Source organism: Bos grunniens, chromosome 15, assembly GCF_055505025.1.
Source record: "Bos grunniens cultivar Pamir isolate PY7600 chromosome 15, Bosgru_T2T1.0, whole genome shotgun sequence".
NCBI lineage: Eukaryota > Metazoa > Chordata > Mammalia > Artiodactyla > Bovidae > Bos > Bos grunniens.
This window is the reverse complement of record NC_141179.1, coordinates 79,818,475-79,890,563: the sequence shown is the minus strand read 5'-3', so window position 1 is coordinate 79,890,563 and position 72,089 is coordinate 79,818,475. Positions and strand designations below refer to the sequence as shown.

Below are 72,089 nucleotides of genomic sequence, written 5' to 3'. Positions count from 1 at the left end.
TGGCCTAGGTCAGTGATCACACCATCGTGATTATCTGGGTCGTGAAGATCTTTTTTGTACAGTTCTTCTGTGTATTCTTGCCATCTCTTCTTAATATCTTCTGCTTCTGTTAGGTCCATACCATTTCTGTCCTTTATCGAGCCCATCTTTGCATGAAATGTTCCTTTGGTATCTCTGATTTTCTTGAAGAGATCTCTAGTCTTTCCCATTTTGTGGTTTTCCTCTATTTCTTTGCATTGATCGCTGAAGAAGGCTTTCTTATCTCTTCTTGCTATTCTTTGGAACTCTGCATTCAGATGTTTATATCTTTCCTTTTCTCCTTTGCTTTTCGCTTCTCTTCTTTTCACAGCTATCTGTAAGGCCTCCCAAGACAGCCATTTTGCTTTTTTGCATTTCTTTTCCATGGGGATGGTCTTAATCCCTGTCTCCTGTACAACGTCACGAACCTCATTCCATAGTTCATCAGGCACTCTATCTATCAGATCTAGGCCCTTAAATCTATTTTTCACTTCCACTGTATAATTCTAAGGGATTTGATTTAGGTCATACCTGAATGGTCTAGTGGTTTTCCCTACTTTCTTCAATTTAAGTCTGAATTTGGCAATAAGGAGTTCATAATTTGAGCCACAGTCAGCTCCTGGTCTTGTTTTTGCTGACTGTATAGAGCTACTCCATCTTTGGCTGCAAAGAATATAATCAATCTGATTTCGGTGTTGACCATCTGGTGATGTCCATGTATAGAGTCTTCTCTTGTGTTGTTGGAAGAGGGGGTTTGTTATGACCCATGCATTTTCTTGGCAAAACTCGATTAGTCTTTGCCCTGCTTCATTGCGTATTCCAAGGCCAAATTTGCCTGTTACTCCAGGTGTTTCTTGACTTCCTACTTTTGCGTTCCAGTCCCCTATAATGAAAAGGACGTGTTTTTGGGTGTTAGTTCTAAAAGGTCTTGTTGGTATTCATAGAACCGTTCAACTTCAGTTTCTTCAGCGTTACTGGTTGGAGCATAGACTTGGATTACTGTGATACTGAATGGTTTGCCTTGGAAACGAACAGAGATCATTCTGTCGTTTTTGAGATTGCATCCAAGTACTGCATTTTGGACTCTTTTGTTGACCATGATGGCTACTCCATTGCTTCTGAGGGATTCCTGCCCACAGTAGTAGATATAATGGTCATCTGAGTTAAATTCACCCATTCCAGTCCATTTTAGTTCCCTGATTCCTAAAGTAGTGATGTTCACTCTTGCCATCTCTTATTTGACCACTTCCAATTTGCCTTGATTCATGGACCTGACATTCCAGGTTCCTATGCAATATTGCTCTTTACAGCATCGGACCTTGCTTCTATCACCAGTCACATCCACAGCTGGGTATTCTTTTTGCTTCGGCTCCATCTCTTCATTCTTTCTGGAGTTATTTCTCCACTGATCTCCAGTAGCATATTGGGCACCTACTGACCTGGGGAGTTTCTCTTTCAGTATCCTCTCATTTTGCCTTTTCATACTGTTCATGGGGTTCTCAAGGCAATTATATTGAAGTGGTTTGCCATTCCCTTCTCCAGTGGACCACATTCTGTCAAATCTCTCCACCATGACCCGCCCATCTTGGGTTGCCCCACGGGCATGGCTTAGTTTCATTGAGTTAGACAAGGCTGTGGTCCTTGTGTGATTAGACTGACTAGTTTTCTGTGAGTATGGTTTCAGTGTGTTTGCCCTCTTATGCCCTCTTGCAACACCTACCATCTTAGTTGGGTTTCTCTTACCTTGGACGTGTGGTATCTCTTCACGGCTGTTCCAGCAAAGCACAGCCATTGCTCCTTACCTTGGATGAGGGTTATCTCCTCACTGCCACCCTTCCTGGCCTTCAATGTGGGATAGCTCCTCTAGGCCCTACTGTGCCAGCACAGCCATGGCTCCTTGGATGTGGGGTTGGTCCTCCCGGCCACCGCCCATGGCCTTGGTAGTGTGGTTGCTCCTCCCCGCCGCTGCTCTTGGTCTCGGGCTTAGTGGCGTGGTGTAGTTCCTCCCACCAGTTGCCCCTGGCCTCGGGCATGGGTAGCTCCTCCCGGCCACCGCCCCTGGCTTTGGATGCTGGGTATCTCCTCTCCACCGCCCCCCAGCCCCCCGACCTCAGACTATATCATATGTTACATTATATAATCCATGTGTATTGAAGCACTCAAGATATTTGAATCTGTTACCTGAATAACTACCAAATAGGCAGACACTGTAGTAGTTGCAATTTGATTGGCCAAATTCTCACTGTACTTAATGAATAATCTACACTGAACCTGTGCATGGTGACCAAAATTACTTACCATGTTTCACCCTCATCAGCTGTCCCACGGCATCTTGATGTTACACCAAGAGTCAGAGCTTGCCCAGAGGGAATTAATGCTCTCAGTCTGAATAGGAATGAGGTCCACAGTTGCCTTCCACAGCCATACTTGGGTTTCTCAATGTGGTCTCTAATTTGAATGTCTCTTTTAAATCCTAGTTAATTCTACTTCTCGTTCATAAGCTCCAAACTTTCCATATTCATATCTATTGCCTTAATTCTTACCTTTGCTCTTTTAGCTCAGGATCACAAGAATAACTTCCTAATTGACTTCCCATTAGCTACTCTCGTCTTCCACAAATCCTATCTTTCTTAAAGACACTTCTGGTGATGCATTTTCTCTCATTGAGTTCCTTCCATGACTCTTCATTCTTTCAGGATAAAGTTCAAACTCCTTGGCTCAGCACACAAGACTCTTCACAATTTGCCCACTAGACCCTGAGGATCTAGCAGTGAATAAGAAGATAAATTTTTGGCCCATAAGTAGTGGACAGTCTGTTAGGGGAGACAGATTAAATACTACTGAAATTATTAATAAAAACTTTGAGGGTATGTTAAAGAGTATACAGATAGGTACAGGATAATCTACCTAGTCATGAAAACTATTAGAATATTAGAGCTAGGTGAAAACTTAAATATCATCTTAACTCCCTCATTTAATTTACCACATGAGTGATTCAAGGAACAAAGGCCAAAGCCCAGTAGACATTATTGCCAGCGCTTTATTTTTCTGGAAGACTACACTGACTCCTTAGAGTCTTAATTATTGCTATCTCTATTTCTCTTTTTTTACATTTGAATGTTATTTCAGATATAAAATCGGTATTTTTGCTCTATTTTTTAAAAGAATTCTTATATTTTATATATTTTGAAATATTTATGGATGAAGTGATATATCTAGGAACTGATAGAAAATAATCAAGGATGGGGAACAGAAAGGGCTACAGAAAACAAGACTGGTTATGAGTTAAGCATTATGGAAGCTGAGTGACAGTTACATGGAAGTTCATTATGGAAGCCTTTTGCTTTTGCCTGTGGAAAGTTTTCCACAATGAAAAGTAAAAAACAAACGAAAAAGAGTATGAGAATCTGTTGGTAAAAGTTCTCTGGGTTCCATACCAGTTTCCAGGATTCTTCCCAGGAGACATCACCCTGTATGTCTTTCAATGAATCTACAGAAAACTCTACAGACTCCCTTGAAAAGGAGGCCATGTCTGCTCTGCTGGATTCATGTCCAAGAGGCTTGGGAAAAATCAAACCAACCAACTCCTGGAGGTAAAACTGAAAAAGGACCAGAGGATGAAAGAGGAATCCCAAAGATGATGTTGGTCTTCATTTGCTGCCAGACTATCTTCTTAGTGCCAGCGCCTAAGCAATACTTGGCTAATTAGTACTTGCAGGCCAGTGGGGAGGCCCTTCTCCAGCAGACATTCTGGTTCTAGTACTACCTCTATTGCGTACTATCTGTGTCACCTTGAGCAAGTTGCTGAACTTCTCTGTGCCTCTGTTTTCTCAACTATAAAATGGGAATACGAGTATCATTTCTTTGGTGAGGATTATGTGTTTATGCCTGGCATAAAGTAAGTGCTAAGTAAATGTCAGCTGGCATTAATATTATTGCCTGAGCTTACCAATAACTGGAGTCAAAGTGCACATGGGAGTCAAGAGCAGCCGTGTAAATGCAGCTCACTACCCTGTCCTCACCACCTGCAGCACAGTAACCAACACAAAGGCTCTGACTGCTGCTGCCATGGCCGTGACATACGCTGGAGTCCCCAGGTTGGAGGGGAGATCTGTGCTGCAGGGTGGGGAGCAGATGGTTTCTCCCCACTGTGGGCCCACCAGGACCTCCCCCACAACCCCCCCCCCTGGGATCCAGGCCTCACTGGGTGTATGGTCACCAGCAGCCCACCATAGGCAGTGGGCTTCCTCATATGGGAGGTGGTCCTCTCAAAGACCCAGCACCAAACTTGGCTGGACAGGTTTCTGAGGGCTGAAGAGGGTGATGGAGGAGCAGCGGGGACACCCTGAAAGAGACTGCTTCCTTTCCAGCTCAGTCACAGGCAGCAGAAGGTTCTCAGCCAGGTGGCTGGGGCCTGGGGGAGGCCCTTCTCCAGCAGGAACCCATCCAGGTCCATGGACAGAGGGTGGAACGTCTCACAGTCACCTGGCAAGGTCTGCTTCCAGACTAGCCCTTGGCTTTCTCAGCCTGTTCTTCCGCCAGCTTTTCCTTCTCTTTATCACAGCGTGCCTCAGGCCGGAGCTTCTCCAGAAGCTTCTCCAGGACCAGTGAGAGGGAGCCAGGTCGGCCTCCAGCCTTGGCTGCGCACCGTGGCCTCAGGGGCTTCTCTTTGTCCCCCCTCCTGGGGATGGAACCCAGACTCTCCCATGTTGGCAGGTACTGGGCAGGCCCTGCCTCCTGCCCCTCCCCTCAGTGTATCCAACGTCACTCTGGAGTGTTAATTTTATCTATCTATTAAATTTATTTTAGTCTTGTTACTAAAGCTGTCTGCTCTTTGAGGGCAGAACACTAGCGTGTCCATAGTCCATGTGTCTGCAGTGCACCTTAGCCCCGATACAAGGTTCTCCATGGTTGCATGTTGGCTTCTCTGAAGAGGGACTGGGAAGTCCTCCAAGTTCTACTCCCTTGGACAGGGCTGGGATTAAGGAGTCCAAGCTCGTTCTGCTTGTTGCTCCAGGCCAACAAATCCGGAGACGAGTTGTTGGAACAAAGGATAAAGACTCTTGTCAGAAAGCAAGCTGACAGGGAAAGGGGAACCTCATCTGTCAGATAGCCATCTTCCATTTCACCGAAAGTGGGTGCCTTTATTTATAGAAGGGGACGGGGCTTACTGTGGCACTAACCAATGGCCGAGTGGCCACTTACGGTCACTGGTGGTCAGTTACTCTTAAATGGCCTCCTGCCTGGGGGAGGGGTTTACTGTGGCGCCGGCCAACGGTGGAGTATGGCTACCCCAGCTTGTGCCCGCCTCCTGGCCTCTGTGCCCAGAGCAGAAAAGTGCCACAGCAGAAAGCAGCCAGTCAGAAGTATCAGCCGCTCCGGCAGTCATTCTCCAGGTCTCAGTGGAGCAAGTCCTGCAGGCGGGAGAGGCAACAGTGGCCGCCTAGAGACAGAGGAGGTGCCTTCAACTGGGATCACTGTCTGAGGCAGTGGGTGCCAGGGGCTCACCCCACAGCCAGCCTGTGACTGCCAGGGTGGCCCCGGATGGACAGCGGGAGCAGCTGGCATGCCTGGTGGCAAGAGGGGCTCCAGGCAGAGAGGTGCAGGGGAGCAGCCCTGGCCTCTGCAGAAACGAGTAGGACGGTGCAACAGAGGCAAAAGCCCATCACGTCTGAGGTTCGGACTACAGCGGCCACCACTACACTGGTGGCTTTTTCCCTCAGAAATTCCAGCCAGGACCTTGTACCCTCTGCAGGACCGCTCTGAGATGTGTTTGGTAGCTTGAAGAGAAGAGAAAAAACAACAGCCCTTGAAAAACAGGTAGTTACTGAACAGGCCCTCAGGGCAACTCTGGTGCTAGAGTTATAACAAAACCACTGCTTTCAAGGAGCTGATGTTATTTTCCGGTTCTCCTTAAATTTTATGAAGAGCAAGGATATACTTATTCATTTGGCATGTTTCTGTGTTAAAACTTATATCCCAATGAAATGAGATAAACAAATGATTTCGGATGGTGTTGAATACTGGGAAGGAAATAAAAGAGGTTAGTGCTTAGGGAATGACAGACTCTTGTAGGAAGGGAACAGGGATTTCGTGCATCAGTTTGATTAGATAGCAAGGGACCAGGATAATAAATGTGTACCCATCATGAAAATATCTGGGAGATCCAGATAGCTAGGACATCAGGTTCAAAGCTGTTGGTGAGGGGAAGAAGAGGGTAAACAATGAGAACAGTTAGAAAGCTGATGCAGTAGCCCATGAAAGCTGACCAGTGCCAGGCAAGGTACAGAATTCCCTAACATATATTGCCTTTTTACAAGCCCCAATAATGCCTTGTATTTAAATAGATACTGAGAGTCCCTTGGACTGCAAGGAGTTCCAATCAGTCCATTCAAAAGGAGATCAGTCCTGGGTGTTCATTGGAAGGACTGATGCTAAAGCTGAAAGTCCAATACTTTGGCCACCTCTAGCAAAGAGCTGACTCATTGGAAAATACCCTGATGCTGGGAAGGATTGGGGGCAGGAGGAGAAGGAGATGACAGAGGATGAGACGGCTGGATGGCATCACTGACTCAATGGACATGAGTTTGAATAAACTCCGGGAGTTGATGATGGACAGGGAGGCCCAACGTGCTGCAATTCATGGGGTTGCAAAGAGTTGGACATGACTGAGTGACTGAACTGTACTGAACTGAACCTATGAATAAGAGTTAATCGCTAGAAAGTAAGGAGCAAGCTCATGATCAGAGAGTAAGTGAGTAATAGATGTAGAACTATTAAGAGAATCCAAATCTAGGGCTGAAAACTCCACACTGTGGTTTAGGGCAGCCTTACTCCCTCATCTCTTCAGCTCTGCCTATTCCTTCCACCAAAAGACATGTGTCAGCATGCAAATTCAGTTGGTATGAGTCAGCATTTGAGTTTGTTCCACTGAGGCATAGACTCAAGTCACTGTTGTGCAGCCTTTTTCAATGGACTGAGCAAAGGGATCCAAGTTGCAGGCTTTAACAATTCCTTTCACTTTGGAGTGTTATTATTTTTTAATCTCCGTATGGAACAGAGAACATCAGGATAGCAGCTGGATTCTAGGCAGCAGTTACAAGGAATTTTTGGAATGCCTGTCATGAGAAGAATGGTTAATTAATTATTCTTTAAAACATTTATTGAACATCTGGTCAGTGCCAAACATTGGACTGGGCCTGGTGATAAAATAATAACAACATATAGGGTGGTCACTACCCTCCTGGTGTTTTCAGTTTTCAATGTTTGCACAGGCAGAAATAAATTGTATAAGTGAGGCACACAGGACACAGAGTTCATGAAGGGAGATTTAACCTAGTCAGTTAAATCTGGGAGGATTTCCCGAGAAAACTGTGCTTGTACAAATAATAGAAAATACTTTTATTATTTTTTATTTAAGTATCATTGATTCACAATATTAATTTTAGTTCTAGGTGTACATCATGATAATTCAGCATTTTTAAAGTTAATCAGATCAGATCAGATCAAATCAGTCACTCATTCGTGTCCGACTCTTTGTGACCCCATGAATCGCAGCACGCCAGGCCTCCCTGTCCATCACCAACTCCCGGAGTTCACTCAAACTCATGTCCATTGAGTCGGTGATGCCATCCAGCCATCTCATCCTCTGTCGTCCCCTTCTCCTCCTGCCCCCAATCCCTCCCAGCATCAGAGTCTTTTCCAATGAGTCAACTCTTAGCATGAGGTGGCCATCTACTGGAGTTTCAGCTTTAGCATCATTCCTTCCAAAGAAATCCCAGGGCTGATCTCCTTTAGAATGGACTGGTTGGATCTCCTTGCAGTCCAAGGGACTCTCATGAGTCTTCTCCAACACCACAGTTCAAAAGCATCAATTCTTTGGCGCTCAATACCCCAGTAAAATTATTACAAGATAATGGCTATAATTCCCCATGCTCTACAGTTTATCCTTGTTGCTTATCTAGAAAATTATTTTTGAATGCCTCTGACAAGCCAAAGCAAAATACACTGAAGAAATGAAGTTGAAGCAATATTGAGGAAAAAACTGGGACACTATTCCACTGTCATTCAGGCCTCTGGCTATGTTCTTTGAACAGAAGCTCATTCCTGCCTTAGGGCCTTTGCACTTGGCTGATGCCTCTGCTCCTTAGAATCTGATTGCAGGCTCCTTCATATTCTTCTTATGGTCACTTTTCCATGACCCTCCTTATTTTGATTAGTCCCTGCTTATCAGTCTCAGAACACCCTTTTGTTTTCTTCAGATGTGATGATCTTGATTTTTCTTCCATTTATTTATTTAATTTTTTTCCCTACTAGATTGTGAGCTTCAAGAACCTGGGCTCCTGGATCTCTTGGTCACATCATCTGGTCCAAGTCTGACACGTGGTAAGTGCTCAATAAATATTGAAAGCTCAATAAATAATGGAGGATAAATGTTTGCACAAGAAGGTTTATACTGAGTTAATTTATTTTCCACAATGTTAACCACGTTATATTCCCTTCACATAGCAACATTCCGATAAAACTCCCTTAAAGATGAACCTGCTACACAATTCTTTATTGAAGATGAGAAATGAAATTTGTTGTTTGCATAATCTGAGGTTTAGTTTTATAAATAAGCCCCTGAAAATTCACTTTGAAGCACATAAAAAAGATAGATTAATGGATAGAGAGACAGATGGATAGATATAGAATAAAACAAGTTTACTAAAACGTAACATCAAAATTTGGATTATAGCTGAACAGATAGATGTTCACTGGTAAATTCTTTCAACATGACTGTCTTTTTGCAAATTTTCATAAATGAATGTGGGAAAGAAAAAAGTACCCATGTATATTCCTCCTCTGGGTAGAGTTTACGTTTAAGCTATACTTTCTATGTCCTTCAGGTGGATGATTAGCAGGGAAATAGTCAAGAAAATCCTTTACAATATATTGTCTAAGCAACAAATGATATATTTTGTATGATTTCCAGTAGAGAGTTGTGCACTCACATGGTTAATTGGAAGTTGGGAAAACTAGAGCCCATGACTCACTATTCCTCTGGCTTAAGATCTGGCTGCTGGTTCCAGGGGACTGAGTAAAGTCAGAAGTGGAAGGTGACTCCCAGTTGTCACCTGTTGTAACAGGAGAAATCATTGACTCACTTGTGACTCATAATTCTCTCATCTAAGGAAATGTGCCCTTAGGATCATTAAGATGGTTCCCTGTCTTTCTGTCCTGTGATTCTTGTTGACGTTGGGGCCACTCTTGCTTTTGATGGGTCCAGGATGGGAGGAACCATCATTACATTAATAGCAATAACCACCATGTGAATGAGTGTTCATGGCTTATACTTATACTTATAAAGTATTATATTTACCTTACTTTATTTGGTTGTCCCAACAATGCTAAGTTCCAAATAAGCCAGGTAATATTATGCATCCACCTATTTTACAGATCGAGGCAATGTGTGAGAGACATGGCCAGTTTCACAATAGGGCATTAAGGAGCTGAACTTTGGACTGAGATTCCTGACTTCTAATCCAATCGGTTATCCTTATCTAAATGCCTGATTGAAAATGTAGGCAATATTTCACTACCTGATTTTATGAAAAGGAGGGAGGCTATTTAAAGAAATTAGAGTATCAGAGAAAAGCACAGGGGAGGTGAACTTTTCCCAGGTTGAATTCATGCTATGTAATTGCAAAAACTCGAATCCATTTCTCCATTCTGTTCTTCCATGTTTTTTGCAGTGTCTGTCCCTTCTGAAAGGAAGATCTCTGCTTGATTCTCTCCCAGTGAATCTCTCTGAGGTGAAATTATACTGAGGTGAATAATACTCTTTTAGGATTGGGGAATAGAGACTAGCCAACCGGCATCCTTACTATGCTGCTGCTGTGCCTGTCATATGTTCCTTGTATCCTCCCCTCCCCAGGTGGCTGATCTTCGTGAGGTGGAATGATAACTACTTTAATGCTTATTCCATCAGCTTCTGAGAAGCTATTAGAGTTCAAATGTACCCACTGCTCATGACTTATAATGCCACTTAATTCCCCTTTACTTTTGGTTTCTTGAAGGTTAATGAGTGTTGACTATGGAGTCAGACATCCCTGTGTCTGAGACTATACTCAACTTACCTGTGCCATCAGGCAAGTTACTTGGCCTCCCTTAAGCCTCATGTTTTTATCTATAAAATGAGATTAATTATAAAACTCACCCTTTGGAATTGTTGTGAGGACTAAATGGAATAATACTTATGAAGGATACAACTCAGTACTTGCTGCTTAGAAGATGCTCATAACTATTTCTAAGAATTTTAATAATTCAGAGTTAGAATATAGAAATGCTCTTCACAAACTTGATAAAATTTATCTTACTCTGTAATTAGAAGGAATTACACTTACAGCATTTTGCCAACAAAGGTCCATATAGTCAAAGCTATGGTTTTTCCAGCAATCATGTACAAATGTGAGATTTGGGCCATTAAGAAGACTGGGCACCAAAGAATTGATGCTTTTCAATTGTGGTGATGGAGAAGACTCTCAAGAGTCCCTTGAAGATCATGGAGATTAAACTAGTCAATCCTAAAGGAAATCAACCCTGAATATACAATGGAAGGACTGATGCTGAAGCTGAAATTTCAATATTTGGCTACCTATTTTTGAAGAGCTGACTCACTGAAAAAGACCCTGATGCTGCGAAAGACTGAGGGCAGGAGGAGAAGGGAGGAACAGAGAGTGAGATGGTTAGATGGCATCCCTGACTCAACGGACATGAGTTTGAGCAAACCCCCAGAGACAGCAGCGAAAGACAAGGAATCCTAGTGTGCTGCAATTCATTGGGTCACAATGAGACTTGGACACAGCTTAGCGACTGAACAACAGCAACATTTACACACAGGTTTTTCTTCCTGCCTCCTCCCTCCCTCCCTCCTTCCCTTCCTTCTATAGACTGAAAGAAAGGCCCAGTATGATCAGATCAGTCACTCAGTCGTGTCCGACTCTTTGTGACCCCAAGAATCTCAGCACGCCAGGCCTCCCTGTCCATCACCAACTCCCGGAGTTCACTCAGACTCACGTCCATCGAGTCAGTGATGCCATCCAGCCATCTCATCCTCTGTCATCCCCTTCTCCTCCTGCCCCCAATCCCTCCCAGCATCAGAGTCTTTTCCAATGAGTCAACTCTTCACATGAGGTGGCCAAAGTACTGCATATATCCAAAGTACTGTCATATGTTCCTTGTATCCTCCCCTCCCCAGGTGGCTGATCTTCATGAGGTGGAATGATAACTACTTTAATGCTTTAGCATCATTCCTTCCAAAGAAATCCCAGGGCTGATCTCCTTCAGAATGGACTGCTTGGATCTCCTTGCAGTCCAAGGGACTCTCAAGAGTCTTCTCCAACACCACAGTTCAAAAGCATCAATTCTTCAGCGCTCAGCCTTCTTCACAGTCCAACTCTCACATCCATACATGACCACTGGAAAAACGATAGCCTTGACTAGACAAACCTTTGTTGGCAACGTAATGTCTCTGCTTTTGAATATGCTATCTAGGTTGGTCATAACTTTCCTTCCAAGGAGTAAGCGTCTTTTAATTTCATGGCTGCAGTCACCAGCTGTAGTGATTTTGGAGCCCAGAAAAATAAAGTCTGACACTGTTTCCACTATTTCCCCATCTATTTCCCATGAAGTGATGGGACCGGATGCCATGATCTTCGTTTTCTGAATGTTGAGCTTTAAGCCCACTTTTTCACTCTCCAGTTTCACTTTCATCAAGAGGATTTTGAGTTCCTCTTCACTTTCTGCCATAAGGGTGGTGTCATCTGCATATCTGAGGTTATTGATATTTCTCCAGGCAATCTTGATTCCAGTTTGTTTTTCTTCCAGTCCAGCATTTCTCATGATGTACTCTGAATATAAGTTAAGTAAACAGGGTGACAATATACAGCCTTGACGAACTCCTTTTCCTACTTGATTTCCCAGTATGATAGCTGTGAATTAAGTTTTGTTGGGGCAAAATGAGGTCTATAGCCTGGGAGATAGCATTTCTGATAGCTCTGAGAAACTGCTCCAAAGAGGAACTGCTGCCTGGCTTAGTTTTGTTCTTTTATCTCTGGAAAAAAAAAAAAAAAAACTCAGTGTCTTGTTAGGGGATAAGGTAAGTGTCATATATGACTTTAGTGAAGGGGGCACCTGCAGTCATGCACACATTTTGGCAGAGGTTTGCTGCTAGTCATGAGCAAATTCACCATTAATGAGTTTAGTGCTTTTCTGGATATGAAGAGATGTAATAATTGGGCTCATAGAATCTTCTTCTGAAAATATCTAACTATCTGAAGACCTGTCCTTCCAGTTTTTCCAAGAGCACAGAGTGCCCCATTTCTGTTCTCCACTGTATATTCCTTTCAGAGGGTATTGAATGTCAGCAGCTGCAGCAGCACTTGATTTATTCCTTGTAGAGGTAGCTGTCAAGTGCCAATTTGTAGTTGGCAAATTCCTCCTTTCCCTCCTTCCTTTCTCCTCTCCAGCTCCCTCCCTCCCTTCCTTCCTTCTGCACATTGTCATTGAGTGTCTCTATCATGTTAGGCAGTCTCTACTCTTATGGATATTTCAGGTTACAGTGGAAAACTAAGGAATCACATAAATGGATGTAAAATTATACCTTTAGTAATTACTACAGAATATATCAAAGGAGGCCTTGAATTAATGGGGAGGCTTCCCTGAAATCTTTACCAAGTAAAGGGCTCGCTACTTGAAGCACATAGAAACCCATACTATGGCACCAGCTTTTGAGAAGTTTTATTTTGAGGCCAGCTGGTAAGGAGACCTGGGGAGGGCTCAAATCTGTGTCTTTGATCTGAGGTTCGGTGAAACATTATGAGTTGGTGGAGGATGTATTAGTTGGCAGAAATGTTGGTGGAGCAGGTTTCAATTAGTGGATTTTGTAACTTGTCCATTTATGATAGGATATGGTTGAAGCTTCAACATGGGATCTTCTAGGATGGAGAACCCTCCACTTCTAAAAGGATTCTGGCATTCAAATTCCAGTCATGTCCTGATCCTTTGGTTCCCTGGAGGTGATATGGAGACTTGGTATTTGGGTATTATTTGAGGTCAAAATTTCTTCCCTTGTGCCTACTTTGGCTGCCTGGGACTGAAGCTGAGGGAGGGAGTGCTACAGGGTGGGGCAGGGTTCCTGGAGGAGGGCCAATGCTGGTGGTCTGTTGGCAATTACCAGGTTGGAGATTGCAACTTTATTCCAAGAGCAATGGGAATCCATTGAAGAATTTCAGGTAGGACGTAACATAACTCTCATGAGTCATTTAGTTTAAATGGAAGTCTGCCCAGTTAAGCCATCTTTATCCATGTGGCCAGTGAGCAGAGGGCAGGCATGATCCGCAGGATTGATCATCTGAATTCGAATGCCATGCTCAGTGATCTGGGAAATTGTGAAAGTAATAGGCCTTCATGTCCTCCTCTGGGAAGTTTATTGAACAAGCTGTTAAAAAAAACTTCAATTGAGTAAATTTTAAGACTTCATTGGCTTTATTCAATGACTTCTGAGTCAAGCAGTATCTCAGTTATTAAGCAGAAGAGAGTTCTGAGAGTTGTGCAAATGGAAGGTTTTTATAGGAAGAAAGGAGAGGCAAGGAAGCCAATCAGCAAAGTATATTTGGGGCAGACAACTTTTTTATTTTTTATTTTTTGGGGAGGGGAGGGACTGCAAGGATTTTATCATGCATATATATATATATATATATATATATATATATATATATATATATATATCTTCTTTCTCTGGGCCAGGGGCAGGAATGGAGAAGGAATAAAATGCAACAGGTTATCACCACATTGCCTACCCCAAAATTCCAGGCTAGTTGATTAAGATTATATTTCTGGGGAAGGCTTTAAGTGCAATTATGTCATGTATTATAGAGGTTTGGTATCATGGGCTTTAGTACAAGTGACATTTTTGGGGCCTGTGGTTTTTCTCTTTAGCACCAGCACATCTGGATTATGTTTCTGGATGCATGCAGTAAGCCTCCTTCCAGCGGGCTCCAGACTTCTTCAGGGCCCTGCAAGAGGAGCAGACAAAATCATGAGTAGGTGAGACTCGGGTCAAAGGAGCTACTTCATGGAACATTTGCTCTTTTACTTAAAACTTTACAACACTATTATTTTCAGCTATATCTGAAAGACCTTTTTCTATCTTGCCCGGTGGAGCGAGTCAAATACACTGACTTATGTTTTAGAAGGTGAGTTCACATTTTCTATATGGAGGAGATTGAGATTTTCTTTTGTTGTATGCTTTTCTGTTGGTGATGGACAGGGAGGCCTGGCGTGCTGCGATTCATGGGGTCACAAAGAGTCGGACACGACTGAGCGGCTGATCTGATCTGATCTGATGCTTTTCTGTACTCCAAAGCATCATTTTCCTTTTCTCCAGTATTAAAAGAAAAAGCTCTGCTGAATCTTTATAAGATAAATCATATATAACTATAAACCAACTCATCCTGTATCCACCTATCTCTCCTACTTTATAAAGTGAAATATTTTTCTAGGCTCTGGTGATACAGCAGTGAATAGGAGTGATGAGAGTCTTGTCCACCTGGAATTCCTGGTCTGCATTGTGAGACACATATTACCCAATATGCTATTTAATCATGATTGTGATAAAGGTCAGACATGAAGAGAACCAAGCATGTGACAGGTGTAGTCTTGGGGGCAAGGGAGGACTGAGATGAAGAAAAGATGTTTCAGGTGAGTTTTGGAGAGTGAATGGAACTTGAGAAGGTGACAGGAGTGGGGTAGCAAGTTGGAAGATTATTCTGGTAGAAGAAAAGGTGACCAAGGATGTGTCATGGTAAGGGGCAGGGAGTTATGTAGCAACTGTAGGGAGGTCAGATGTCTGGAGGGCAGGAAAGGAGGAGGGCAATGGTAGAGAGTGAAGATGGATCACTCTTCAGGGATCTGATCTGACCAGGTCTAGCCCTGCTGGCTTATTTATTCATATTAATAGGATACTTTTTTTTTCCTAATCTTAAAAAAAAAAACACACACAAAATTCAACCAAGCTTTTGGCAGTTAATTTGACAAGCACAGGATCATCTAGGGAACTGTGAATGCTTTAGGATGAGTATGGATTCTCGGTTTCTGTAGGAAGAGTCACCCCTGTCTGTTCCACCAGACCCTACAAGCATCTTAGTTTGCAACGCTGGACCAGATGATTTGAGAGTCCCTCCCACCGATTAAGTTCTAAAGCATGTCAAGACTCTGTGGGTGATACAGACAAATAATACAGAACCCTGGTTTATAAGAAGCTTGAAATTTAGTAGGGTGTCAAGGTATTTTCATTAAGAAGTACCCAGAAAGCAGCAGCTAAATGGTAGAAATGACTGTTATCATTTCTGTGTTAGTGTTGTTCTGTATAGCGCCTCATCTCCATGCTGGGCACATGAATGCTCCTTAATAAACAGCTATTGGCTGAATGATTCATAAAGCAGTGAAGAGTCTGGGAACCAACAGTGAAGGGAAATGAGAGCTGTGGGTTGAGGGACTGTTATTACCTGATAATATCTCCAAATGCCTTCAATATGGACTTATTCACATATGGTAGTCCATGCTTGGCACACAGTGACTTCACCAGAGGTGCCACCTTGTGATAATTATGGTGTGGCATTGTGGGTAATAGACTAGGAAACAGAGAAAGGAGATATAAAACTTCTCAGACCTAAGGAGAAACCCAAAGTTCCCTTTCCCCTTTTACAAAATAAAATGGTATCAGCCACACAGACCCAACCTTGACCTTTCACAATACTTTTGTTTTGGGAAGTTAAAAATCTTGCTGGCAGACTCATCTTATCCCTTAACCCACTACAAGCCTTGTGGGTAGCAGTTGTTTAGGAAGAACTAAGGGAATATGTTTTAGCTCCATCAACTGTTTATTTTTGGCCTGATCAAATGAAAGTATATCATTTAGAACTTTCTACCATTTAGAACTACCCACTCTTTAGAACTACCCAGAGAACTAGAGATACTGAACCGCCCACCCTGCTCCTGCTAATCTCTGTCTTAGTCTCTCTTTCTAACTTCCTTAGCAAGAATAGATGGATGTATATTAAGTCATGGTAAATAGCTAAAAGTCCTAGGAAAGGAATAAGAAGTGAGGAGACATGGATTTTTAATCCCAAGTTTTCATTAGTCAGCCAGATGACTGTCTTGGATATAAACCTCTCCTTCAGTAAAACTATTAGCAATAGTCCTTTTTTTGTTTTGCTGAAATTTTCAAGCCCTAATATGGGAAATAGAATGAAAAAAATTCCATGAACTAATAAAGGTCTTGTTCCTTCTCTGACTATCATAGACTCACATGGTTAGACAAAGAGAATGTGGAAAGCCTTTCCCCTGACACTCTGGAGAAACTGACTCTCAGTGTTTTCACTTGCATCAAGGTGTGAATTACCCACTTCCTCTCTATAACTGACCCATTGGTAAAGGATTTCCAGATGCCATGTAGAAATTGCAGCAGGGACTCCACCTCATTAGTTATTTTGTAAACTTGGCTCTAAAGACACAGATAAGTAAATATTTGAATTATAGCATAGTTAAGTTTGAACACAAGTTGGTTACCCAAGTGTCCTGATTTTTCTTAGGTTTTGCCAACAAAGCAAATGCAAAGACATCACCAATTCCTAAGACCATAGGAATCTGGAAACTGAGTCACTGATATGTTTTCCAAGATTTCACTCCATTTACTTGCAATTGTGACACTTCCTTCATTTCTTTCTTCCCTTATCTATCATTGTTGTTAATTGAAAAATAGCAGCCTTTAGAGAATCCTGGTTCATTTTTTTCCCTTAAGATTGTGAGTCTACTGCTCCTCTCTGGACTATATGGAGGACAGTTATTAGTGACAGCCCTTGCCCTTTATCATAAACTATTTATCTTACTCACTGGTGCTCAATTTGGAAGTTCAAGTGCCCAGTGAACCAGTCATTAAAAAAGGACTGTTCAACATTACAGGTGGTCAAGACCTGCAAAGAAAAAGCCTACATTAGATATAATGAACCCATATCAAACAAGATATTTAGTTATTCTTTTATCTATCATTCAACAAGTGCTGATTGAGTACATATTTTGTGTAACAAACCATGAGGGATAAAAATAAGTCCCAGGTCTCAGGGACCTTACAATTATAAAGGAAATAAGGCATTTTGCTAAGAAGTATTGATAAGGCAACAGATATGAAGAAATGAATAGGATCTGAGAGGACTAAATCACTATCAGCCCTCAAAATCAAGACTAAGATATCATGAGTAAGGACTTCGACAGATGGAAATGAGATTGTAGGACTCTGGTAGAAATTATAGGAGTTTGAATATTATTACCACAGAATAGACTTAAAGGACTTCTAAATGGGGAATAAAGCATACAAGGGCTTAAATCAAGGGTTTTGTGCATAGAAATACATTTATTAATATATACAAGTAGCTTCCTTTTTAATCTATTGTATTTTATTTTGTACAAAGACAGACTGAGAAGTTCATAGGATTCTCCAGACTACTTAGAATGCTTATGAATGTGACTTTTATTCAGTGCCTTTCTAAGATTTAATTCTTGTTAGGGTTGTTGGCATTTTGAATGTTATTTATGCAGTTGCTCTATGTCAGGGTTCCTTGAGTGTACTTTAGAGCACCTTGGAGTCCCTAGGCCACTTTCAGGGGATCTTCAAGGTCAAAATGATCCCCATAATACTTCTGAGACAGTATTTGCCTTTTTTATTCTCATTCATGCATACTTATAGCATGGGTTTTTCCAGAGGCTATTAAACATGGGATGATGTAATCACTCTAATGTTAACTTTTATTGGCTTTATCTTGTTATTCTAAAATTAATTAATAGATATTTTAAAACTCTCAGTTTCAATTTCAAATACAGTAAGTATCAGTGGATATAACCTCCAGCAACGAAAGCTCTTTTATGTCCTCAATAAGTTTTAAGAGTGGTTTCTTGACAAAAAAAGATTGAGAATCACTACTATGTGGAATGTCCACTGAATTTGGAAATGAGCATGGAGAAAGAAGTAGTATGATGACTGGATTCTCCAGTTAATCATGGCACAGCCAGTGTCAGGCTTAAGAGGCAGTGGTATTCTGCATGTATCACAAATCTTTTAATCGTTAACAGCATGCTTGCTGAGAATACTGAGTCTCCTCTCTGGGCCCCAATATCTGTACAATGAAATGAGGGGGATTCCAGGGTTCTTCCTTCTGTTATTCTAGGAGTGTGAGATTCATTGAAAGACTGTACCATATTGAGGCAAGTTTAGTAAAACTTGCTTGTAAAGTGCTGCACAGTAAATGTTTTAATTCTGCATCACAGCTACACAGTTCAGCTGTTTTAGAATGAAAGCTATCATAGAGAATATGTAATGTATGAATGTGGCTGTGTTCCAATAAAACTTTAAAAAAATAAAAACTGGGCTAGATTGTCCCTTGGACTGTAGTTTATTAAGCCTTGGTTAAAAGCCAGGGTTCTAAAATCAAACTGCTGAGGTTTTAAACCTGCTTCTAGGGAACTCTGACTGGTCCACTGGTTAAGACTGTGTGCTTAACACAGGTTTGATCCCTGGTAAGAGAACTGAGACCCTGCATGCCACACAGTATGGCCGAATAAATAAATAAAACCTGCTTCTACTATTAGGTGTGTGATCTTGCACAAGTTATGCAACTTCTTCATACCTCAATGTTATCATTTGTAAAGTGGGAATATTCCGAGCACATAGCTACATGAGATGTAGCAAAACAGTTGACAGTGCCTGGCCCCTGGCAAGCCTCCAATAAACATCATTTGAGGTCAGCAGACGGTAATCAGGATGCTTTGGTGGATGCTTTCCCAGAACAGCATTATTACCTGAGAGCTGAACCAGTCCTGGTTCTCCTTTTTGCTCATTTTCATTGGTACGTGGCTCATCTGGGTAACATATGCAACCCAGGGACTTTCAAGAAGCCTTTAAGAGAATAAGAAGATATGATCACTCCTTGGGGAGTTTCAGTTCCACTCACTGGACTTGTGTAACCACTGGCAGATCTGGCTGAGCAGTAGAGGAAATGGCAGTGACTCAAAGGTTCCAATCATGTGGTGGTTGTTTGTTTTTCATCTTTGCAGACCTTTTATATCTAAAGATGACATACGAGGTATTCAGTCACACTACCTGTCTTGCAGCCTACTGTACCAGAGCAGTGTTCCCAGTATTTTCTGTAGGCACTGGTGCAAGGCTCAGAAGATGCCTAGATAACTGAAGGTCAGGCTTCCCTGGTGGCTCAGTGGTCAAGATTCCATCTGCCAATGCAGGAGATCTGGGTTTGATTCCTGGGTTGGGAAGATCCCCTGGACAAAGAAATGGCAACCAACTCCAGTATTCTTGCCTGTGAAATCCCCAGAGCAGAGCAGCCTGGCAGGCTACAATCCATGGGATCACAAAAGAGTCAGACATGATTTAGTGACTAAAGCAACAACAATTTAAGGATATATGCAATGTGATTAACAGATTGGCTGTTGTCATCAGATAAGACTGGGTACAAGTTCTGATTTGGCACTGCCACTGGCCCTTATTTGCTCTCGAGTAAGTGATTTAATTTCTCTGAATTTTGGTTCTCTTATCATAAAAATGAAATTGATACTATCTACATTGCCTGGTTGTGCACTTTTGATTACATGAAATAAGATAATGCATGTAAAGTGAATGAAGTTGCTCGGTTGTGTCTGACTCTTTGCAACCCCGTGGACAGTAGCCCATCAGCACTTCCATCCATGGAATTTTCCAGGCAAGAATACTGGAGTGTGTTGCCATTTCCTTCTCCAGAGGTTCTTCCTGACCCAGGGATTGAACCTGGGTCTCCCAAAATGCAGGCAGGAGCTTTACTGTCTGAGCCACCAGGGAAGCCCACAATGTAAAGCTTTTAGCAAATTGCCTGATGCATAGTAGCTACCATTATTTTATTAATAGTAATGCAAATGAATGAGGAAGGAGTAAATTGGAAACTTGAAGAGGGTTATTCAGTTTAAAGTCATTTTGATTTGGGGAAAATCTCTAGTTGTAAAATAAATTTTAAAAAATTTGGTCTCCTCTTATCTTTGGTAAGAATTATTATGTCCAGCTGGATTACAGTTTGAAGGACTTGGTGATCAGTCAGAATACAGTTGACCTTTGAGAAACATGCAGGTCCACTTAAATGTGGATATTTTTAAGAAAACACACAGTACTACAAGATTAGTGGTTGCTTGAATCCACAGTTGTGGAACCACATATATGGATAGATGACTATGGAGCTTGAATATCTTTGGATTTTGGTAACTGAGGTGGGTCCAGGGACTAATCCTCCTCAGATGCTGAGGGACTACTATACTGTAATTGGGAATTAATCACTTGGGAAAAAAGGCAAGATTGGGCAAATTTAGTTTCCCAGAAACTCATTCAACTATTTCAGCTGTTTTATCCCACATTTTCTTGAAATGTCTCAGCAATAAGAATGCAGTCTGGTGTCATGATCTGCAAATCTTTGATAATCATAAATAGATAGGATAAGAAAGGAAAGAGGACCATCCAGGCAATAAGAGTAGGAGAATATTATTGTTTTCTTACTTGACTAAATATATGAGCACCATGGTTCCAAAGATTCCATAGAAAGGACCGAATGTGATGAAATGGCAGATATAAAAGGTGCTGACCCAGGCAATGTCCTGCAGAAAGAAGGGCTTGAAAGTTAAGCTAGTGGAAATAAAACTGGCTAAGTCTTATATCCTTATACTCAAGGAAGCTGCATCTGGAAAGGACCAAGTATTTACCTTTCCCCTTTTCTACCAGCCTGATCTAGCTCTAGCAAAGGAATCGAGTTACTCACCTCCCAGTCCCTTCTGCGGTACATCGCTAGAATGGAATCCAGGTTGAAATATACTGGTACAAGAAAGGGGACCCAAGCTGAAAAAAAAAAAAAAAGGAAAAAAAAATCAAGAAGATAGTGAACAAATGAGCAGATATGATTCCTGTGGAGGCTAGTGGGAGTTGATCTCCTAACATGCTACCCCTGGAATATTGCCCCTGAGAAGGATGTAAGGTGGACATCCACAACCACATCCTGGATGCTGCTGGGCTTTTAGAGTCTCTGAGTGTGAACCAGGACTTTGGTTCAAGCTCCCTTAAGGAGACTATGGAAGCTTTGAAGATCTGAGTTATTCTTGATGAAGGCATCCTAGAAGGGCTTCTGCTATGAGCTTTCAAGTTTTCTTGAGGTCCCTGGAATCCTTCAATTCTTCATGATCCTTCATGTTGGGCCCTGTCGCAATATCTTAAGGTGGCAGATACAGAGCAGGCATACTGAGTCTGGCCAGATAGTTATTTACCTGCTTCTCCCCCAGGACCAGTGAAGTTGCCTGGAGCAAGTAGGAATCATATGGAGACCCTTCAGATTTTGACAACTCTCTTCTTGATCAAAATTTAGTGAGATGCTCTGAGTCACCATCCTGACTAGGCTTCAAATGTGACCTATAAATTTTCAGAGTCTGCAAACTGTCAGCACAAATGATTTTCTCCACCCTACACACTAAGAGACTCACACAAATGCTAGAAATAGTTTCCAAGAACAATTCAAGGTTGTGCTCCTGGGATGACACCGACACCTTAAAGTCCCTGCCTTAGAAAGTTCAAGACTGTCCAAATAACTTACTGCTTGTTCAGTAGGCTTCTGACCTTTTCTTCAATCATTTTTTAGAAAACTTACAATTATAAAATTCTTACTGTGTCCCTCTGGGATGGATTGTCCCTGATTCAGAGTGTCTTTCTCAAGGACTTGGGAGTCATCCCTTTGAAGTACAATCTTTGAGGATCAGGCTCTGTCCTCCAGACTCTGGCACGAGACAGATGACCACTGGTGGCCAATGTTTGGGCAAGCCAGATCATCTGCAACACTTTCTCTATCTTAACACTTTTGGCATTTTAGGGTCAGATAATTCTTATTGTTCAGGGCTGTTCTGTGTACTGTAAGACATTTCATAACATCCCTGGCTTCTGCCCCATGGGTGTCAATACCATTCCTCCCTCTTTGTTGGGATAATCAAAAAAGTATCTGTACGCTGTCAAACGTCCCACTGGGGGCAGCAATGCTATTAGTTGAGAACCACTGATCTACAGGAAACATTTGCAATCTTCTCTAATTTGGGTTTGTTTTCCAAATGAGTAAGCATGTTTCAGATGAGCATATTTTGGGGTCCTAAATTTTTCTTCATGAACAATCATCAGTTTGACTTGGTTAAGAACAAATCACTTTTGCTTCTAATATTTTTGTTGGTATTAGCATTCATTATTCAGCTACCCTATTTTCTCTCAAGCCTGGAACATATCCAGACCTGTCTTATTCTCTGTGTGTGTGTGTGTATTTGTCCACTAAAATACCTTGTACAGCTGTATGTTAGCTGTGGGGACAGTCAACTTTCTTCCACACAGAAGCTCTACAGGTGACTTTTATCATGAGACTCTGCTTTTTCGGGCACCTACTGTCAGTGCTTGAGCATTCTTTTCCTAATTTTCCCCCTATCCATAAATCACTATCCTTTTCTTCTTGATAAGTATTGTATTTCATTTATTCAGGATGAGAGTCACAGGTACCAGACCCCTTGATTGGCATCCTGCCTCCCATCCATTCTTGGAGCATCTCCTTCACTGTACAGTAGCCAGAGTGATGAGATGCCCATTAAGAATGCCTAATCACTCTTCTATTTCCCTCTTCAGATTTCACCCAAGTAAGTCTGAAATAAAACATGCTGCTTTTTTGAGGCACAACAAGACATGGGATCGTCTCTCTGTGGGAGGATTTCAGTCATGCCTTCTGGCTTGACAATTGTTTGTTTCGAGGAAATGGGATGATAAGGATTGTGGCTCCCTGGTGACTCACACACATGGAAGTACAGGTGCTGCTTCTCGTAGTTGATGAATTTGATTTTGTTCTTGCCATTCTGAATGAAGAGAGAATAAAACTGAAGTAAGAACAATATTTAAATTAAAAAAAGAAAATGTACATAAACTTTAAAAAATAATTAAATAAATGTATTCATTTGATTATAAAAAAATAAAATAAATGGTCTTACACCATTTTTAAAAAAGAACAATATAGATTTCTGTTATTATACTCAAGGTTGTGTGTGTGTGTATATCTCTGTGCATGTGTGTGCATGTGCATGTGTGTGTGTGCATGTGTGTGTCTCTGTGTGTGCACGTGTGTGTGTGCACATGTCTGTGTCTCTGTGTGTGCAGGTATGTCTGTTTGTGTTTGCACGTGAGTGTGTGTATGCATGCATGTGTGCCTGTGTGTGTGTGTGTGTGTGTGTGTGTGTGTAGAGTCTCTATGGAAAGAGCCATCTGGTCAGAGTTCATTTACTGTCAAACTGAAGGCACTGAGGAACCAGAACTGAAGGTGAAGGAAATATTGTGGTGCCTTTTTCTTTATTTAAATGTGGGCAGTTCTTGCAGGGATGGTTTATTCCATTTGATTTCAGGGATTGTAGTAGTTTATTATCACAAATAATACTATTATCACAAATGGCTCCCATGGGAGCCATTTTGCAATTTTTGCCCTGGTGTGGAATGGAATGGTAATGGAACAGAAATATTTCCTGTAAGTTTTCAATGTCTTCTTCAACCTATGTGCTTAGAATTCTGCTTGAAGCTCAGTCTGCTTGTATCCATTCATCCATTTAACAGATATTTGTTGAATTGTTGTGTAATAAAATACATAGTAATAATATCTAGTATCTACTTCATCTTTCATCCTCTAATTCCATCGTGGATCTCATGCTGTGATTTACTCATTTTAAGGCTTGATAATATATAATCTTACCACCGGGAATTTAAGTCATTTTCTAGGGGTCTTCTTAGTTAATTTAGTCAGTGGCCAAATGCACAAAGGCAGCAAAGATCTTGAGAGGAGGCATAGAAGTAATGGTTTATCTCTATAACCTAAGAGACACTTAATAAACGTTGAGTTGAAGGAATTAATGAATGAATGATAATTCAAATCTCCTCTATAATTTTACCTTATGTTCAGTCAGTTAAAACACTGTGAGCTGTGTTTAACTTTTTGCTTTTCCCATTCTTTTGGTACCTTCCATTCTATATATTTCTTCTGTTATTTGGATATTAGACTTGACCCTTGTTTATCTTACTATCATAAATAAAAATAAATGTCATGGTGATAAAGTAACAATAGTTATTTGCAGTTACTCCCAAGCTTCTGGATATTTAAGTGGTAGGAAACTTGAAAGAGGGAGTCAGTGGGAAACTTTGGAGAGTTGGCAAATGTAGGTGAAGGACTGATTTTTGAGTATGGCTCCAAAGGAGAAGTCTAACTTTTCTGGAGTAAGAGCACAGGACCTGGCCCTAGATGATTAAATTAATACTCATTAAAGGAATGAATGTTTGAAGAAAGTGGTAGAAAGACTGACAGTAAAATGGGAAGAACAGAAACATTTAGGGCTTATCAGAATTAGTTTTGTTGCAAAACAATTAAATTTAGAGATTAAATGATTGTAAGTAATGTGGTTTCCGTTGGCTTTCAAATTATAGTAAACAGAAACCTAAGGCTCGAAGGATATGTCTCTCGAACGATGGAGAAGTGATGGTGTCTCCATCCTCTGTGAAGAGGCAGAGTGTGAACTGGATACAGTTTTACAGAAGGGGCTTCTGGAGGGGGCCAGGCTGCCTCATGAACTCCAGGGAGACGTCTCCATTGCTGTGAGGGATTGAGGCGAGAAGTCAAAGTGTCATAAGTTTAGTGATCAGCCAAGGAGTTCACAGGGATTCCCTGGTGGCTCAGACTGTAAAGTCTGCCTGTGATGTGAGAGACCCAGGTTGGATCCCTGGAGAAGGAAATGACAACCCACTCCAGTATTCTTGCCTGGAAAATCCCATGGGTGGAGGAGCCTGGGGGGCTACAGTCCATAGGGTCGCAAAGAGTCAGACACGACTGATTGACTTCACTTAAGGAGTTTGCAAACTTCAGAGAGCTCTGACTTGTTTGTGGAGTCATTGTGAAGGACAACTGACTGAAGACTACAGTCAGGGTTTCTTTCTTTCTTTTATTTTCTTTATATCTTGGCAGGAGACTTTTCCCTAATTGGAAGAAGGTTGTCTTCCAAAACTGGGAAAACCTATTTTGAGAAAGTTGCACAATTCTGGTTACCACAAATTTCCCACAGCAACTGACCAAGCTACACTCCCTTGTTTTTAGAAAGCTCCTAAATTCTTCCAGAAGGAGATAGAGCCTCTTCCTAAGCACTTAATTCTCAGGATCCATCATTTCCTCTTAAGGAAAGATACCTTTATCTGGTTATCCTTATGCCTTCTATCTTGAAAGCAGACTATAAACATCTTGGTAATAATCCTTACATGTTGGTTTTTAAGCTGAGGTTTAAGAAAGTCAACAGCTGAGACATCCTGGAGTTTGCCTTCCTTTTACTTTTCCTTAAGAAGTCGGAATTAGTGGCGAGGTCCTGTGTATTATGAAGCATTTGAACTGAGTTTCATGTATAAATGAACCAAAATGAACCTAAACTAATAATAACAGCTTAGTTTCTTCCAACAGTTAGAATTAGTTGACATAACTAGATATGTAGATGTTTCATGATTTAGCACTTGTTGAATGTACTGCCCTGCTTTCTATGAGTGATTTAGCCTGAATGACTTTTAAGATCATGAAGTCATCCATTCCACATTTTCCTCTTTTCTTACAACACCAGATTCACTTATTTAAAATCTATATCCTGGACTTAAAAGAAGAAGAGATGCTCTGAAAACATGCTTGAAACCAGAATCTCTAGCCTGATCTCCTCAAAACAAAGGTGTAGACCTTTCCAAGAACCACTTCCTGAAACATTTCTCTAGTGCTTAGGATTCCTAAATATACCTTGACAGGTTGTAAATCTCCAATAACAAAAAATGGGCCTACGTCAATATCTGGGTCTTTGGAGTAGATATTTGGTTTTACATGGTGTTGGAAGTGCCGATTATTCCACCATTTTGCAGATATGCCCTGAGGAGAAAAGAACATTCATTAGCTGCAACATTTGTCTCCTGAAATGTCTTTCATTATCAGAGTTTTCCAAAACTAAAGAAAATCAACCTTGAATATTCATTGGAAGGACTGATGCTGAAGCTGAAGCTCCAGTACTGACCACCTGATGTGAAGAGCCAACTCACTGGAAAAGACCCTGATGCTGGGAAAGACTGAGGGAAGGAAGAAAAGGGGATGACAGAGAATGAGATGGTTGGATGATATCACCGATTCAATGGACATGAGTCTGAGCAAACTTTATGAACTCGTAATGGACAGGGAAGCCTTGTGTGCTGTGTTTATGGGGTCACAATGAGTCGGATATGACTAGCACCTGAATAGTAACAATCAGAGTTTTCTGCCTACATCTCCAAAGTTTAATTAGGATATAGATTCCTGGAACATGCAGCACCCCCTCATTCCTGGGTCACAGAATGATTAATTGCTTAGAGGCTCTAAAAGCTTACCAGCAAATAATTATCTTACCCAGGAACACAAATTCCAGGTTAAAACAACTCTTGATAATGAAGAAGAATAAAAACCATTGAAATGAAATGTTTTTCCATCTTTCTTTCTTTTTTTTTTTTTTTTGTCCTCCTTTTAAAAAGAAACATGAACTAGGTAGAGCAGAGACTGGACATCTTATTTTATAAATAAAGAAACTTCAGCTCTAAAACTAATTAGTTCTGGGGGGGAAATGGCCCCAGGGTTCCTACTTCAATGAATATTTTAAAGAGTCATGAATCTGAAGTCATCTCCTCTGGGGGCTTGCCTCTGATCATCACATGTTCAAGTTTCAATGATCTCATTAAATATAAAAGAATAAAAGTATTTTAGTTGATGCTGAGCTCATGTCATCTCTGATTAAGTTGTTTAGGACTTTTTTTTTTCTTTCAGTGAAAATCTGAAGGTTTTAACAGAGAAAAGGATTTGTAAGCATATCAACTTACTTGCATCCACTGGATGTATAAACGCATCTGTGTGGTTTGGGAAAATTATGTACCCTTTGATGTTCAGTTTCATCTTCAGTAAATATAGTATAATTTAATGACATTTACCTACATGGGTTGTTTAAGGAGGCATGAGTTGCTGTATGTAGAATGCTGGCATATTGAGATATTAAATTTCTCTTTCCTTGCCATACTATGTTAATCATTTATAGAAGAATAAGCAATAGTCATAGCTTTTACTGAATATATGACATCTCTCAAAAATTGATTAATGTGTATTTTAGATCTGAAGTGCTCAACAGAGTAGGCCTTATCTGTGTGTGGCCACTGAGCACTTAATAAGTGACCAGTCAAACATACTTATAATACATACTAGATTCAAAGCCTCAGAATGAAAAAAGAAATGTAAAATATTTTAATAATTTTTATATTTCTTTCATGTTAGAATGAAAATATTTAAAATATATACAGGAATAATAAAGTTGGAAGAGGGTATTTGCTGTGACCAGTGTGTTCTCTTGGCAAAATTCTGTTGGCTTTTGCCCTGTTTCATTCACCCCAAGGTCAAACTTGTCTGTTATGCCAGGTGTCTCTTGATTTCCTACTTTTACATTCCAGTCCCCTATGATGAAAAGGACATCTTTTTTCTGTTTTAGTTCTAGAAGGTCTTATAGGTCTTCACAGAACCATTCAACTTCAGCTTCTTCAGTGTTACTGGTTGGGGCATACTTTGATTACTGTGACACTGAATGATTTGCCTTGGAAACGAACAGAGATCATTCTTTCATTTTTGAGATTGTGTCCAAGTACTGCATTTAGGACTCTTGTTGATTATGAGGGTTATTCCATTTCTTCTAAGGAATTTCTGCCCACAGTAGTAGATATAATGGTCATCTGAATTAAATTTGCCCAGTCTGGTCCATTTTAGTTTACTGATTTCTAAAATGTCGATGCTCACTCTTGCCATCTTCTGTTTGACCACTCCCAATTTGCCTTGATTCATGGACCTAACATTCCAGGTTCCTATGTAATATCGCTCTTTACACCATTGGATTTCATTTCCACCACCAGTCACATCCATAGTTCAGCATTGTTTTCACTTTGGCTCCATCTCTTCATTCTTGCTGGAGTTATTTCTTCACTCTTCTCCAGTAGCATATTGAGTACCTACCGATCTGGGAGTTCATCTTTCAGTGTCATATCTTTTTGCCATTTCATAATGTTCATGGGGTTATCAAGGCAAGAATACTTAAATGGAGTACAAAATGAAGCAGGGCAAAGGCTAGCAGAGTTAGTTAGACTTGGATTACTGTGATTGTAAATGGTTTGCCTTGGAAACGAACGGAGATAATTCTGTCCTTTGGTTTCTCACCAAATCCTAGAACATCATAGAAAGGCTGATATCCAGTTGAGGTCCTAGTTTTAGAGATGAGAACACTGAGAGCCAGAGAGAGAATCTGACTTGTTCAGGGTTGCACAGTGAGCGTTAGAGCCAGGGCTAAAACCCACTTTCATCAACCCTTGTACTATATCTAGTTTCATTCTTCTAACCGTCTATCCATCCATCGTTCCATCCATCCATCCATTCCTTCATGCATTCCACAAGTGCTTATTGAAGGCCTACTGTGTGTTAGGCACTCTGTTAGGCACTGCATTTCAGGGATGCATAGGATAGTGTTCCTGTCCTCCTGGAGCCTATCTGAGGGGGATAAGACCAACTGCCCCCGCTTTTTCCAGCAATCTGGGTTTTGCAACCCTCAACTCTTAAACAGAGCCATCTAACTTTCCGTGGTTTCTCTCTTTTGTTAAACTTTTATCTATTCTTCATATTTTCTTTTATTTATAAATCATCCTCCTAGGATTAAATGGTTTGCTGGATTCCCCTAGCCTCCCAGAAGTACATGTCTGGACCCCTTCTAAGAATATCTCTACTCATGACTTTATAGGGTATATCTCCTGAGAGGTGGTTCTTTAATGGTGTACCAGGGATTGGGCCAAATAGTTTACTGACTAAGAAAAAACAGAACTTCTTAAGTAAAAATTAACCTTTTCTCCTAAACATTTAAAATTCTAATTTTAGCATATATGTTATAATTTTATGTGTGTGTGTGTGTATAGTCACTACATTGTTATTATATTTACATCTACTTGTGGGGTGTGTAGTAACATCCATTGCTGAAAAGTGTATGTAGAAACCATTGCTTAGTGAAATGACTTTCAGAATCCCATCATACTCCTGGAACATTCTCTACCTTGAGATGACTCATCACAAATTTTTGCATCAGGCGGTTCCACTTGGGCTTCTTAAATATGCATAGGTGTCGTGTGTCATGCTGCAGAAATGAACCCTGAGCCTAGAAGAGATAGGGTTACTGTCAGAGAAGTTGACAAGTTAAGAAGAAAGTAGTAAGTGAGCCCACTGGTAGATTTGGGAACCCATGGGAATATTGCGAGATCTCTGTGTGTATCTGTCACACTTGCTGTGTTCTTTTCCATCTCTGTGCCTTTTTACAAGTGTTAGGGTTAGCCAACAATACTCTTCTCTCCACTGTCAAAATCTTCCAGTGTGGAATGGAAGGAGGATGTCTTTGGAGTCAGGCTGACTAGGGTTCTAAACTGTCCTTCACCACTTTATAAGTTATACAACTCTTGGCAAGCTAGTCGGTACCTCTGAACTCAGTTCTTTGAGAAGCAGGGATTATAATATATCTTGCTCATCCTGCTGTTTTGCAGCCAAAATACATGTAAAATTCCTGATAATGCTAAGCAGTCAAATATTTGTTTCCTTTCTTGATTTCAAAAGTTGCTTTTCAAAGAATAAAGCAAGTTGACTTTTCAAGAAAAAAAATGAGCAGATAAAATTTTGTAGTTGACACTGATGTTAATTCTCCATGAAATCATCCCCAATTGCCTCAATTAGAATTAGATGCCTCTTTCTGCTCCAACAGCACATGCTTGTTTCTTTTCCTTCTGCTTTGTATCCTGTCTAGATAATTCAATGACCAGTTCCTCCCCTGGATGACTGTTTCCCAAGGGCAGGGTCAGGTACACTTCCCTTTGTGTCCACAATACAGTGTTGTGGTCATAGAAGGCCATCTTCAGAGATCTATGTTTCATTCAAAGGATTTATCAATTGCCCTACTACACGCCAGTTGCTGATTGCCATTTCTGGTAGAATACATAATCCTTCAGTTCAGTTCAGTCGCTCAGTCATGTCCGACTCTTTGCGACCCCAGGAATCGCAGCACACCAGGCCTCCCTCTCCAACACCAACTCCCGGAGTTCACTGAGACTCACATCCATCGAGTCAGTGATGCCATCCAGCCATCTCATCCTCCGTGGTCCCCTTCTCCTCCTGCCCCCAATCCCTCCCAGCATCAGAGGGAGGGATTGTTCCAATGAGTCAACTCTTCACATGAGGTGGCCAAAGTACTGGAGCTTCAGCTTTAGCATCATTCCTTCCAAAGAACACCCAGGGCTGATCTCCTTCAGAATGGACTGGTTGGATCTCCTTGCAGTCCAAGGGACTCTCAAGAGTCTTCTCCAACACCACAGTTCAAAAGCATCAATTTTTTGGCGCTCATGCTTCTTCATATTCCAACTCTCACATCCATACATGACCACTGGAAAAACCATCCTATTATCATGTAATAATAAATAAACTCTCTTCATAGACTGGTGTATTGATAAGTATTGGTGAAATGAGGCTTTTGGCTAGGGTCTCAGGTAATTTTTTTAAAAAATACAGATATATAACTTCTTTTTAGTCGAATCTTTTATTATGAAACAGCATGTATAAATAGTTTATATATATATATATATATATATATATATATGTATATATCAGTATAAATTAATGTGGGGCTTCCTTTCTTCATGGTGGTTAGACAGTAAAGAATCTGCTTGCAATGTGGGAGACTCGGATTTGATCCCGGGGTCAGGAAGATTCTCTGGTAAAGGGAATGGCAACCTACTCTAGTATTTTTGCCCGAAGAAATCCATGGACAGAGGAGCCAGTTACAGTTGGTGGGGTCAAAAAAGGTTGGAAACAACTGAGCGATTGAAAAGAAAACAAAATAAGTTCACATATGTGCCTATAGTCTTAATAAAATCATTGAACAACCATTAAAAATGTTGGTTGGTTAATGAATGAAAGACAAAGGTGAAAATTACATGGCCTAGAATGAATTTCAGTTACTGACATTGTGTGGATAATGTCAGGGAAAGAGCAGCAACTGTCAAGGATATTTACCATGTGCCAGTCTCTGTGCTAGGTACTTTACAGAGTAACTTGTTTAGTTCTCCTCAGAATATTTCGATAAAAAATTGTTGCCCCATGTTACAGATAAGAGAAGTGGGGCCCAGTGGGTTTTGATAACTTAGCTTGCCAGAAAGTGCCAGGCAGTCACTGACACCAGTGTAAAGAGAGAAGAAAAATTGTGAGGCTTCCCACAGAGCCACTGCCTGGGCTTAAGATACCTACTTACCTGAGCAACCGTGAGAAGAAAAGAAATGAATATTGTGATAAGCCAGCCACTGCCAAAATGCCACACTATTACCCAAGCCAGGACCTCCAAAATCAAGACCTGGGCGAGGTGAAGGAAGAAGAACCCCAGGTTGGCATTGAACATATTCAAGGTCTCTAATGTCCTCCGCAGTTCTTGGAAATCTTCCACCAACCGGGACTGTGAGATAAGCATGCAAGAAAGGAATTAGTTCCTTCACTGGAGAGGAAGCACAGATGAGCATAATTATTAATCTACTTTATCAATGCATGATACCTTAATTTTATGAATAGACATTTATTTATTTAATAAATATAATTAGGTATAATTTAAACAAAAAAACTAAACCTTTACCCCAAGACACATATTAATCAAATTAACAAAGATCAAACACAAAGAACAAATATTAAAAGCAGCAAGGGAAAAACAACAAATAACACACAAGGGAATTCCCATAAGGATAACAGCTGATCTTTCAATAGAAACTCTTCAAACCAGGAGGGAAAGGCAAGACATACTTAAAATGATGAAAGAAAATAACCTACAGCCCAGATTATTGTACCCAGCAAGGATCTCATTCAAGTATGAAGGAGAAATCAAAAGCTTTTCAGACAAGCAAAAGCTGAGAGAATTCTGCACCACCAAACCAGCTCTCCAACAAATAATAAAGGATATTCTCTAGAGCCGAAACACAAAATCGGTGTATAAATTCGAACCCAAAACAATAAAGTAAATGGCAACCAGATCATACTTATCAGTAATTACCTTAAACGTAAATGGGTTGAATGCCCCAACCAAAAGACAAAGACGGGCTGAATGGACACAAAAACAAGACCCCTACATATGTTGTCTACAAGAGACCCACCTCAAAACAGGGGACACATACAGACAGAAAGTGAAGGGCTGGAAAAAGATTTTCCATGCAAATAGGGACCAAAAGAAAGCAGGAGTAGCAATACTCATATCAGATAAAATAGGCTTTAAAACAAAGGCTGTGAAAAGAGACAAAGAAGGTCACTACATAATGATCAAAGGATCAATCCAAGAAGAAGATATAACAATTATAAATATATATGCACCCAACACGGGAGCACCACAGTATGTAAGACAAATGCTAACAAGTATGAAAGGAGAAATTAACAATAACACAATAATAGTGGGAGACTTTAATACCCCACTCACACCTATGGATAGATCAACTAAACAGAAAATTAACAAGAAAACACAAACTTTAAACGATACAATAGACCAGTTAGACCTAATTGATATCTATAGGACATTTCATCCCAAAACAATGAATTTCACCTTTTTCTCAAGCGCACATGGAACCTTATCCAGGATAGATCACATCCTGGGCCATAAAGCTAGCCTTGGTAAATTCAATAAAATAGAAATCATTCCAAGCATTTTTTCTGACCACAATGCAGTAAGATTAGATCTCAATTACAGGAGAAAAACGATTAAAAATTCCAACATATGGAGGCTGAAAAACACGCAGCTGAATAACCAACAAATCACAGAAGAAATAAAAAAAGAAATCAAAATTTGCATAGAAACGAATGAAAATGAAAACACAACAACCCAAAACCTGTGGGACACGGTAAAAGCAGTCCTAAGGGGAAAGTTCATAGCAATACAGGCACACCTCAAGAAACAAGAAAAAAGTCAAATAAATAACCTAACCCTACACCTAAAGCAACTAGAAAAGGAAGAAATGAAGAACCCCAGGGTTAGTAGAAGGAAAGAAATCATAAAAATTAGAGCAGAAATAAATGCAAAAGAAACAAAAGAGACCATAGCAAAAATCAACAAAACCAAAAGCTGGTTCTTTGAAAGGATAAATAAAATTGACAAACCATTAGCCAGACTCATCAAGAAACAAAGGGAGAAAAATCAAATCAACAAAATTAGAAACGAAAATGGAGAGATCACAACAGACAACACAGAAATACAAAGGATCATAAGAGACTACTATCAACAATTATATGGCAATAAAATGTACAACGTGGAAGAAATGGACAAATTCTTAGAAAAGTACAACTTTCCAAAACTCGACCAGGAAGAAGTAGAAAATCTTAACAGACCCATCACAAGCACGGAAATTGAAACTGTAATCAAAAATCTTCCAGCAAACAAAAGCCCTGGTCCAGACGGCTTCACAGCTGAATTCTACCAAAAATTTAGTGAAGAGCTAACACCTATCCTGCTCAAACTCTTCCAAAAAATTGCAGAGGAAGGTAAACTTCCAAACTCATTCTATGAGGCCACCATCACCCTAATACCAAAACCTGACAAAGATCCCACAAAAAAAGAAAACTACAGGCCAATATCACTGATGAACATAGATGCAAAAATCCTTAACAAAATTCTAGCAATCAGAATCCAACAACACATTAAAAAGATCATACACCATGATCAAGTGGGCTTTATCCCAGGGATGCAAGGATTCTTCAATATCCACAAATCAATCAATGTAATACACCACATTAACAAATTGAAAAATAAAAACCATATGATTATCTCAATAGATGCAGAGAAAGCCTTTGACAAAATTCAACATCCATTTATGATAAGAACTCTCCAGAAAGCAGGAATAGAAGGAACATACCTCAACATAATAAAAGCTATATATGACAAACCCACAGCAAACATTATCCTCAATGGTGAAAAATCGAAAGCATTTCCTCTAAAGTCAGGAACAAGACAAGGGTGCCCACTTTCACCATTACTACTCAACATAGTTTTGGAAGTTTTGGCCACAGCAATCAGAGCAGAAAAAGAAATAAAAGGAATCCAAACTGGAAAAGAAGAAGTAAAACTCTCACTATTTGCAGATGACATGATCCTCTACATAGAAAACCCTAAAGACTCCACCAGAAAATTACTAGAGCTAATCAATGACTATAGTAAAGTTGCAGGATATAAAATCAACACACAGAAATCCCTTGCATTCCTATACACTAATAATGAGAAAACAGAAAGAGAAATTAAGGAAACAATTCCATTCACCATTGCAACTGAAAGAATAAAATACTTAGGAATATATCTACCTAATGAAACTAAAGACCTATATATAGAAAACTATTAAACACTGGTGAAAGAAATCAAAGAGGACACTAATAGATGGAGAAATATACCATGTTCATGGATTGGAAGAATCAATATAGTGAAAATGAGTATACTACCCAAAGCAATTTATAGATTCAACGCAATCCCTATCAAGCTACCAAAGTATTCTTCACAGAGCTAGAACAAATAATTTCACAATTTGTATGGAAATACAAAAAAACTCGAATAGCCAAAGCGATCTTGAGAAAGAAGAATGGAACTGGAGGAATCAACCTACATGACTTCAGGCTCTACTACAAAGCCACAGTTATCAAGACAGTATGGTACTGGCACAAAGACAGAAATATAGATCAATGGAATAAAATAGAAAGCCCAGAGATAAATCCACGCACATATGGACCCCTTATCTTTGACAAAGGAGGCAAGAATATACAATGGATTAAAGACAATCTCTTTAACAAGTGGTGCTGGGAAATCTGGTCAACCACTTGTAAAAGAATGAGACTAGAACACTTTCTAACACCACACACAAAAATAAACTCAAAATGGATTAAAGATCTAAACGTAAGACCAGAAACTATAAAACTCCTAGAGGAGAACATAGGCAAAACACTCTCCGACATACATCACAGCAGGATCCTATATGACCCACCTCCCAGAATATTGGAAATAAAATCAAAAATAAACAAATGGGACCTAATTAAACTTAAAAGCTTCTGCACATCAAAGGAAACTATTAGCAAGGTGAAAAGACAGCCTTCAGAATGGGAGAAAATAGTAGCAAATGAAGCAGCTGACAAACAACTAATCTCAAAAATATACAAGCAACTCCTACAGCTCAACTCCAGAAAAATAAACGATCCAATCAAAAAATGGGCCAAAGAACTAAATAGACATTTCTCCAAAGAAGACATACAGATGACTAACAAACACATGAAAAGATGCTCAACATCACTCATTATCAGAGAAATGCAAATCAAAACCACTATGAGGTACCATTTCACACCAGTCAGAATGGCTGCGATCCAAAAGTCTACAAATAATAAATGCTGGAGAGGGTGTGGAGAAAAGAGAACCCTCTTACACTGTTGGTGGGAATGCAAACTAGTACAGCCACTATGGAGAACAGTGTGGAGATTCCTTAAAAAACTGGAAATAGAACTGCCTTATGATCCAGCAACCCCACTGCTGGGCATACACACTGAGGAAACCAGAAGGGAAAGAGACACGTGTACCCCAATGTTCATCGCAGCACTGTTCATAATAGCCAGGACATGGAAGCAACCTAGATGTCCATCAGCAGATGAATGGATAAGAAAGCTGTGGTACATATACACAATGGAGTATTACTCAGCCATTAAAAAGAATACATTTGAATCAGTCCTAATGAGGTGGATGAAACTGGAGCCTATTATACAGAGTGAAGTAAGCCAGAAGGAAAAACATAAATACAGTATACTAACGCATATATATGGAATTTAGAAAGATGGTAACAATAACCTGGTGTACGAGACAGCAAAAGAGACACTGATGTATGGAACAGTCTTATGGACTCTGTGGGAGAAGGAGAGGGTGGGAAGATTTGGGAGAATGGCATTGAAACATGTAAAATATCATGTAAGAAACGAGTTGCCAGTCCAGGTTCGACGCACGATACTGGATGCTTGGGGCTAGTGCACTGGGATGACCCAGAGGGATGGTATGGGGAGGGAGGAGGGAGGAGGGTTCAGGATGGGGAACACATGTATACCTGTGGTGGATTCATTTTTATATTTGGCAAAACTAATACAATTATGTAAAGTTTAAAAATAAAATAAAATTAAAAAAAATAAAAGGCTGAAAAATAAAATAAAATAAAATAGGCACACAGCCTAAGCTTACCCATAGTCATACCTGTTTCAATTCTGGAGGAAATGAGGAAACAAAGTGATATGTTTTAAAGCACTGGAGTAAAAATATGACACAAGATTCTAGAGAATTATTAGAGCAGCTGTGAAGAGGACCCCACTCCAGTACTCTTGGCTGGAAAATCCCATGGACAGAGGAGCCTGGTAGGCTGCAGTCCATGGGGTCGCTGAGAGTTGGACAGACTGAGTGACTGCACTTTCACTTTTCACTTTCATGCACTGGAGAAGGAAATGGCAACCCACTCCAGTGTTATTGCCTGGAGAATCCCAGGGACGGGAGCCTGGTGGGCTGCCGTCTATGGGGTCGCACAGAGTCGAACACGACTGACATGACTTGGTAGTTGGTAGTGAAGAGGAAGGATTCAAAGCAGGAGCCAGAAGTTTAGTGCCAGCACAGTAGTCTAAGCATGAAGCAGGCGGCAGCCAGATGGGGAGGGTGTTTTTGAGATAATGCGTTGCAGTAGGTTTAACAAGAGGTGTAGAAACTGAAAACTGAAAGAAAAAAAATATATAAGAGAAAATTCTGGGGGGAAATCAGAGAAAACCTGCTGTTTCCTTGTAAATACTCTACTTGGATTTCCATATAGGATATTGTATAAGGTGGCAAACAACAGCCCCTCCCCTCCAGTTGGGGAAGCAGAAGTAAAAATAGTTGCATTTATAAATTTTTAATATATTATTACAAGCTATTATGAAATTATGAAAGAAATCTCCAGCAAGATCTTTTTTTTTTTTTTTTTTTTTTAATTTAGAATGTCTACAGACAGTGTGCATGTGTGTGCTCAGTCATGACTAACTCTTTGTTAGACAAAGACTACCAAACAGTCTCCATGGACTGTAGCCTGCCAGGTTCCCCTGTCCATGGGATTCTCCATGCAAGAATATTGGAATGGGTTGCTGTCCCCTTCTCCAGGGATCTTCCCAACTGAGGGATTGAACTTGTGTCCCTTACATTGGCATGCAGATCTTGAGACCCATGTGGTCTTTTATTTTTTATTTATTTATTTATTTTAATTGGAGGCTAATTACTTTACAATACTGTAGTGGTTTTTCCCATACATTGACATGAATCCACATATTTGAGGCTTTGTGTCTCTGAGGTGTTGAATTAAGGCTGTTTCAACCAAAATAGGAAAATCTGCAAGCTGTAACCAAATGTAAAACTACTGCAATACAATTGCTAATCAAATGAAAAAGCATTTCTAAGGTGACACTGACAGGGACAGGGAGTGAAAACAGAAAGGAACAAGCCTTTTACCTTCCTTCACCATGTGTTCAACTCCCTTAGTATAACTTCCAGGCAAATGTCCCAGGTCTTGCTATGAAAATTTGCATAATCCAACCGCTCTTCAGGTGTGTCCCAGAGTAGTCCTTGTACTCTCCCTCTGAGTTCTGCTTAGGTATTATCTCTTGTACTTGGAAGCAAAAAAAGATGTTGTATGGTCTCTACTTCATTATTGTAATTGTTCTTCAGTAGCTAATTTGTGTGTGACTCTTTGCAACCCCATGGACTGCAGCAGCCAGGCTCCCCTTTCCTTCTCTATCTCCTGGAGTTTGCTCAGACTCAGGTCCATTGAGTTGGTGATGCCATGCAACCATCACGTCCTCTGTCATCGTGGTGGTGATTGAGTCGCTAAGTTGTGTCCGGCTCTTGTGACCCCATGGACTGTACCCACCAGTCTCCTCTGTCCATGGGATTCTCCAGGCAAGAATACCAGAGTGGGTTGCCATGCCCTTCTGCAGGGGATCTTCCCAATTCGGGAACCGAACCCAGGTCTCCTGAGTTGCAGGCAGTTTCTTAACTGACTGAAATGTGGACTACAAATTATTCTTGAGCATTGGTTGTATGCTGACTATTCTTTGGCTATTCCTTTCTGCAAAATCTCTTTTATCACAAATGCAGGCATGGAAGTCACAAAGCTGAAGGGTTTTACAGATCAACTGGGCCAATTATATTCATGATGAGAGTTCTCTTCCTACTTCATCCCAGAAAGATAACTGGCATTAAAATTGGTCACTTGGCACCAGGATAGCACGTGGCATGTTCTTTGCTTTTAGAAGCAAATCCCAAAGGGATACTCAGGCTTGTATTTTCTCCTAGTATTGTTACCTTTGGAAACAGGATTCCTGTAGAGTGAATACAAGGCACTTTTGATTCTAAGGTAATCTGAAAAAAAGGTGGCTTTAGTTGAAATTCAAATGAGGAAACTATAATTCACAAAGGAACTACCTTGTTGAATTGACCAGGCAAAAAAGGTCAGTAAACCACCATATATGGTCAAAAACAAAACACTTTACAATATAATCAAATCATAATATAATTCCACTTCATGAAATACAGTAAGGTTTTCTTTCCTATAGTTATAATTGATGATTAAGCTGAAAGAAAGAAGTGAGGTCGCTCAGTTGTGTGCAACTCTTTGCAATCTCATGGACTGTAGACTGCCAGGCTCCTCCATCCATGGGATTTTCCAGGCAAGAATACTGGAGTGGGTTGCCATTTATTTCCCCAGGTGCCAGAGTCCAGCTCCAGCAGCCAGGGAATCAGCTTGAAGAGATGAGCAGTGTTGGCAGAGAATGATGCAGCCTCTGACTCAAGGTGCAGGACTGCATGTTTATTTCAAGATTCAGGTTCTCTTTTATATTTTGACAAAAGCATTAGGTCAGAGGTTTGACATTTTCGGTTCCCCCTCACCCAGATTTATTGTCTCATTTTTGCCCTTCAAACAGAGTTCCTGCTTCAGCAATTCTCTCAGAATCGTGTTTACTTGTGATTACATTGTAACTCATGGTTATGTCTGGGCTGCATACCAGGTTACTCAGTTTATTTCTTATCTTTCTAAATCCTGCTTGCCCCTAGTATCCTAAGCTCACTATCTCCTAAAAAGGCTTCTAAATATTAATATCTTTAAAATTCCTAATCCCCGCAAGCTATAGTAAAATATGCTAACACTACAACATTCCTTAAACTTTTACCTTCTAATCATTCTTCAGATCAGATCAGTCACTCAGTTGTGTCCGACTCTTTGTGACCCCATGAATCGCAGCACGCCAGGCCTCCCTGTCCATCATCAAACCCCGGAGTTCACTGAGACTCATGTCCATCGAGTCACTGATGCCATCCAGCCATCTCATCTTCTGTCGTCCCCTTTCTCCTCTTGCCGCCCATCCCTCCCAGCATCAGAGTCTTTTCCAATGAGTCAACTCTTTGCATGAGGTGGCCAAAGTGCTGGAGTTTCAGCTTTAGCATCATTCCTTCCAAAGAAATCCCAGGGCTGATCTCCTTCAGAATGGACTGCTTGGATCTCCTTGCAGTCCAAGGGACTCTCAAGAGTCTTCTCCAACACCACAGTTCAAAAGCATCAATTCTCTGGCACTCAGCCTTCTTCACAGTCCAACTCTCACATCCATACATGACTACAGGAAAAACCATAGCCTTGACTAGACAAAGCTTTGTTGGCAACGTAATGTCTCTGCTTTTGAATATGCTATCTAGGTTGGCCATAGCTTTCTGTCCAAGGAGTAAGCGTCTTTTAATTTCATGGCTGCAGTCACCATCTGTAGTGATTTTGGAGCCCAGAAAAATAAAGTCTGACACTGTTTCCACTGTTTCCCCATCTATTTCCCATGAAGTGATGGGACTGGATGCCATGATCTTCATTTTCTGAATGTTGAGCTTTAAGCCAACCTTTTCACTCTCCATTTTCACTTTCATCAAGAGGCTTTTGAGTTCCTCTTCACTTTCTGCCATAAGGGTGGTATCATCTGCATATCTGAGGTTCTTGATATTTCTCCTGGCAATCTTGATTCCAGCCTGTATTTCTTCCAGTCCAGCATTTCTCATGATGTATGCTGCATATAAGTTAAATAAACAGGGTGACAATATACAGCCTTGATGTACTCCTTTTCCTATTTGGAACCAGTCTGTTGTTTCATGTCCAGTTTTAACTGTTGCTTCTTGACCTGCATACAAATTTCTCAAGAGGCAGGTCAAGTGGTCTGGTATTCCCATCTCTTTCAGAATTTTCCACAGTTTATTGTGATCCACACAGTCAAAGGCTTTGGCATAGTCAATAAAGCATAAATGGATACTTTTCTGGAACTCTCTTGCTTCTTCTATGATCCAGAGGATGTTGGCAATTTGATCTCTGGTTCCTCTGCCTTGTCTAAAACCAGCTTGAACATCAGGAAGTTCACGGTTCACATATTGCTGAAGCCTGGCTTGGAGAATTTTGAGCATTACTTTATTAGTGTGTGAGATGAGTGCAATTGTGCGGTAGTTTGAGCATTCTTTGGCATTGCCTTTCTTTGGGATTGGAGTGAAAATTGACCTTTTCCAGTCCTGTGGCCACTGTTGTGTTTTCCAAATTTGCTGGCATATTGAGTGCAGCACTTTCAGAGCATCATCTTTCAGGATTTGGAATAGCTCAACTTGAATTCCATCACCTCCACTAGCTTTGTTCATAGTGATGCTTTCTAAGGCCCACTTGACTTCACATTCCAGAATGTCTGGCTCTAGGTTAGTGATCACACCATCGTGATTATCTGGGTCGTGAAGATCTTTTTTGTACAGTTCTTCTGTGTATTCTTTCCATCTCTTCTTAATGTCTTCTGCTTCTGTTAGGTCCATACCATTTCTGTCCTTTATCAAGCCCATCTTTGCATGAAATGTTCCTTTGGTATCTCTGATTTTCTTGAAGAGATCCCTAGTCTTTCCCATTCTGTTGTTTTCCTCTATTTCTTTGCATTGATCGCTGAAGAAGGCTTTCTTATCTCTTCTTGACTGTATAGAGCTTCTCCATCTTTGGCTGCAAAGAATATAATCAGTCTGATTTCGGTGTTGACCATCTGGTGACTAGAGATCTCTTCAAGAAAATTAGAGATACCAAGGGAACATTTCATGCAAAGATGTGCCGGGAGCCGGCATATTGCATATTGAGTGCATATTGCATAGTGAGTGCAGCACTTTCCACAGCATCATCTTTCAGGATCTGGAATAGCTCAACTGGAATTCTATCACTGCCAGGAGCCAGCGTGAAAAACTCCGCCCATGACAAAGGTCATGAGGAAGGAGGCTCGGCATACACAAAGGCGGGATCGAGCCTCAGGAGTCCCCCTGGAAATTCTTGAGCATCTACCCCCAAAACCAGAGTCTGCCTACTTTCTGCTTTGTGCTTTCCCCTACACCTCTGACTTTACGGGGGGCTGTCCCCCACTACCTCTCTCTGAAAAAAGAGTTAGCCTACAGCTCCAGTTAATAATTCCTGGGTGTGACAGTGTTTCAACCTGCAAACTCCTTTGGAAGTCCTCTAGCCTGCCTGAAAGGTTTTTCCGGCCACATGTAATTGTTCAGAGCCTCCCAACTGTGAGAGGCGGGAGATGTTCTAAACTGTCTAAACACAGATTCCTTTGTGTAGTTAAAAGATTGATTAGAAAATGTATTGGTGAAGGGTTATTCACTTATTGGGCCAATGTTTGCTGCTAAGTCTCCATACCGCTTACCTACTGTGTCCTTGGCAGTGTATTGATTGATATAATGGGTGTATAGAAATGTAAGTAGTAGCCTCAATGTTTGTAACCTTGGACCCTTGAGTTAATTCTTTTCTTTATTGAGCCCACCACACCTTTGCCCTATAGGAATGCAACTTTATCTAATGCTTTTGGAGGGTGGCTCCTGACTTTGGAATAATCACCTTTAGAGAAAAATAAGTTTCTTAAAATGTTAACAGGCCTCCTGGCCAGAAGATGATGTAAATCACCTGAACGTTTGCATATGATAAGTTTGAAAGTCTGGCTTCGATTAGGATCAGGAACTGCTGTCCTTGCATGACTCTACCCCTTCCCCCATTATCCTCTATGCACAACTTAAGGTATAAAAACTACTTTGGAAAATAAAGTGCGGGCCTTGTTCACCGAAACTTGGTCTCCCCATGTCGTTCTTTCTCTTACCTTCTGGCTGAATTATTCAGCCTCTTTTCTTCACTGAATTTTCCTACTGAGCTATCCTTATTTCGGCCTCTTTTGTCCACTGAATTTGCTCACTAAGCTATCCTCATTCTATTACTTTTTATATCCTTAATTAACATTTAATTAAGCAGTTGTTTCCTGATCCTCACCGATGCTGTCTCTCCTTGGAATACCCTGCATCAGCTGGGGCTGGACCCCTGCAAAGATGGGCTCGATAAAGGACAGAAATGGTATAGACCTAACAGAAGCAGAAGATATTAAGAAGAGATGGCAAGAATACACAGAAGAACTGTACAAAAAAGTTCTTCACGGCCCAGATAATCATGATGGTGTAATCACTGACCTAGAGCCAGACATCCTGGAATGTGAAGTTAAGTGGGCCTTAGAAAGCATCACTATGAACAAAGCTAGTGGAGGTGATGGAATTCCAGTTGAGCTATTTCAAAACCTGAAAGATGATGCTGTGAAAGTGCTGTACTCAATATGCCAGCAAATTTGGAAAACTCAGCAGTGGCCACAGGACTGGAAAAGGTCAGTTTTCATTCCAATCCTAAAGATAGGCAATGCCAAAGAATGCTCAAACTACCGCACAATTGCACTCATCTCACACGCTAGTAAAGTAATGCTCAAAATTCTCCAAGCCAGGCTTCAGCAATATGTGAACCGTGAACTTCCTGATGTTCAAACTGGTTTTAGACAAGGCAGAGGAACCAGAGATCAAATTGCCAACATCCGCTGGATCATGGGAAAAGAAAGAGAGTTCCAGAAAAGCATCTATTTTTGGTTTATTGACGATGCCAAAGCCTTTGACTGTGTGGATCCCAATAAACTGTGGAAAATTCTGAAAGAGATGGGAATATCAGACTACCTCATCTGCCTCTTGAGAAATTTGTATGCAGGCCAGGAAGCAACAGTTAGAACTGGACATGGAACAACAGACTGGTTCCAAATAGGAAAAGGAGTACGTCAAGGCTGTATATTGTCACCCTGCTTATTTAACTTCAATGCAGAGTACATCATGAGAAACGCTGAGCTGGAAGAAACACAAGCTGAAATCAAGATTGCCAGGAGAAATATCAGTAACCTCAGATATGCAGACAACACCACCCTTATGGCGGAAAGTGAAGAGGAACTAAAAAGCCTCTTGATGAAAGTGAAAGTGGAGAGTGAAAAAGTTGGCTTAAAGCTCAACATTCAGAAAACGAAGATCATGGCATCTGGTCCCATCACTTCATGGGAAATAGATGGGGAAACAGTGGGAACAGTGTCAGACTTCATTTTTTTAGGCTCCAAGATCACTGCAGATGGTGACTGCAGCCACGAAATTAAAAAACATTTACTCCTTGGAAGGAAAGTTATGACCAACCTAGATAGCATATTCAAAAGCAGAGACATTACTTTGCCAACAAAGGTCCGTCCAGTCAAGGCTGTGGTTTTCCCTGTGGCCATGTATGGATGTGAGAGTTGGACTGTGAAGAAGGCTGAGCGCCAAAGAATTGATGCTTTTAAACTGTGGTTGGAGAAGACTCTTGAGAGTCCCTTGGACTGCAAGGAGATCCAACCAGTCCATTCTGAAGGAGATCAGCCCTGGGATTTCTTTGGAAGGAATGATGCTAAAGCTGAAACTCCAGTACTTTGGCCACCTCATGAGAAGAGTTGACTCATTGGAAAAGACCCTGATGCTGGGAGGGGTTGGGGGCGGGAGGAGAAGGGGACGACAGAGGATGAGATGGCTGGACGTGAGTATGGGTGAACTCCATGAGTTGGTGATGGACAGGGAGGCCTGGTGAACTGCGATTCATGGGTCGCAAAGAGTCGAACACGACTGAGCGACTGAACTGAACTGAGTATTCCATTGTATATTTGTATGACATTTTCTTTTTCCATTCATCTGTCAATGGATATCTCAGTTGCTTCAACATCGTAGCTATTGTACATAATGCCACTATGAACATTGGGGCACATATGTCTTTTCCAATTATGGTTTTCTCAGGGTGTATGCCCAGTAGTGGGATCTCTGGGTCATATGGTAGTTTTATGCCTAGTGTTTTAAGGAGTTTCCATACTGTTCTCCATGGCAGCTGTATAAATTTACATTCCCACCAACAGTGCAATAGTATTCCCTTTTCCCCCACATTCTCTCCAGCATTTATTGTTTGTAGATTTTTTGATGATGACCATTGTGACCTGTGTGAGGTGATACCTCATTGTGGTTTTGATTTACATTTCTCTAGCAATAAGCAATGCTAAGCTTTTTTTTTTCATGTGTTTATTTGTAATCTGTATGTCTTCTTTGAAGAATTGTCTCCTTAGGTCTTCTGCCCATTTTGGGGGGATTGGTACAAAAATAGAAATATAAACCAATGGGATAAGATAGAAAGTCCAGAGATAAACCTGCACACCTATGGACATCTCATTTTTGACAAAGAAAGCAATGATATACAATGGAGAAAAGATAGTTTCTTCAATATGTGGTGCTGGGAAAATTGGACAAGTATGTGTAAAAGAATGAAATTAGAACAGTTCCTATCACCATACACAAAGATAAACTCAAAGTGAATTAAAAAACAAAACTAACTAAATGTAAGACCAGAAGCTATACAATTCTGAAAGGAAATATAGACAGAACACCCTTTGATATAAGTTACAGCAAGGTCCTCTTTGACCCACCTACTAGAGTAATGGAAATAAAAACAAAAATATACAAATGGAACCTATTTAAACTTAAAAGTTTTTGCACAGCAAAGAAAACAATAAACAAGATTAAAAGACAATCCTCAGAATGGGACAAAATAGTTCCAAATGAAACAACTGACAAAGTATTAATCTCCAAAATATATAAGCAGCTAATATAGCTCAATATTAGGAAAACAAACAACCTAATCAAGAAAATAAGCAGAAGACCTAAACAGAGATTTGTCCAAAGAAGACATCCAGATGGCCAATAAACACACAGAGGTTTTATTATTTTGATGTCTCTGTTTAGTTCTTTGGCTCAAAATCCTGCAGTGATACAAAGCAAAAAAATGCACCAGTAGGGATGGAGAAGGCAATGGCAACCCACTCCAGTACTCTTGCCTGGAAAATCCCATGGATGGAGGAGCCTGGTAGGCTGCAGTCCATGCAGTTGCGAAGAGTGGGACACGACTGAATGGCTTCACTTTCACTTTTCACTTTCATGCATTGGAGAAGGAAATGGCAACCCACTCCAGTGTTCTTGCCTGTAGAATCCAAGGGACAGGGGAGCCTGGTAGGCTGCCATCTATGGGGTCACACAGAGTCGACACGACTGAAGCGACTTAGCAGCAGCAGGGAGGGCAAAAATGTCTTCTCCTCTCAGACAGCTTCTCATGTACAGAACAGATTGGGATGCAGGAGATGGAGTGGTTAGGAGAGGCCATAAAGCTAATAAAGTCCCATCTCAAGGTACACAGACTAACACTCTGAAGACTGAGAAGTGAGAGGGAAAACTAGAAACTACTCTCTGTTATCAATTCAAGGATTGTGCTGTGTTAGAGAACTCTGGAGTCGAATTGGAAATTGTGATAGGATGCTGTGATGATATCTAAATATTGCTATATTCTTCTTAAGAGGGCTGAATTTATTTGTCCTTGTAGTTACTTATTTTTGCAGGAAATTAACAAAGTTTGTGTCAAACTGCAAACTCTGCCTCATGGATGGTAATATAAAGGTTCATGCACATTTTTAGCTTTGTCTGGCGTCTTCAACCTTTCCCCCACCTGCATGGCTCAGGTTTGAGTTGGACAGAGCCCTAGGCATTCAGTGAGTTTTCCCACTAGAGTTTGACAGAATTTTGATGTGTTTCAATCCTGTGTGAAGTGGTAGTCTTCATCATCCAGACCTCCAGCCATTTCTCACTCCCTGGTAGCTGTTCTTGACCTGGCCTTATGGAATCTCACCTTAATAGGCATGGTTCAGAAGTCACTGGACTTCTCAAGCAGAATTCAGGCTGCTGGGTAGTCACTGTGTCTGCTTAGGTGTCTCCACTCTAGTTCCCAATGCATATATCCCAGGCACCTCAGCCCTTCTGGTCTGACTGTGTCTTCAACTTTACCTGAATACTGTGTTCTCTTCATGCCCACCATCACCCTATGTGAAGGACAGTTAACTGTACCCTTTACTGACATCACAGTCCTGTGCTGCCAATTGTCAGATATCTGAAAACATTCATTACATATGTGTCCTCTGTTTGTCAATTTTCCAGTAATTTTGCACACAGTGGATTGTGCCTCTTCCTCTGCCCCTATCTTATCTCTCTCCTCTTCCCTTTCCCCACTAGTTTGCTCTTTGTTCCTATGAATCTATTTCTATTTTGTTATAGTCATTAGTGTGTTTTATTTATTTTTTTATTTCACATGTGTAATGTTCAACTACACCTAAAACTAATATAGTATTGTACATCAACAACACTTCATGATAAAGTGTATCCAAATTTCCCTTATTTTCCTGATTTCATTTCCTCTCAATTGTTTTTCAGTCCTTTCAAAATGTAAACTTCTGATATTTGGACATAAAACCCATTTTATATTGCATTAAAAATAAAGTGTGGATTGCATTTGAAAACTTATATGTTAATGTGAGTCTCTACAATCTTATCTCTGAATATTTTTGTAACCTCAACTCCTTTCAACTTTTCTTAAAATATGGTTTTAGTAATCTTTATTTGGTGATCTGATTTAATAAGTCTGTGATATTGTCTGGTCATCCCTATCCATTCACAGTTGGAGAACAGATTTTAGTGTAAGCTCACTGATCAAAAACTATCAGAAAACACAACAGAATATTTTTGGAAAACAAATTGTTTTTGTAATGGTATAAAGGACTCTGAAAAAATTGTTCATTGAATGTCCATTGTCTCACAATAAAGTGCATGTATTAAACGCAGTAAAGAGGACTATACTCAGTAAGGAGAAAGGAAAATCTTAATGGTATCCACTAAGCTCATGAATAAAATGAGAGCATATTAAAAAATTGACTATGTTTTTATGTTGATGTATAAATTATATACATTTATAACAAATTCAAAATATATAAAATATATTAACAATAAAATAGTCATATTTAGGTTGACATTCAGAATATAAATTCACTCCTACTAAATATTTTATCAAACAAACAATATTAAGAAAGAGTAGGGAGTTTTACTTTAAAGATAACTGGCATAATTTTGCTAAAAAGAGTAAAAAAGATTTTAGCCATCTCTAATTACAATTCTTCAAGATGTAGTTATCTACTATACCCATACACATCCAGGATAAAAAGAAAAAGAAACAAAATAATAAGAATGATCAGCTTGCTTGTTTCATTTATAGATATTGCTCTGTTCTAGTTTACTTATTTCTTAACATATCTGGAAACATTTCTTTCAATCTAGATTACCGAACACTAAGCAAAGTTAGTGAATATGCTTCATTTTACATCAACTATTCTCTTTTCACCTTAATAGGTATGGTTATTTTTAAAATCACCATTGCCTGGAAACATAATCCTATTTAATTTCCAGGGTTACTTGAAAACCTATAAACCAGACATCTAATCTCAGCTTTCTCCAACCAATGGCAGCCTACCTTCATTTATCTACAGAGTTTTAAAACTAGAATGACTCTAAAAACAGCATGGATTTCTAATAAATCTCTTCAATGCAGCTTTCATGTCCTTATTCCTCAGGCGTAGATCATGGGGTTCAGCATGGGAATCACCAGTGCATAGAACACTGAAGCCATTTTATCAGCACCCAGAGAACGGTTAGTTTGAGGCTGCAAATACACAAAAAGTAGAGTTCCATAGAAGACTGACACTGCTGTAATATGTGAGACACATGTGGAAAAGGCTCTTTTCCTTCCTTCTGATGAACGTATCTTTAGAATGGACAGAAAAAAAATGTTGAAAGAAGGTGCTACGACAGTAATTATGGAAAACACCAAATTTGTAGATGCAGATATATATATTATTGCTTCTGGAACTGAAATATCAGAACAAGACAATGCTAACAGAGGGACGGTATCACAGTAAAAGTGATTGATTACATTGGAAGAGCAATAAGTCATAGAGAATACAGACGATGAAGTTACAATTGATGTACAAAAGCTATAGCGGTATGTGAGGGAAACTAGCAGAAGACAGATCCTCTGAGACACCACCACCATGTAGAGCAGGGGGTTGCAAATGGCCACATAGTGGTCATAGGCCATCACAGCTAAAATGAAAATTTCAGCTACAATGAAAACCAAGAACCCTCCGAGTTGGGTGCCACGTTCATAGTAGGAGGTGGTGTGTTTCTTTACTAAGAAATTGATCAGCATTTTAGGAGCAATGACAGTTGAATTGCGAAGATTGATGATAGCCAAGTTCCAGAGGAAGAAATACATTGGGGTCTGAAGTCAAGAGTCCACACTGGTAAGGGTGATGATGCTTAGGTTTCCTGTCATGGTCAGTCCATAGATGACCAGAAAGACAAAGAAGAGTGGGATCTGGAGGTCTGGACGTTCTGAGACTCCTATGAGAATAAACTCAGTGACTCAGGTGAAATTTCCATTAGCCATGTAAAGGTTTGAAAAGTCATCTGTTTGAAGAAAAAAAGAAGTAGTCACAAACCTTATGGAATTATTTTCCAGTACCGTTATTAGATGTCAAAAGCAATCCTTTGATGAGATTTCCTATTGGTCTCAGTTACTAAACTCAAACTTCTAGGTCTAGTAAACCAACTTTGCAATCATTTACTGAAGAGATGAGACGGGTACGGCAAATTAAACAGATGATCCAGTGTAATGTATATTTTGAAATTTTATTTTCTCATAATCTTATTAAATTATGACTGTTTTAGTAGCTTAAAAAATAGAATGGAGATTCCAATCTGATGCCTCTTGCACAGAGTGTGAGGAAGACATGAAGAATTGCAAGTTCCCTAATAATTCAAGATTTCCCCAGTGGCTTAATGGTAAAAAATCTGCCTGCCAATGCAGGATACGCAAGAGACAGAGGTTCAATCCCTGGATTGGGAAGATCCCTGGGAACAGGAAATGGCAACCTGTTCCAATAGTCTTGCCTGGAAAATTCCATGGACAGAAGACCCTGGTGGGCAACAGTCCTGATGGGGCTCACAGAGTTGGACATGACTGAGTGACTAAGCACACAAATAATTTGGCATCTATTCTTAATTTCCTAATCTGAGATTTCTTGCTTTTTCTTAAGAATAGATAATTTAGCCAATGCTCTACCCCTTTTCATTTATACTGTATTTCTATAGCTTCTATTTGGTCTGTATTGAACTTGCAGATTTGACCATCTATTTCTGTTAAACTCTTTGCTCATTTTTCAGTTTATTACCAGAAAAAAATATATGGAGACATGTTCTCAGATACATTTTTTACATCAACTATTCTCTTTTCACCTTTAAAAAAATTTTTCTCTTTGAAAGTGTTTTCCTCCCTTTCATAGCTCTTTTCCTTCTTGCCCACAAGTTGATACAATTCCTCATATTATTTCAATGTGCTTTTATTTTTAACCATTATTTTTTTATTTATACAATTTTTTAACATTATTTTTTGAATTATGAAATACTTCTGACCTCAATTTTAGTTCATAACTTTACTGATATTTTATCAGTATTTTTGATATTTTTTCATCAATGCAATAATATTAAACATCCTTTTATAGAACTTCTATGGTAATTTCATTACATATATTTGCTAAAGGATCTACATGAGATTATAATACAACTGAATATTTTGCTAGAGATATTTGAAAGGTGATATTTGACCTCACTAAGTTGAGCTTTTTCTCAATAACAATTGATGTCTAGTTGGGGGCACCTGACATAAAGAAGTCTGTTCAGAGTCTCTAAGCTGAGGACTCAGAGAGAAGTTGTAGAGGGTCAAAGTTACATGATCAATTAACGTAAGATTTACCTTTTAGCAACAATTAACATATATATATGCAATATGTTAACAATAATTAATAAAGTAAGCAGGAAGAAACTTTTGTAGATGGTGAATTTGAAACTTTTGTAGATAGTGATGATCTCACTGATGCACACACATCTCTAATCTCATCAAGTTGCAAACATTAAACATGTAGAGTTTTGGCATGTCAATCATAATTCAATAAAGTGTTTTTTAAATCTATATATCATAAATATGTGACATTTCAAAGGCCAGAACTGTTGACATTTCTCTTCTAAACAAAATTAAAACAAAAATTCTACAGTAAGAAAGAAAAAAAAGAGTTGTGACAATGAAAAAGAATCAGAGATATAAGACCAAAATTACTTCTAATATTGTTGAATATTTTATACTGACACCAAACATTCTCTTTGGTCCCTTGAATCATTTTCTTATTTAATTACCAGGTATTTGTTGATTTTCTACTTTTGTCAGGAAATAGCCAAGCTTCAGTTGAATGACTTGTCTCTTACCTCATGGACATACTATTCCAGTAATAGGGAAGAGAGAAAGGGCTGGTAACAAAATATAAGCACAAGATAATTGTAGAGTATTAATTTTAATAAGGACAAGTAACAAAATACACATTAGGATAACCTGGGAGAATTATTTCACACAAGATGTTAAAAGAAGACCTTTTTGAGACATACATTTGAACTAAAACTGAACAGTGAGGCAGAACCAACTTTTGAATGAATCACCGGAAGAACATTCCAGGATTCCGATTTCTTGAAGATGCTGTTTTAGGGTAGAAAATAACTATTCCTTTTCCTGTCTGTTTTTATAGCAAAACTTAATGGAGCCAGTGTAACTAAATAATAATGAGGAAATGGAGACAGTAGAATCATATAATATAGGTCACAGTAAATAGTTGGATTTTATTTTAAGTGAATTCTAAAGCATTGTTAAGTTTGAAGGTAGATAAGGAACACGGTCAGTTTTAAACTTTAAAAAGATAATTCTTGCTGTTATGAAGATAATAATTACATAATTGAAAGGAGGTAGAAATCATGAGTAAAAATTTAAAAGTGAGTAAACAGTTGCTATAGGATTCCTGGTGGAAGATAATGAGCCAAAGTAGAGAAATGGAAATAGAAGATGGTACATTAACAGTTGAGAGCAGAAACAAGAAAGCATCAGCAACATAATTCATGGTGTGGGCTCTATGAGAAAGAGATGAGGGAATGACACTGAGATTAGGAACAAAAAATACTTTTGTGATTTTTTTCTTTTGTGACTGGATCAATATGGTTTTTCCAATTTGGGGGTTATGATTTAAGATGGAGTGATGAAAGTGATATTATGAACTTATTAAACTTTAAGTGTTTATGAGAAATTTAAATATTAATTTAGGCAAGCTACTAAGTAACTCTGGAGCATATTTGGTAAGTTAAACTTGCAGATATTTAGGAAATGAGCCCTAATGATCATACGATATTTTTTCATTGATTTCAAGATTTTTTCATCTGCTTCAACTTTTTTTTTTAATTGTAGCATAACTTCCCAATATGTTTCTCAATATACCTGCATCCTTTTCCACTGAAGACTATCCTCTCTTTTGAGAATCTAGTTTTTCTTTTGTCCTATAACACTGCACTACAGGATGTTGATTCTGTGTCTCTCATGCCTCTTTTTCTTTTTTTCTCAACAAAAAAAATTTTTTTTATTGAATTATAGTTGATTTGGGCTTCCCAGGTGACACAGTGGTAAAGAATCTGCCTACCAATGTGGGAGACTTGAGTTTGATCTCTGGATTAGGGAGATTCGCTGGAGTAGTAAATGGCAACCCACTCTAGTATTTTTGCTTGGGAAATTCCATGGACCTTGTCTACTTTTTAAATTTTGATTTAATGCGATAAAATACATAATATTTTATCTGCCCCATTAAATAATTTATGAGTGAATAGTACAGTATGGTAAATTATAGTTAAATGCTATAGAGTAGATCCATAGATTTTATTCAACTTCCTTAACTGAAACTTTATATACCTGTTGATTAGCAACTCCCTGTATGGTCCAACATACAACTTCTGGGCATTTACTGAAAATAATTTCCACCCAAGATGGAAGGGTCACTGTGGAGAGGTCTGACAGAATGTGATCCACTGGAGAAGGGAACGGCAAACTACGTCACTATTCTTGCCTTGCAAACCCCATGAACAGTATAAAAAGGCAAAAAGATAGGACACTGAAAGATGAACTCCCCAGGTCAGTAGGTGCCCCACTATGCTACTGAAGATCCGTGGAGAAATAACTCCAGAAAGAATGAAGGGATTGAGCCAAAGCAAAACACCACCCAGTTGTGGATGGGACTGGTGATAGAAGCAAGGTTTGATGCTGTAAAGAGCAATACTGCATAGGAACCTGGAATGGTAGGTCCATGAATCAGGGCAAATTGGAAGCGGTCAAACAGAAGATAGCAAGAGTGAACATTGACATTCTAGGAATCAGCAAACTAAGATGGACTGGAATGGGTGAATTTAACTGAGATGACCAGTATAGCTACCACTGTGGGTAGGAATCCCTTAAAGAAATGGAGTAGCCATCGTAGTAAACCAAAGAGTCTGAAATGCAGTACTTGGATACAATCTCAAAAACGACAGAATTCTCTCTGTTCATCTCCAAGGCAAACCATTGAATATCACAGTGATCCAAGTCTATGCCCTGAACAGTAACGCTGAAGAAGCTGAAGTTGAACAGTTCTATGAAGACCTACAAGACCTTCTAGAACTAACACCCAAAAAAGATGTCCTTTTCATTAAAGGGGACTGGGATGCAAAAGTAGGAAGTCAAGAAACATCTGGTATAACAGGCAAATTTGGCCTTGGAATATGAAATGAAGCAGGGCAAAGGCTAATAGAGTTTTGCCAAGAAAATGCACTGGTCATAGCAAACACCATCTTCCAATAACACAAAAGAAGACTCTACACATGTACATCCCCAGATAGCCAACACCAAAATCAGATTGATTATATTCTTTGCAGCCAAAGATGGAGAAGCTCTATACAGTCACCAAAAAACAAGACCAGGAGCTGACTGTAGCTCAGATCATGAAAAATCCTTAATGTCAAATTCAGACTGAAATTGAAGAAAGTGGAGAAAACTACTAGACCATTCAGATATGACCTACATTGAATCCCTTATGACTATACAGTGGAAGTGAGAAATAGATTTAAGGGCCTAGATCTGATAGATAGAGTGCCTGATGAACTATGGATGGAGGTTCATGACATTGTACAGGAGACAGGAATCAAGACCATCCCCAAGAAAAAGAAATGCAATAAAGCAAAATGGCTATCTGAAGAGACCTTACAAATAGCTGTGAAAAGAAGGGAAACGAAAACCAAAGGAGAAAAGGAGAGATATACTGATTTGAATGCAGAGTTCCAAAGAATAGCAAGGAGAGATAAGAAAGCCTTCCTCAGTGATCAATGCAAAGAAATAGTGGAAAACAACAGAATGGGAAAGACTAGAGATCTCTTCAAGAACACTAGAGATTCCAAGGGAGCATTTCATGCAAATATGGGCTCAATAAAGGACAGAAATGGTATAGACTTAACAGAAGTTGAAGATATTAAGAAGAGATGGTAAGAATACACAGAAGAACTGTACAAAAAAGATCTTCATGACCCAGATAATCATGATGGTGTGATTGCTCACCTAGAGCCAGAATGTGAAGTCAAGTGGGCCTTAGGAAGCATCACTACGAACAAAGCTAGTGGAGGTGATGGAATTCCAGTTGAGCTATTTCAAAACCTAAAAGATGATGCTATGAAAGTCCTGCACTCAATATGCTAGCAAATTTGGAAAACTCAGCAGTGACCACAGGACTGGAAAAGGTCAGTTTTCATTCCAATCCTAAAGATGGGCAATGCCAAAGAATGCTCAAACTACTGCACAATTGCACTTATTTCACATGCTAGTAAAGTGATGCTTAAAATTCTCCAAGCCAGGCTTCAGTAATACGTGAACTGTGAGCTTCCAGTTGTTCAAGCTGGTTTTAGAAAAGGCAGAGGAACCAGAGATCAAATTGCCAACATCCGCTGGATCATGGAAAAAGCAAGAGAGTTCCAGAAAAAAAAAAACATCTATTTCTGTTTTATTGACTTAGCCAAAGCCTTTGACTGTGTGGATCACAATAAACTGTGGAAAATTCTGAAAGAGATGGGAATACCAGACCACTTGACCTGCCTCTTGAGAAACCTGTATGCAAGTCAGGAAGCAACAGTTAGAAATGGACATGGAAAAACAGACTGGTTCCAAATAGGAAAAGGAGTACATCAAGGCTGTATATTGTCACCCTGCTTATTTAACTCATATGCAGAGTACATCATGAGAAACGCTGAGCTGGAAGAAGCACAAGCTGGAATCAAGATTGCCGGGAGAAATATCAAGAACCTCAGATATGCAGATGACACCACCCTTATGGCAGAAAGTGAAGAGGAACTGAAAAGCCTCTTGATGAAAGCGAAAGTGGAGAGTGAAAAAGTTGGCTTTTAGCTTAACATTCAAAAAACTAAGATCATGTCATCCGGTCCAATCACTTCATGGCAAATGGATGAGGAACAGTGGAAATAGTGGCTGACTTTATTTTGGGGGGCTCCAAAATCACTGCAGATGGTAATTGCAGACATAAAATTAAAAGACACTTACTCCTTGGAAGGAAAGCTATGGCCAACCTAGATAGCATATTCAAAAGCAGACACATTCCTTTGCCAACAAAGGTCCATCTAGTCAAGGCTATGGTATTTCCAGTAGTCATGTATGGATGTGAGAGTTAGAGTATAAAGAAAGTTGAGTGCCAAAGAATTGATGCTTTTGAACTGTGGTGTTGGAGAGGACTCTTGAGAGTCCCTTGGAGTGCAAGGAGATCCAACCCACCCATCCTAAAGGAAATCAGTCCTACTTGTTCATTGGGAGGACTGATGTTGAAGCTGAAACTCCAATACTTTGGTCACCTGCTGTGAAGAGCTGACTCATTTGAAAAGACCCTGATGCTGGGAGGGATTGGAGGCAGGAGGAGAAGGGGAAAAGAGAGGACGGGATCGTTGGATGGCATCACTGACTCAATGGACATGGGTTTGAGTGGACTCCGGGAGTTGGTGATGGACAGGGAGGCCTGGCGTGCTGCAGTTCATGGGGTCGCAAAGAGTCAGACACGACTAAGCGACTAGATTGAACTGATACCCTACCAAGTTGGTGTTTTTTTTTTGTTTTGTTTTGTTTTTTTGTTTTTTTTTTTAGGAAAGGATATGTCTTGTTATAGATGCAGTTTCTATTCCTGTAGGGTCAGATAGATACCCTGGATGAGGAAATAACAACTCACTCCAGTATTCTGGCTTGGAAAATTCCATAGTGGGGGCTACAGTTCATGGGGTCCCAAAGAGTCAGACACAACTGAGCATGCCTGTGTGCATTAAAGCAGACAAGATACAAAATGTATGCAAAGAGATGACTGCGTTTTGAATCTTCAGAATTGCTGATGGCAGTTAGGAATTATTTGGGCTTAAAGTCTTTCTCCAAAACTCTTAAAAAATCTTCCTATATTTACCAGTCTACTTGCTCAATTTGTAAAGTCTTTTCTTTAAAAATAAAAAAAAGAAAGAAAGAAAAAGAAAAAACATGGACTACGTAGTTAGCAAGTTATCAACTGGTAGAGAAAACAAGAGTCAGACACGACTGAGCGACTGAACTGAACTGAACTGAGAAAACAAATGAATAAAAAATCTCCAAGTTTATGCATGGGAGTTGATCTTATATATAAGAATATGCATATCTTTAAATTAAATCATTTTCAATTTATAAAATATTTAATGGGTGACACAATATTTTAAAATATTCCTTTTAAAATATTGAATTGGTTACATTAACAAAAAAGCCAAATGTTGCATGAGGCAAATACTAAAAACTATTTGTTATTGATCTGAAATTTAAATGCAGCTGAATATTCTGTATTTTATCTGCGAATTCTAATCTTACTGGATTCTAATAGTTAGATTGGTGATGATCTGTGCACTCTTTCTGCACCTGTAATTTCCAAATGCAGCTTTCAGCTTTCACAAGTCAAACAGAACTAGAACATGTTGTCAATTCATGGGATTTTAACGCCTTAAATACTATTCCAGGAAAACCAGTTAAAAAAGGAAATAATGAAATTCCTGTGAGATAAAGAATGATCTGTCAGTGACCATAAAAGTGTCTTTAGTCAGAATCTAAGAATCAAGGTGAATTACCAACATTAGGTGATCATCAAAATCAACAGCAATGTTTATCTACTCACATTTAAAGAATAATTGCAGTTTTCTGCTCTCAAGTTTCTCTTACTTTTCTCTGAGTAAAGAGAATTTACGCTTTTCTTCTCTCCTTCTGATGTTCCTTGAGGAAGTAGTATGGTATTTATTCAGACATTTTTGTTTAAATTATCTGAGAGATTAAAAAATTGCCTGTAGTTTCTGCTAATTATCCAAGATATTCTGCATATTTCCTAGTGAAAAAGTGTAAGGGGCAATTTTAGGAAAGGAAGAAAACAGCATAAATGATCTGTACAGTTCCATTGAGACCTACAGCCTGTTTTATGTGCTCATTCATTTACACAGACTCAATGATTATAGTAACAATGAAAATGCTACTGTATGGGCTTTAACTCAGCAAAACTGAAACAGTTCCAAAAGTCATGATATAATTGTAAACGAATCATCATTGCATAGAATTTTTTAAATTTATAATTCCAGTAAAAAAAATATGTAGTTGGCACTGGGGTGAAAATATATCATTTAACCTATATGATATAAATATGGAATATAACAATAAACAGAGGAAAACCAAGCTCAGATAAATTATGTAATATGACCAAAGCCATGATGAAATTAAAGCCTCATCTTTAAGTGAGTGGTATACATACTCTGACCTTTAATATGACAAACCCATAACAATTATTGAAATGCAGTGTGTGTTTAAACTATAGTGCTTCCTGAGCTGAGACACCAATACACTTGGATAATGCCCAGTACAACATCATGGAAGGTAAAATTTAACATAAGACAGTACATGCTCTCTCATAACATTTTACCTATACCCTCAGCCTTATGTATTAGAATTGATCAAAAATCATAAACAGCTAAAGATGGATCTAAACTGCATGGATGGGCAAGTTTTGGAAAATGTGTCATTTGTTCCTAATACCTAAATCAAAATATAGAATGTTTTCAGCACCACAGAAACTTCTCCAGTGCTTTATAACCCCTCCACCCTTCCAGGAATAATGGAAATTTCCCTCATTTAACTCCACAAACATTCTCACAACTCTAGCAAATACTACTCTGTTTTCTATCCCTAAACTTATTATCCTGTTTTTGAATTTCATGCACATGGAATCACACAATATTCTCACTCTGGTATCTTTCACTCAGCATAGTGATTTTGAAATTTATCCATGTGTGATTTTATAACTATATGACATCCCACTGCATGTGAGTGCCACAACTCTTCAAACATTGATGGATATTGTGTTTGTGCTGTGCTATTAAAACGTCTAGCATAAAGAGTCCTATATAAGTGTATGTGTGAGTATATATCCATTACTTTCTCCTAGTTAGGGATCTTAGAATAACTAGGATATAGGTCACTGTACATTTAACTTTACAAGAAACTGCAAGATTACCAAACTTATTGTAGCATTTTACATTGGCAAAAGCTGTGCATGAGAATTTCATTTTCACCATATTCTTACCAATATTTGATGTAAAAATTAATACATACACACACATATATATAAATGGACACTGGGATAAAATAACTATATTCCCTGGTGGCTCAGACAGTAAAGAATCTGCCTGCAATGTGGGAGACCTGGGTTCAATCCAAGGAGCAAGCATATTTTAATTTCATAGCTTCAGTCACCATCTGCAGTGATTTTGGAGGCCCCCCAAAATAAAAGTCTGTCTCTGTTTCCATTCTTTCCCATCTATTTGCCATGAAGTGATGGCACCGGATGCTATGATCTTAGTTTTCTGAATGTTGAGCTTTAAGTTAACCCTTTCACTCTCCTCTTTCACTTTCATCAAGAGGCTCTTTAGTTCCTCTTCACTTTCTGCCATAAGGGTGTTGTCATCTGCATATCTGAGGTTATTGATATTTCTCCCGGCAATCTTGATTCCAGCTTGTGCTTCTTCCAGCCCAGCGGTTCTCATGATGTACTCTGCACATAAGTTAAATAAGCAGGGTGACAGTATTCAGCTTTGATGTACTCCTTTCCCTATTTGGAACCAGTCTGTGTTCAAATCTACATCTTACGTTGTCTAAACTTTGCCCATTGAAATTTAAATTTTACTTGATTTTTTGAATTTTACGTGTGCTATGCTATGCTATGCTATGCTAAGTCACTTCAGTTGTGTCTGACTCTGTGCGACCCCAGAGACGGCAGCCCAGCAGGCTCCCCCGTCCCTGGGATTCTCCAGGCAAGAACATTGGAGTGGGTTGCCATTTCCTTCTCCAATGCATGAAAGTGAAAAGGGAAAGTGAAGTCGCTCAGTCATGTCTGACTCCTAGCGACCCCATGGACTGCAGCCTACCAGGCTCCTCCATCCCTGGGATTTTCCAGGCAAGAGTACTGGAGTGGGGTGTCATTGCCTTCTTTGTTCCATGTGCTAGATAAAATAATTTTTGCATATTTTCTCCCTGATATTTTATATTTTGATATTTCTGTTTTGTTCTATGTCCCAGTATCTTATTGTATTACCAAAGAGATTTTTGCTATCATTAGGAGACCAAAAAGTTATCTCCCACAAGAAAAATTCCACAAGTACAAAACAGATTGGAATGCAGGAGATGAAGTGGGTAGAAGAGGCCATGAAGTTTACAAAGTCTCAAACAAAGGTACAGACGAATGCTCTGAAGATCTGAAGGCTGAGCAAGAGCAGGAGAACTGAGAGCCACTCTCTGCTGTCACTTCAAGGATTACTCTAATTTTCTTCTATTGACTATATTGGTTTGTTAGGAACTTAGAATCTATCTTGAACATGGTTATATTGTGCTGTGAATACATGAATATTGTTATCTTCTTCTTAAGAGGGTTGATTTATTTGTTCTTTTTTAATTAGAGCAGGAAATTAACAAGGTTTTGGCAAACTACAAACTCTGCCTTATGGGTGATATCATAAATATTAGTTCATTGATGTTGTTGTTTGTTTGTTTTGGTCTGGGACAACTTAGATCTTCCAGTAACCTACCTGGGTCAGTAGGATAAATGAACTTGGCTCAGGATAAGTGAACTGGACAGCTTTTACAAAGAATGAGGATCTCATTTTCATACACTGTTTCCTTTCTGAAATTCATTGCCAAATTTCTGAGACTATTGTCTAAATTCTGACTTTTTGTTCTTTAGATCAGAAAAAAAAAAAAAAACTAGGTTATTTTTAAGATTTCTATTTGTATGATGCAGACTAGAGCCTTGCCTCAAAATAAATAAAATGGGAAAAACACCCATTCCGTTAGCTTCTAATGCTGTTCAGAATCTCCTCCACACAATGCGCCTTTCTTAACCATCTCCTCATTTACCTTAGAGTTAAAAATTTCATCAGCTTAAAAGAACAGCATGAATTTGTCAGAAATCTCTTTAAGGCAGCCTTCACGTCCTTGTTCCTCAGGCTGTAGATCATAGGATTCAGCATGGGAATCACCAGTGTATAAAACACTGAAGCCATTTTATCAGCACCCATAGAATGGTTAGTTTGAGGCTGCAAATACATGAAAAGCAGAGTTCCATAGAAGACTGACACAGCTGTCATATGGGAAGTGCATGTGGAGAAGGCTCTTTTTCTTCCTTCTGATGAACGTATCCTTAGAATGGACAGAACAATGTTGAAATAAGATGCTACAACGGTAATTATGGAAAACACCAAATTTGTAGATGCAGATACAAGTACTACTGTTTCTGGAAAGGAAGTATCAGAGCAAGACAATGCTATCAGAGGGACGATATCACAGTAAAAATGATTGATTACATTGGAAGAGCAATAAGACATAGAGAATACAGAAGACGAAGCCACAATAGCTGTGGAAAAGCTGTAGAGGTATGTGAGTGAAACTAGCAGAAAGCAGATCCGCCGAGATACAACCACCAGGTAGAGCAGGGGGTTACAAATGGCCACATAGCGGTCATAGGCCATCACAGCTAAAATGAAAATTTCAGCTACAATGAAAACCAAGAACATGCCTAGTTGGGTGGCACATTCATAGAAGGAGGTGGTGTGTTTCTTTACTAAGAAATTGACCAACATTTTAGGAGCAATGACAGTTGAATTGCCAAGATTGATGATGGCCAAGTGCCTGAGGAAGAAATACATGGGGGTCTGAAGCGGAGAGTCCACACTAGTGAGGGTGATGATGCTTAGGTTTCCTGTCACGGTCAGTCCATAGATGACCAGGAAGACAAAGAAGAGTGGCATCTGGAGGTCTGGGCGTTCTGAGACTCCTGTGAGAATAAATTCAATGACTCGGGTGAAATTTTCATGAGCCATGGTAGAGTTTGGAGAGTCATCTGTTTGAGCGAGAAAGGAGAAATGGTTACAGTTTTTAAAAATTGTATTTCCTAGGATTGCCATTAGATGGCATAGGCAATGCCTAGGGTGAGATTTCCTGGAATCATGCTTCCAAATTATACCAGCTCCTCTATTTCTGTTGAAATATAGTGTGTTGCTGGCTACATACATTTTTTAAATGGCAAAAAGAAAAATTTTAAAGGAACCACTTTAAATCAAAAATATTGTACCCACCCTCTAAATTTCTCTTTCAAATTTCCACATTTTATTATTTGCCAGTGTCAATAATACTTTGCCATTCTATGTATTCCTACTTCCTTAGGTCAAGCTTTAATTAATGTTGTCATTGACGAATGTATCATTTTGCTCTCCATGTCATGATTCTCTCAGTTTGGCTGATAGACAAATACCAGTCTTTAATATTTTTTGAGTAGTTAAATTTGTAATCTGAGATTGTTTTTAGAATAATTGAAGAATAAGCTTTAGCCTCATATTCAATGCATTTGACATTCAGGGTCTGTGTCGTCTTTCTACTCACATCACCTCACTCAGCATACACTCAGCCCTACATTTTTTTCTCTTGCCCTCTGTGTCCTTGCTGATATTCAAAAATACCAATTGAACTAAGAGCAACCTAGAAAATAAACATTTCTTCCTAGGTTTTATTTCCTTATTAAGATACTACAGAGTTTCTGTCTTGTTAAATCAAGAAACTGCTGCTGCTGCTGCTAAGTCGCTTCACTCATGTTCGACTCTGTGCGACCCACCAGGCTCTGCAGTCCCTGGGATTCTCCAGGCAAGAACACTGGAGTGGGTTGCCATTTCCTTCTCCAAATCATGCAAGTGAAAAGTGAAAGTGAAGTCGCTCAGTCGTGTCCGACTCTTAGCGACCCCGTGGACTGCAGCCCACCAGGCTCCTCCATCCATGGGATTTTCCAGGCAAGAATACTGGAGTGGGGTGCCATTGCCTTCTCCGAAATCAAGAAACTAGTCTGATGCAAAAATGGATTTAAGGATGGAAGGCGACGCTGGGCCTTTTGGAGCCAGTTCTATTGCTTTTTCCTAGATGACACTGTCTACTGTTTCTCTATTGTGTCCCACTCGGCTTTCAGGCCCTTTCCTCTTTCACAGAGAAGAACCAAATATTGCCTGGTCTGCTATCATGGGTTTTCTTGTAGAATGTGAGACACACTGAATTAGGCAAAGGAATTCAGACATCTGCTACCAATCTTACCAGTTTGAAGTCTTCAGTTCTGCTAAGGATTAGTCTAGCGTTTTTGAGGGTATCTTCATTTTCAGTGTCTTTTTTATTTTCTTCTAAATTTCCAGATTATTTTACCCTATCCATTCATTTTTAATTTTAATTTTCTCCTTAAGAATATATAACATGAGATCTGTTCCATTAAAAGATTTAAGGTTGAATAGACTAGCATTCTTAATTATAGGCACAATGCTGCTCCTCTCTAGAACTTATTCATCTTCCTTTACTGAAATTTGATATCTGTTGATTAGCAATTCCTCATATGGTCCAACTTACAACTTCTGGGTAGTTATCAAAAAGAATTGCTATAAGAATCTTAAAGAGATAGTGATACTCTGCCCATTCTTCTTATTTTGCAAAGGATATCTTTGGTCATTTTTGACCATTCTGATGCAACATTTATATGCTTCTATTTAGGGCTAACATTAGAGCACACAGGATACAAAAAATATGCAAAGACATAACTGATATTTCAATCTTCAGACCTGGTGATAAGAGTTAGGAACTACTTGAGGTTCATGGCTTTCTCCTTAACTCTTAAAAAAGTATTCTATTCATTTATTAGTTTACTCAATCAGTAAAGTCATTCCTGAAAAAAAAAGAAAGTAAGCAACCATTAGGGAAAACAATCAACTAAAAATTCTCCAAGTTCATGTGTGGGAATTGATTCTCATATAGAAGAATATACATATCCTTCTATTAAGATTATTTTCAGTTTATAAAATGTTTCATGGGTAATACATATCTTAAAGTATTTTTCAAATATTGCATTGGATATATTTATAGAAAATTCAAATATTATATGAGACAGGTACTAAGAAGTATTTGTCATTGATCTGAAATTTAAATGCAACTGAACATCTTATATTTTATCTGGAAATTCTAATCTTACTGGATTTTAGTAGATTAGATTGCTCATGATTTTTTCAGATATATCTAACTCCCTCTGCACTTAAAATATCCACATCTGACTTTCAGCTTTCATAAATAAAATAGATATATGACTTCTAGTCAGTTCATGGGTAATGCTCTGACACTACCACAGTATTCCAGGGAAACAATTTAACAACAACAAAAAATAATAATAATGGAGTTTTTGTGGTTAAAGAATATCTGTCAGTGTCTATAAAAGTGTTCATAGTCAGAATCTAAGAAACAAGGGAAATGATCAATGTAAAGGTGATAATCAAAATCAACAATTTCTGTCTACTCACGTTAATGAAGAATTGGATTTTCTCCTCTCAAATTTCTCTGACTTTTCTTTGAGTAGGGAGAATTTATGCTTTTCATATCTCTTTGTGATGTTTCCTGAGAAAGTATTAATAGCATGTGAGTTATTCAAATGATTTCTCTTAAATATAAAGAGAGATTTAAAAATGATTGCTTGCATGCCTACCTCTCCTCAGGGATATCTGGCCTAGTCTCTAGTGAACAATTGTAAGGAATAATTTAAAGAAAGGCAGAAAACAGCATAATGATCTTTACAGTTCCACGGAGACCCACGTGACAAAAGTACTCAATCTCTGACACAGAGTCAATGATCAGAACAACAATGAAAAAGACTAACATGCTTTATTGCAGCAAAATTGGAACAGTTTCAATAGTCATGATAAAATTGGAAGTTAATCACCACCATTGCATATAATTTATTTGTTTATTATTCCAGTAAAAACATGTCATAGGCGCTGCATTAAAAATATACCATTTAACCTAAATGAGGTGCATATTACTATTCCCAGATTCAGAGGACACTAATCTCAGATAAACTATGTGATTTGACCAAAGATGTGTAAATGATGACTAGAAGATTTGAAATTAAAGCCTTGTCTTTAAATGAGTGATATACATGCATTTTCTTTTCATATGACAAACACATAACAATTATTATAATGCAAAGTGTTGCAATAATAGTTGTCTAAATCATAGAGTTTCCTGAGCTGAGATCTACCACTTTCGCACGATGTTCACATAGTCTCATAGAAGATAAAATCTAATATAAGGAAATGCATTCCCTCTCATAACATTTAACCTATGTTCTCTTCTTCTATGAATTCCTTTTGCTTTAGAATTAAGGAAAATTTGCATACAGTAAAAGATGGCGTTAAATTGTACAAATGGGTAAGTTTTGGAAAATGTGCCATTTGTTCCTAATACCTGAATCAAGATAACATTTCAACACCACAGACATTTCCATGATACTTTATAATCCCCGCTTCTTGGCTACTCCCATCATAAAGGCAATTTCCCTCAGACCTTAACTTCCAAATGCTGCTCTGGTTTCTATCCCTAATCTCATTTTCCCTGTTTCTGAATTTCACATAAGTGAAACCACACAATAAATATTCTTAGTCTGTATCTTGCACTGAGCTTAATTGTTTTGAAATTCAGCTGCTGAGTTTATATGGATGCATATAGTCCTCTGCATACATATATCTGATCTTACTCATTCTCTTACCAATAGATATTTGAGTTTCGGTTTATTATAAAATATATTGTATAAACACCCTTATAAAAGCATATGTGTGTATATATGTATTATTTTTACTAGTTATAGATCTAAGAGGTAATTCAGTTCAGTTCAGTTCAGTTCAGTCACTCAGTCATGTCCAACTCTTTGAGAACGCCCATTTTAATTGTTTTCTTCTTTTTATTGATTTTTTGAATACTAAAAGTTTGCTAGATAAAACTACTTTTTCAGATTTTTTTCCCTAGACTCTCTTGCTTCTGATGTTTCTGTTTAGTCCTGTCTCAAGTTGCTACAGTGATACAACTCAGAGTTGTGCAGCCAGTAGGAAGGGCAGAAAACCCTCTCCCACCAAAAAGTTCCAAACAAAGCTGTTTCAGATACAGGAGATGAAGTGGGTAGGAGAGGCCATAAAACTGATAAAACTGCAAGCCAAGACACGTAGAGGAACATTCTGAAGACAGAAAAGGAAGCAGGAAAACTAGGAATCTCTCTCTGTCATTACTTCAAAAGAAAGAAGGAAAAGAAAGTGAAGTTGCTCAGTCGTGTCCAACTCTTTGCGATTCTGTGGACTGTAGCCTACCAGGCTCCTCCGTCCATGGGATTCTCCAGGCAAGAGGACTCGAGTGGGTTGCCATTTCCTTCTCCAGGGGATCTTCCTGACCCAGAGATCGAACCTGGGTCTCCCGCATTGCAGGCAGACACTTTACCCTCTGAGACACCAGGGAAGCCCCAAGAATCAGATCAGATCATATCAGTCGCTCAGTCGTGTCCGACTCTTTGTGATCCATGAATCGCAGCACGCCAGGCCTCCCTGTTCATCGCCAACTCTCGGAGTTCACTCAGACTCACATCCATCGAGTCAGTGATGCCATCCAGCCATCTCATCCTCTATTGTCCCTTTCTCCTCTTGCCCCCAATCCCTCCCAACATCAGAGTCTTTTCCAATGAGTCAACTCTTTGCATGAGGTGGCCAAAGTACTGGAGTTTCAGCTTTAGCATCATTCCTTCCAAAGAAATCCCAGGGCTGATCTCCTTCAGAATGGACTCCTTGCCCATGGTCCTGCATCTCCCACGCTGGATGCCAAGCCTGAGCTCCTGGACACTCAGACTCCCAGTGCATAAGGACCAGGACAGATAATGTCCTGGGAAGGATGACAGAAGACAAGAGGAAGAGAGACACATCACACATAGGCCTGGCCCGCATGCCTGGGGTAGAACTGCCTCCCTCAAAGGCCTGGCTCCCACCACCTCCTCCTAGGAACCCCTTGAACTTTAGGGCCGACCTGGACCCAAGACCTCTGTCAGTAGTGATGACCCTGGGTATCAGGTCCCAAACCCACTTTCAATCTTTGTGGTCAGTAAAATATTCTCAGAGCAGGACAAGCATTGTTTGCTTGGGGAGAGTTGTAACTGGTGCTGAAGAGCCCCTCATACCCTTTCCCAAGCCTGGCGCCAAGCTGGGGATACAGCAGTGAACAGAATGGACTGGTTGGATCTCCTGGCACTCCAAGGGACTCTCAAGAGTCTTCTCCAACACCACAGTTCAAAAACATCAATTCTTTGGCGCTCAGCCTTCTTCACAGTCCAACTCTCACATCCATACATGGCCACAGGAAAAACCATAGCCTTGACTAGACAAACCTTTGTTGGCAAAGTAATGTCTCTGCTTTTGAATATGCTATCTAGGTTGGTCATAACTTTCCTTCCAAGGAGTAAGTGTCTTTTAATTTCATGGCTGCAGTCACCATCTGTAGTGATTTTGGAGCCCAGAAAAATAAAGTCTGATACTGTTTCCACTGTTTCCCCATCTATTTCCCATGAAGTGATGGGACCGGATCCCATGATCTTCGTTTTCTGAATGTTGAGCTTTAAGCCAACTTTTTCACTCTCCACTTTCACTTTCATCAAGAGGCTTTTTAGTTCCTCTTCACTTTCTGCCATAAGGGTGGTGTCATCTGCATATCTGAGGTTATTGATATTTCTCCCGGCAATCTTGATTCCAGCTTGTGTTTCTTCCAGTCCAGCGTTTCTCATGATGTACTCTGCATAAAAGTTAAATAAACAGGGTGACAATATACAGCCTTGACAAACTCCTGTTCCTATTTGGAACCAGTCTGTTTTTCCATGTCCAGTTCTAACTGTTGCTTCCTGACCTGCATACAAATTTCTCAAGAGGCAGATCAGGTGGTCTGGTTTTCCCATCTCTTTCAGAATTTTCCACAGTTTATTGTGATCCACAGCCCCAAGAATACTGGAGTGGATTGCCCTGTCCTCCTCCAGGGGATCTTCCCAACCCAGGGATCAAACTCGGATCTCTCACATTGCAGGCAAAATTTTTTTTTCACTTCTTATTTTTTTATTTTATTTTATTTTTTAACTTTATAATATTGTATTGGTTTTGCCATATATTCTTTACCATCTGAGCCACCAAGGAAACCCTATCACTTCAAACATTACTCTAATTTTTTTGCATTGAATATACTGGTGTGTTAGGAAATCTGGAGTCTATTTTGGACATGGTGACACTCTGCTCTGAAGATATCTGAATATTGTCATCTTCTTAAGTGAGTTGATTTTATTTTTTCTTTTTTAAAATTAACAAGGTTTGTGTTAAACTACAGACTTCATGGATGATTTCATAATACTAGTTCATATTTTAGTGTTGTCTGGGGTACTGGAATTGTCCCCCACAGCCACATGCATCAGGATAAGTGAACTGGAAAATTCATACAAAGAATAAGGATCTGACTTTCATTGGCTCTTTTTTTCTTCAATTCAGCCCCCAAATTCTGTGACTATTGACTCAAACATTTTTATTCTTTAGATCAGAAAACCTGGGTTGTATTCAGGATTTCTATTTGAATGGTGCAAACTAGGACCTTTCCTCAAAATAGTAATTGCAAAATGGGAAAATAACCTATTTGTTTGGCTTTTAATGCTGTAAGAATCTCCTCCACCCAATGGCAGCCTATCTTAACCATCTCTTCATTGACCTATAGAGTTCAAAAAGACATCAACAGCACGAATTTGTCAGAAATCTCTTCAAGGCAGCATTCACGTCCTTGTTCCTCAGGCTGTAGATCATGGGGTTCAGCATGGGAATCACCAGTGTATAAAACACTGAAGCCATTTTATCAGTTTCTAATGAATGGTTATTTCGAGGCTGTAAATACACGAAAAGCAGAGTTCTATAGAAGACTGACACAGCTGTCACATGTGAAGTGCACGTGGAGAAGGCTCTTTTCCTTCCTTCCAATGAACGTATCCTTAGAATGGACAAAATGATGTTGAAATAAGATGCTACAACTACAGTTATAGAAAACATCAAGTTTGTAGATGCAGATATGAATACTACTGTTTCTGGAAAGGAAGTATCGGAGCAGGACAATGCTAAGAGAGGCACAATATCACAGTAAAAATGATTGATTACATTGAAAGAGCAATAAGCCATTGAAAATACAGAAAAGGAAGTCACAATCGATGTGGAAAAGCTGTAGAGGTATGTGAGGGAAACTAGCAGAAAGCAGGCCTGTCGAGACACCACCACCATGTAGAGCAGGGGGTTACAAATGGCCACATAATGGTCATAGGCCATCACAGCTAAAATGAAAGTTTCAGCTACAATGAAAACCAAGAACCCACCTAGCTGAATGGCACATTTATAGAAGGAGGTGGTGTGTTTCTTTACTAAGAAGTTGATCAGTATTTTAGGGGCAATGACAGTTGAATTGCCAAGATTGATGATGGCCAAGTGCCTGAGGAAGAAATACATGGGGGTCTGAAGTCGAGAGTCAACACTGGTGAAGGTGATGATGCTTAGGTTCCCTGTCACGGTCAGTCCATAGATGACCAGGAAGACAAAGAAGAGTGGGATCTGGAGGTCTAGACGTTCTGAGACTCCTATGAGAATAAACTCAGTGACTCGGGTAAAATTTCCATTAGCCATATAACGGTTTTGAAACTAATCTATTTGGGGAAGAAAAGAAAATGTGGTTACAAACTTTCAAGTAATTATTTTCATGGATTGTCATTAGATGACAAGGGCAATTCTTGGGGTGGGGTTTCCTGAAGTCATGTTTCCAAATTACATCAGTTCCTCTAATTCTGCTGAAATCTAGTGTGCTCCAGCTTATATAGCTTTCCTAAATGGAAAAAAAAAAAAAAAATGAATGTGAAAAAGCAGCCACTGTAAAGCACAAACATTGTATCCATCCTCTAATTTTCTCTGTCAGAGTTCCACATTGTATTTTTTTTTTTTTTTTTTTTGCCAATTTTCATGATATTTGCCATCGTAAGCATCCCATCACCTACCTCCTGAGGTCAAGCTTGCATTAACACTGTCATGGACTATTGTACCCTTCTGGTCTCCACGTCATGATTCATATTAGCTGATAGGCAGATAGCAGTCATTAAAACTTTTGGGTAGCATGTAATCTGAGATATTTTTAGAATAATTGAAAAAAGCTTTAGCCTTGTTTTCAATGCATTCCACAATCAGATACATATAATTTTTTCTATTCATATCACATCAGACCAGGCTTTTTGAACTCTAAATTTTCATCTCAGTCTTTCTGTTTCCCTGCTGATCTTCAAAAGGACCAGTTGCACTAAGAGCACACAACCTAGTATATAAATCTTTTATTCTTAGCTGTTATTCTCTCATGCTGCAGAGGTTCTGATTTATCAAACCAGGAATCTAGTCTAGTCCAAGGAGTGGGGTTGAGAAAGAAAGGTGATCCTGAAGGTTGCTGAGACAGATCTATTCCTCTTTCCTACATAGTATTTTTGCTGTTTCTCTGGGCTTCCGTGGTGGCCCAGGTGGTAAAGAGTCTGCAGGCAATGCAGGAGACCCAGGTTCCATCCCTAGAAGATTCCCTGGAGAAGGAGATGGCTGTTTCTCTGCCGAGTCCCACTCTGCTTTCAGGCTCCTTCCTCACACACAGATAAGGACCAGGTGTTTCCTGGTCTGCTCTCATGGGTTTCATTGGACAAAGAGAGACACATTGGATTAAGCAAAGGAATTCAGATTTCTGGTATCAGTCCTATGACTCTGAAGTCTTCAGCTGTGCTAGGATTACTCAAATGCCTACTGAGGGTATCTCCATGCTCAATGTCAGTAATTATCTCTTTCTGAAATTCCAGATTCTTTTACCTTGCCCATTCTTTTTTAATTTTGATTTTAATTTTCTGCTTTAAGGATATATAGCATGTGATCTGCCCCATTAAATGATTTATGGGTCAATTATACAGTATTGTTAATTTAAGTTACTATATTGTACAGTGGATCTCTATATCTTATTCAATCTTATGTAAATGAAACTATATTTGTTGATTAGCAATTAATTCCCCATGTGATTCAACTTACAACTTCTGGTTATTTATCCAATAGAACTGCTTCAGTATCTTAAATATATAGGAATACACTGCCAATTCTTCTTCTTTGGGAAAAGGTATTTCTGGTCATTTTTTTAATATCCTAGTGCAACATTTTATATCCTTCCATGAGGACTAACATTTAGAGTAGACAGAATACAAAAAGTATGCAGTGGGAAGACTGACTTTTCAATCTTCAGTCCTGGTGATAGCAGTTAGGAGTTAGGTCGGGTTCATGACTTTCTTATAGCTCTTAATAAATCATTATACTTTTTTACCAGTCTACTCACTAAGTTTGTAAAATCTTTTTTGAAAAACAAACAAACAAGTGCTAAGAAACCAGCAAGAAAAACAAACAAGTAAAAATTATCCAAGTTTATGCATGGGAGTTATTTTCATACTGAAGAATATGCCTATCTATATATTAAAATTATCTGGGGGCTTCCCTGGTGGTTCAGCTGATAGAGAATTCCCCTGCAATGTGGGAGACCTGGGTTCAATCCCTGGATTGGGAAGATCCTCTGGAGATGGGAACAGCTACTCATTCTGTTATACCCACAATATTCTGGTCTGGAGAATTCAGTCCATGGGGTCACAAAGAGTTGGACACGACTGAGCAACTTTCACTTCACTTCACTTCAGAGACAATTTTAAAACAAATAAAATTATTTTAGGTATATACAATATTTCATTAATAATATGTAAATTATTATTTTTCAAATATTTTATTGGGCATATTTACAAAACCAAATATTATATTAAATACTAAAAAGTTTTTGTTATTGATCTGAAATTTAAATGCCACTGAGCAACCTGTATTTTATCTGGAAATCCTAACATAAATGGATTCTCTTAGATTGCATCGGTGATGATTATTTTCAGGTACCTGTAACTTCTTCACTTGCAATATCCAAATACCACTTTTGACTTTCACAAATTGAAGGATAAATGACATGTAGTCAAGTCATATGATTAATGCCTTTAACACTACCATTCTATTCCAGGGAAACCAGTTAGCAAAGGAAATAATGAAATGTTTGTGGTGTAAAGAATAAGCAGTCAGTGACCATGATAGTGTCCTTAGTCAGAATCTAAGAATCAAGGGAAATTACCAACACCAGAGTTGTTATCAAAATCAATATTTTCTATGTGCTCACCTTTATGAAGAACTGAATTTTCTGCTCTTCTGTTCTCCTGATATTTCTTTGGGTAGAGAGAATATATGCTTTTCCTCTTTCTTTGTAATGTCCCTGAGGAAGTAGTATGGAATTTAAATCATCTGAGAGATTTAGCAAAGAAATTGCCTGTGGTGCCTGCTAATTCTCCAGGATATTTTGCATATTCTCTAGTGGAAAAATTGTAAGGAATAATTTAAGGAAAGGAAGAAAGCAGCGTAAATGATCTGTAGAGTTCCATGGAGACCTACATATCATAAAGTATTTACTCACAGAGTCAGTGATTTAAATAACAATAAAAGCATTACTGTATGAGTTCTATTTCAGCAAAACTGGAACAGTTTGAAAAGTCATGATAAAACTGTAAATGAATCATCATCACTGCATAGAGGTTTTTTTTTTAATTTTTCCAGTAAAATAAATAGTAGGCCCTGGGTTAAAAATATAGCATTTGACCTATATGATATAGATATTACTATCCCCACATCAAGAGAACACCGAGCTAAGATAAACTATTTCATTTGATCAAAAACATGTAATTGGTGACTAGACTATTTGAAATTAAAACCTCATCTTTGAGTGATATACATACATTGGCCTTTAATATGACAAACACATAATTCCTGCAGTAAAATGTGTTACAATAATAATAGTCTAAATGGTAGTGTTTTCTGAGCTGTTTCATCATTCTTGCATAATGTTCAGCACAACTTCATAGATATTAAAATGTAACAGAAGATAATATATTCCCTCTCATAACATTTAGCCATGCTCTCTTCCTCTATTAATTCCTCAGGCAGAATTGAGGGGAATT

The 72,089-nt window shown here is 39.3% G+C and overlaps 1 protein-coding gene and 3 pseudogenes across 1 annotated transcript; all 4 read right to left on the bottom strand.

Annotated features, from left to right (window-relative positions):
* Positions 1-13,846: 13,846 nt before the first annotated feature.
* Positions 13,847-46,432, bottom strand: LOC147358664 (fatty acid desaturase 2-like protein FADS2B). Its single transcript, XM_086338206.1, has 11 exons — positions 46,421-46,432; positions 31,540-31,737; positions 29,305-29,406; positions 25,956-26,081; positions 22,950-23,010; positions 20,904-20,980; positions 20,645-20,742; positions 18,913-19,009; positions 16,954-17,033; positions 15,567-15,692; positions 13,847-14,075 (listed from the first exon to the last, which is right to left on the bottom strand). The coding sequence occupies exons 1-11, from the start codon at positions 46,430-46,432 to the stop codon at positions 14,015-14,017; spliced, it is 1,038 nt and encodes a 345-aa protein (XP_086194332.1). The 3' UTR covers positions 13,847-14,014.
* Positions 46,433-48,125: 1,693 nt separating this feature from the next.
* Positions 48,126-49,063, bottom strand: LOC147358663 (olfactory receptor 8J3-like; annotated as a pseudogene).
* Positions 49,064-60,040: 10,977 nt separating this feature from the next.
* LOC147358662 (olfactory receptor 8J3-like) lies at positions 60,041-60,978 on the bottom strand (annotated as a pseudogene).
* A 6,751-nt stretch (positions 60,979-67,729) lies between these two features.
* On the bottom strand, positions 67,730-68,673 carry LOC147358661 (olfactory receptor 8J3-like; annotated as a pseudogene).
* Positions 68,674-72,089: the final 3,416 nt, after the last annotated feature.

What these genes read in the sequence shown, in the direction of transcription:
- LOC147358664 (XM_086338206.1), bottom strand. An exon ending in GTGCTCATATATTTAGTCAA is followed by an intron (nt 19,010 to 20,644) that starts GTAAGAAAACAA and finishes ATTCTCTTAAAG; the next exon opens with GCTTCTTGAAAGTCCCTGGG. An exon ending in AGGACTGGTTCAGCTCTCAG is followed by an intron (nt 17,034 to 18,912) that starts GTAATAATGCTG and finishes TTTTCTTTGCAG; the next exon opens with GTCTTGACCACCTGTAATGT.